A 72,089-nucleotide genomic window follows, 5' to 3' on the forward strand; every position below is an offset into this window, starting at 1 on the left:
GATGCCCTTGCACAAACTGGCTTTATTTTACCTAAGTTGCCCCTCCTCCAGTGTGTACTCCAAAAGAGTGTTTAGTGCAGCCGCTCACCTTGTGAGCAATTGGCATAGGAGGTTACTTCCACAAAATGTGGAGAAGATGATGTTCATCAAAATTAATTATAAATTCCTCCGGGAAGACCTTGACAAGCAATTGCCTCCAGAAAGTACACAGGGACCTGTGATGGTGGATTCCAGTGGGGATGAATTAATACTCTGTGAGGAGGAGGATGTACATACTAAAAGGGGTGAGGAATTGGATGATGAGGTCGACATCTTGCCCCTGTAGAGTCAGTTTGTGCAAGGAGAGATTAATTGCTTCTTTTTTGGTGGGGGCCCAAACAAACCAGTCATTTCAGCCACAGTCGTGTGGCAGACCCTATCTCTGAAATGATTGCTTTGTTAAAGTGTGTATGTCCTGTTTATACAACATAATGGTGGATGGGAGGGTCCAAGGACAATTCCATCTTGCACCTCTTTTTCTTCTTTGCATCATGTTCATTTTTGGGCCTAGTTTTTTTTAATTGCCATCCTGTCTGCCACTGCAGTGCCACTCCTAGATGGGCCAGGTGTTCATCTTTACACCCTCGTGTCGCCTAGCTTAGTCATACAGACACCTCGGTGCCACCTTTTTCCCTAAAATTAATATTGTGAGGTGTGAGTAGTTCAGAATAGACTGGAAATGAGTGGAAATTAATGTTATTGAGGTTAATAATACCGTAGGATCAAAATTACCTCCAAATTCTGTGATTTTAGCTGTTTTTATGGGTTTTTATTTTGCAAATCATCCAGATCCAAAATCAAAACCAAAACACGAAAGGGTGGTTTTGGCAAAACAAACCCAAAACCAAAACACGAGCGGCGAATTAGAACTAAAACCAAAACACAAAACACAAAAAGTGCCTGCCGCACATCTCTAGTTCTAATACTACATAATAGCAGTGCCCACATAGGGCCAAGTAATTTGTCTACAGTAGCCTCATGATAAAGGCTCATACTAAAACACATCCAGACAGAAAGCAAACTTACCCGGGAGCCACCCCCAGGATCTCCCATTAGCACTGCAAGGAACACCCATGATTGGCTTTTAATTATGTGGCTGTTTTTGGCCCTAAATCCAGGGATCCGGCGAACTCGATCCCGGGATTGGCCACCATAATTGCAATGAATACTAATTTTTCGCAAATAAAGTATGTTGCATACTTTGGGCCTAATTCAGACCTGAACGCAGATGCAAAATCTTTCTTTAATGGGCAAAACCATGTTCACTGCAGGTGGGGTAGATGTAACATGCAGAGAGTTTGGTGGGTTATATTGTTTCTGTGCAAGTTAAATACTGGCAATTTAGATATCAGTTTGAACACAGCACCCCCAAATTTAACTCTCTCTGCACATGCTGTATTAGCCCCACCTGCACAGTACACGGTTTTGCTCATTAGAGAAAAATGTTGCTGCTGCAATCATGTCTGAATTAGGCCTTCTGTTAGGGCAGGAAAGGTTGCACGTTTGTGAGTGTTATCATAAAAAAAATTATATTTGTGTATGGTGCACTTATAATTTCAGATGCTCCAAGTACCTAGTGTACTTATTTTTGACACAAACTGCTGTAAATGTGTGGTGATTTCATTCATATCTGACTTCATTCAAATATGAGTGCAGATTCACAAAATTATAATTTATTAGCTTATTATCTACACACTAGAGTCATCAAATGTAATTTGTAAACATAGTGTAAAGGACTTTTTTTATTTGCTTTTTTTGCTACTCACAGAGAAGCCACAGTCATATTCCAGATGCATGTGACCCAGGTAGGTGAAGGGAATGGGGCCCAAATTGCAAACTTATTTATGTGAGTAACATTAGATAGGCAAATCTGAGACTTTTTTCAGATGCATTTTGCAATTACATTTTGCTTCCAACTAAAAAAAACCTCTTATACAGGTTTTAATTATCTTTTCTGTGTCCACTTGCACTAAAAGTAGAGCTGTGCGCCAGACACTTTTCAGGTTTTGTGTTTTGGTTTTGGATCTAGATCTCTGTTCATGTTTTGGATCTGGATTGGTTTTGTTAAAACCACCCTTTCGGGTTTTGGTTTTGGATCTGAATTAAAAAAAAAAAACAGCTAAAATCACAATTTTTTTTGTTCCTACAGTATTATTAACCTCAATAACATTCATTTCCACTCATTTCTAGTCTATTCTGAACACTTCACATTATTGATTTTAGGCCAAAAGGCTGCACCGAGGTAGCTGGATGACTAAGCTAAGCGAAACAAGTGGGTGGCACAAACACAAGGCCCATCTAGGAGTGGCACTGCAGTGGCAGACAGGATGGCTGTTTTAAAAACTAAGGGGGTAATTCCAAGTTGATCGCAGCAGGAATTTTGTTATCAGTTTGGCAAAACCATGGGGGTAATTCTGAGTTGTTCGCAGCAGGAACTTTGTTAGCAGTTGGGCAAAACCATGTGCACTGAAGGGGAGGCAGATATAACATGTGCAGAGAGAGATAGATTTGGGTGTGGTGAGTTCAATCTGCAGTCTAAATTGCAGGGTAAAAATAAAGCAGCCAGTATTTACCCTGCACAGAAACAAAATAACCCACCCAAATCTAACTCTCTCTGCAAATGTTATATCTGCCCCGCCCCCGCAGTGCAAATGGTTTTGCCTAACTGCTAAAAAAGTTCCTGCTGTGATCAACTTGTAAATACCCCCCATGTGCACTGCAGGGGAGGCAGATATAACATGTGCAGAGAGAGTTAGATTTGGGTGTGGTGTGTTCAATCTGCAATCTAATTTGCAGTGTAAAAATAAAGCAGCCAGTATTTACCCTGCACAGAAATAAAATAAATCACCCAAATCTAACTCTTTCCGCACATGTTATATCTGCCTCCCCTGCAGTGCACATGGCTTTGCCCAACTGCTAACAAAATTCCTGCTCTGATCAACTTGGAATTACCCCCTAAGCCCCAAAGAGCACATAATGCAAAGAAAAGAGGTGCAAAATGGAATTGTCCTTGGGCCCTCTCACCCACCCTTATGTTGTAAAAACAAGAAATGCACACTATAACAAACTAATCATTTCAGTGACAGAGTCTGACACACGACTGTGGCTGAAATGATTGGTTTTTTTGGGCCCCCACCAAAAACGAAGCAATCAATCTCTTCTTGCACAAACTGGCTCTACAGAGTCAAGATGTAATCCTCCAATTCCTCATACTTACAGTCTTAATTTGTCCAGGCTGGAATCCACCATCACAGGTCCCTGTGTACTTTCTGGAGGCAATTGCTGGTAAAGGTCTTCCTGGAGGAATTTATCATTCATTTTGGTTAACATCATCTTATCGACATTTTGTGGAAGTAACCTCCTACGCCGATCGCAGAAAAAGTTACCGGCTGCTCTAAACACTCTTTCAGAGTGCACACTGGAGGGGGCAACTTAGTTAAAATAAAGCCAGTTTGTGCAAGAGCCATCATATTGCCTCTTTTTCCTGCCAGTATACATACAAACTGTCTGACATACCTGCACCCCGGACCCATACCTAGTATTAGGGACCCCCAGTGACGGAGAAGCCTTGTCGATCGGCCTGGGGGCTTAACCCTATATTTGCAGATATACGCAACTAAGATCTCCGTATTATCTGACTATTATGTAGTAATATTTTTCACTCGGTGTGCCTTAGGGAACACATTGTTTTGTCTGACATACCTACTTTTATTTTCCTCGCAGCCCCAGTTGTGGGAGAAAATGAAGGAGAAGCTTTTGACGAGTCATGTTCCGCTTGAGCTGACAATTTTCTCATCAGCAGGTCTTTGCACCTCTGCAGACTTGTGTCCACCGGAAAAAGAGATACAACATAGGGGTAAATTTACTAAGATTCGTAATTTCCTAAAAAAGGTCAAAGTTCAATCACGAATGACATCGACAGTGTAAAACTGCAACTTTTTGAATTGATTACGATGGATTTACTAAGCTGTCGTATTCGGGTTTTTCTTTTCTTCCGATGTCGATGTCATTCGTTTTTTTTTACCTATTTTTACGGCAGTGATTAGCAAAACACTGCCGTTTTTTTTTACAATCAATCTCGGCCGGATCTGTGTGATCCGTGCTGGGGTTCTTATTTTTATTTTTTTTAATTAAACAATGTAAAATCCCAAAAAAAAATGCGTGGGGTCCCCCCTCCTAAGCATAACCAGCCTCGGGCTCTTTGAGCCGATCCTGGTTGCAGAAATATGGGGAAAAAATTGACAGGGGTTCCCCCATATTTAAGCAACCAGCATCGGGCTCTGCGCCTGGTCCTGGTCCCAAAAATACGGGGGACAAAAAGAGTAGGGGTCCCCCGTATTTTTAAAACCAGCACCGGGCTCCACTAGCTGGACAGATAATGCCACAGCCGGGGGTCACTTTTATATAGTGCCTTGCGGCCGTGGCATCAAAAATCCAACTAGTCACCCCTGGCCGGGGTACCCTGGGGGAGTGGGGACCCCTTCAATCAAGGGGTCCCCCCCCAGCCACCCAAGGGCCAGGGGTGAAGCCCGAGGCTGTCCCCCCCCATCCAATGGGCTGCGGATGGGGGGGCTGATAGCCTTTGTTGTAATTGAAAAGATATTGTTTTTAGTAGCAGTACTACAAGTCCCAGCAATCCTCCCCCGCATGCTGGTACTTGGAGAACCACAAGTACCAGCATGCGGCGGAAAAACGGGCCCGCTGGTACCTGTAGTACTACCACTAAAAAAATACCCAAAAAAACACAAGACACACACACCGTGAAAGTATAATTTTATTACATACATACACACATACATACATACTTACCTTAAGTTCCCACGCAGGTCGGTCCTCTTCTCCAGTAGAATCCAAGGGGTACCTGTTGAAGAAATTATACTCACGAGATCCAGGGGTCCAGGCTCCTCGGGAAATCCAGGGGTAATCCACGTACTTGCATAAAATAAGAAAACGGAAAGCCGAGCCACGAACTGAAAGGGGCCCCATGTTTTCACATGGGACTCCTTTCCACGAATGCCAGAAACCCACTCTGACTGATGTCTAAGTGGGTTTCTTCAGCCAATCAGGGAGTGCCACGTTGTAGCACTCTCCTGATCAGCTGTGTGCTCCTGTCCTCACTGACAGGCGGCACACGGCAGTGTTACAATGTAGCGCCTATGCGCTACATTGTAACCAATGATGGGAACTTTCTGCTCAGCGGTGACGTCACTTTAGGTCAACCGCAGGGCAGAAAGTTCCCATCATTGGTTACAATGTAGCGCATAGGCGCTACATTGTAACACTGCCGTGTGCTGCCTGTCAGTGAGGACAGGACCACACAGCTGATCAGGAGAGTGCTACAACGTGGCGCTCCCTGATTGGCTGAAGAAACCCACTTAGACAGAAGTCAGAGTAGCTTTCTGGCATTCGTGGAAAGGTGACCCATGTGCAAACATGGGTCCCCTTTCAGTTCGTGGTCGGGAAACCGTTTTGTTTTTTTTGTCAAGTACGTGGATTACCCCTGGATTTCCCGAGGAGCCTGGACCCCTGGATCTCGTGAGTATAATTTCTTCAACAGGTACCCCTTGGATTCTACTGGAGAAGAGGACCGACCTGCGTGGGAACATAAGGTAAGTATGTATGTATGTGTGTATGTATGTAATAAAATTATACTTTCACGGTGTGTGTGTCTTGTGTTTTTTTGGGTATTTTTTTAGTAGTAGTACTACAGGTACCAGCGGGCCCGTTTTTCCGTCGCATGCTGGTACTTGTGGTTCTCCAAGTACCAGCATGCGGGGGAGGCTTGCTGGGCCTTGTAGTACTGCTACTAAAAACAATATATTTTCTTTTACAACAAAGGCTATCAGCCTCCCCATCCGCAGCCCATTGGATGGGGGGGGACAGCCTCGGGCTTCACCCCTGGCCCTTGGGTGGCTGGGGGGGGGGGACCCCTTGATTGAAGGGGTCCCCACTCCCCCAGGGTACCCCAGCCAGGGGTGACTAGTTGGATTTTTGATGCCACGGCCGCAGGGCACTATATAAAAGTGACCCCCGGCTGTGGCATTATCTGTCCAGCTAGTGGAACCCGGTGCTGGTTTTAAAAATACGGGGGACCCCTACTCTTTTTGTCCCCCGTATTTTTGGGACCAGGACCAGGCGCAGAGCCCGATGCTGGTTGCTTAAATATGGGGGAACCCCTGTCATTTTTTGCCCCATATTTCTGCAACCAGGATCGGCTCAAAGAGCCCGAGGCTGGTTATGCTTAGGAGGGGGGACCCCACGCATTTTTTTTTGAAAAAATAAGCACTTTCCCACCCCTTCCCACTGATATACATGCACGGATCTCATGGATCCGTGCATGCCTATCCAATCACGAATAAAAAAAGCAGGTCTGTTTTTTTTTAGCACTTTTTTACGAGTTGTAATTTTTCACGGCAGTGTTTGTTCTTTTTTTGCTTTGCACTTCTTAGTAAATGACCGAGATTCATACTTAAACAGCCGCGTTTTGACCGATGGTGTATTCATTCGTAATTTTTTACCTGAACTTGCAAAAAATTACGAATGCCCTCATCACTGCCGTGATTAGTGCTTAGTAAATTACCGAGATGACACTTTGATGAAAAAACGGCATCTCGGTCAAAATCGGGAGCTTAGTAAATTTCCCCCATAGTCTTTAAATCTAGGATAGAGCATAGTGGTCAAAATGTAGTGATCTGATTTCAACAGATTGACCACCCTTGAATCCTGGCAAAGCAAATGAAGAGCTCCTTCCACATGTCCCACGTACTTAGCGGAATCGATCCATCTTAGCTCCTCCTTCAATTTCTCCAGCTGCTTCCGCAAAAGCCTGATGAGGGGAATGCCCCGACTCAAGCTGGCAGTGTCTGAACTGACTTCATGTGTGGCAAGTTTGAAGGGTTGCAGAACCTTGCACAACACGGAAATCATTCTCTACTGCGCTTGGGTCATGTGAATTCCCCCTTCTTTGCCTATGTCATAGGTGGATGTATAGGCTTTAATGGCCTTTTGCTGCTCCTCCATCCTCTGAAGCATATAGAGTGTTGAATTCCACCTCGTTACTACCTCTTGCTTCAGGTGATGGCAGGGAATGTTCAAGAGTGTTTGCTGGTGCTCCAGTCTTCAGCACGCAGTCGCTGAATTTCAAAAGTGGGCTGCAATTTTTTTGGCCACCGACAGCCTATCCTTCATGCCCCTGTAATTTTTCAAAAAATTCTGCACCACCAAATTAATTGTGTGAGCAGAACATGGGACGTGCTGGAATTTGCCCAGATGTAATGCATGCACAATACTGGAGGCGTTGTCAGATATCACAAATCCCCAGGAGAGTCTAAGTGGGATAAGTCATTGTGCAATGATGTCCCTTAGTTTCTGTAAGAGGTTCTCAGTGGTGTGCCTCTTACAGAAACTGGTGGTACATAGAGTAGCTTGCCTAGAAACGAGTTGGCGTTTGTGAGATGCTGCTGCTGTTGTTGCTGTGGAAGACAATACATCTACCCAGTGGGCTGTCACAGTCATATAGTCCTTAGTTTGACCTGCTCCACTTGTCCACATTTCCATGGTTAAGTGGACAGTGGGTACAACTGCATTTTTGAGGACACTGAGGATACTTTTCATAATGTCCCCATACAGTCCGGGAATCGCTTGCCTTGTGAAGGGGAATCTAGACAGGATTTAGTACCGGGGACACAGTACGTCCATCAACTGTATAAATCCACTGCACCAATGATACAGGACATACATCTAACTCCAGCATAGTTGTTATGGCATCAGTAATCCGCTTTGCAACTGGGTGACTGCTGTCATATTTAATCTTTATTGCAAATGACTGTTGGACAGTCAATTGCTTAGTTAAAGTAGCAAAGTGGTCTTCCAAATTCCTCACTGGGATGGTGATCAACTCCCAGCAGCAGCAACAACAGCAGCGACAGCAGTAGACGTAGCACGCAGGGCCGTTTCTAGACAATTTGGCTCCCAGTGCGAGATTTCAAAATGCGCCCCCCCCCCCCCCATTGCTATAAAAAAAAATTGCGTGCCCCCCCCATATAGCCAGAAAAAAAGCATGCGCACGCCGAAGGCGCGCGCGCTCCCGACAAGGCTGTGTGGCCTGATTGAAATGGGCGTGGTCTCATTACAGTGGGCGTGGCCTCATCTGATATCACACCCACCACAGGGGGAAAAAATTTAAATAAAAAAGTCCCCTTTTTACACATTACACCAGGCAAGTGTCCCCATATTACACAGCGCGGCAGGCAGGTGTCCCCATTTTACAAAGTGCGGCAGGCAGGTGTCCCCATTTTACAAAGTGCGGCAGGCAGGTGTCCCCATTTTACACAGTACGCAGGCAGATATCCCCATTTTACACAGTACGCAGGCAGGTGTCCCCATTTTACACAGTACGCTGGCAGGTGTCCCCATTTTAAACAGTACGCAGGCACGTGCCCCCATTTTACACAGTACGCAGGCAGGTGTCCCCATTTTACACAGTGCGGCAGGTATCCCCATTTTACACAGTGCGGCAGGTGCCCCCATTTTACACAGTGCGGCAGGTATCCCCATTTTACACAGTGCGGCAGGTTCCCCCATTTTACACAGTGCGGCAGGTGCCCCCATTTTACACAGTGCGGCAGGTGCCCCCATTTTACACAGTGCGGCAGGTATCCCCATTTTACACAGTGCGGCAGGTATCCCCATTTTACACAGTGCGGCAGGTATCCCCATTTTACACAGTGCGGCAGGTGCCCCCATTTTACACAGTGCGGCAGGTGCCCCCATTTTACACAGTGCGGCAGGTGTCCCCATTTTACACAGTGCGGCAGGTATCCCCATTTACACAGTGCGGAAGTGCAGGTATCCCCATTTACACAGTGCGGAAGGTGCCCCCATTTTACACAGTGCGGCAGGTATCCCCATTTTACACAGTGCGGCAGGTATCCTCATTTTACACAGTGCGGCAGGTATCCCCATTTTATACAGTGCGGCAGGTGTCAAGTGGGGGGAGGGAGGGAGAGAGAGAGAGAGAGAGAGAGAGAGAGAGAGAATACTTACAACTTGCCGCTCTTCGGGTCCCTCCTCTGTCGATGGTTATCTCCAGTCCTCCGGCTCCTCTCCTCCCTCTCTCTCCCCCCCCTGAGCGCTCCTGCTCGGGGGGCGGGGCTTCGCGAAATGACGCGTTTGCGTCGTGACATCACGACGCAAACGCGTCATTCCGCGAAGCCCCGCCCCCCGAGCAGGAGCGCTCGGGGGGGAGAGAGAGGGAGGAGAGCAGTGGTCACAAAGTGCCGCGGCGGGCGCCCCGTGCGGTTGCACGGCTCGCCCGCCGCTAGAAACGGCACTGGTAGCATGCATGGATCCTCCGGAGGAATCCTGGATAGGAGAGGACTTGTCAGTCATGCCAGTGACATGGCCTGCAGGACTACTTCCGATCCTGACTGAGGAGGAAATTGATGATGAGGGAGTTGGTGGTGTGAATTGCTGAAGCTTGGATATAACAGGAAAAGGGGATTTAAGTGTCACTGGTCTGCTTACGCTCTTATCCAAAGTTTCTGAACTTGACAAAGACTTATGATGAATGCACTGCAGGTGACGTATAATAATGGATGATCCTAGGTGGTTAATGTCCTTACCCCTACTAATTATGTATTGACAAAGGCAGCAGATCGAGAATTAATTCCACACCGAAGAGGTGGATTTTTTGGTATTTTGCCCACCCATGTCAATGGGCTTTTTCATCCCATGGACAACAACTGTCTCCACTGGCACCTTATTCAAACAAACCACATCACCATCAGAATCCTCATTGTCAGCTTCCTCCTCAGCGCCAGCTACACCAATATCCTCCTCATCCTGGTGTACTACAACAGTGACATCCATGATCTCAATATAAGCAACTGGACTGGTGGTGCTCCTCCCAGCATTTGCAGAGGGCATACAAATGGTGGTAGGAGCCTCCTTTTCCAATACAGTCTTCAGAAAGTCAGGAGTAGTCATCGCAACCGCGGACACACTTGGACTCTCCTGGTATTTGTGATATCTCTGAGTCTGAATGCACAGTTGTTTTTTCCTGTGTTTAGTAAGCTTTTTTGTTTTTAGTTTTTTGAGAAGGCGGAGGGCTTTCATCTTCATCAGAAACAGAAACACACGTCATGAACATAGCCCAAGGCGTTAGCATTTCCTTGCCATTTTGTGTCGTGAATGGCATATTGCAAATTTTACATTTCTTATCTGATAATTTCTTTTTTTTTGTTATAAATTTTTTGCTTCTTGGATTTTTCATGCCCACTATGACATTGGGCATCAGCATTAGCAGACCACGTTGATGGAATTGCATTGTCAATGTCATGACTGGTGCCAGCAGCTTCAACACTAGTAATAGGAAGTGGTTCCTGATTTTTCACAATTTTTTCCTCCAAATTTTTGTTATTCATTTCACAGGACAACACACCTTTATTATTACAGCACACAGAACAGTACCTCTTTAATTTTAGAGCACTCGACAGGACTACAGCATTTCTTTATTTTTACAGCACCCCTATATTTGTACAGCATACAGGACAGAGCCATAGCGTTCCTTAATTTTTACAGCACTACAATATTTTGACAGCACACAGGACAGAGCCACAGCATTTCTTAATTTTTACAGCACTCCTATATTTTGACAGCATACAAGACAGGGCCACAGTGTTCCTTTAATTTTACAGCACCTCTATATTTGTACAGCATACAGGACAGGGCAACAGCATTCCTTTATTTTTACAGCACTCCTATATTTGTACAGCATACAAGACATGGCCACAACATTCCTTTTATTTTACAGCATCCCTATATTTGTACAGCATACAGGACAGGGCCACAGCATTCCTTAATTTATACAGCACCCCTATATTTTGAGAGCATACAGGACAGGGCCACAGAGTTCCTTTAATTTCACAGCACACCTATATTTTTATTGCATACGGGACAGGGCCACAGCATTCCTTTAATTTTAAAGCACCCCTATATTTTGACAGCATACAAGACAGGGCCCCCACATTCCTTTTTTTACAGCACCCGACAGGGCCACAGCATTCCTTTATTTTTACAGCACCCCTATATTTTGATAGCATACAGATCATGGCCACAGAGTTCCTTTAATTATACATTAACCCTATATTTTGACAGCATACAGGACAGGGCACCAGCATTCCTTTTTTACAGTATCTGACAGTGCCACAGCATTCCTTTATTTTTACAGTACCCAACAGGGCCACAGTGTTCCTATATTTTTACAGCACTCCTATTTTTGACAGCATACAGGGCAGGGCTACAGCATGCCTTTAATTTTACAGCACCCGACAGGGCCACAGTGTTCCTTTATTTTTACAGCACTCTTATTTTTTGACAGCATACAGGTTATGGCTATAGCATTCCTTTATTTTTACAGCTCTTCTATATTTGTGCAGCATACAAGACAGGGCCACAGCAATCCTTTAATTTTACAGCATAGTGTTCCTTTATTTTTACAGCACTCCATTTTTTGACAGCCTACAGGACATGGCTACAGCATTCCTTTATTTTTACAGCACTTCTATATTTGTACAGCATACAAGACAGGGCCACAGTATTCCTTTTTTTAAAGCACCTGACAGGGCCACAGCATTACTTTATTTTTACAGCACCCCTATATTTTGATAGCATACAGATCATGGCCACAGAGTTCCTTTAATTGTATTACATTACCCCTATATTTTGACAGCATACAGGATAGGGCCCCATCAGTCCTTCTTTTTTACAGTACCCAACAGGGCCACAGCATTCCTTTATTTTTACAGCACCCAACAGGGCCACAGTGTTCCTTTATTTTTACAGCACTCCTATTTTTTTACAGCATACAGGACATGGCTACAGCTGTCCTTTAATTTTACAGCACCTGACAGGGGCACAGTGTTCCTTTATTTTTACAGCACTCCTATTTTTGACAGCATACAGGATATGGCTACAGCATTACTTTATTTTTACAGCACCCTCATATCTTTACAGCATACATGACAGGACCACAGTGTTCCATTAATATTACAGCACAACTAGATTTATACATCATACAGGAAAGGGCCACAGCATTCCTTTATCTATACAGCACCCCTATATGTTTAAAGTATACAGGACAGGGCCACAGCATTCCTTTTTTTACAGCACTCCTATTTTTGAAAGCATACAGGACAAGGATACTGAGTTCCTTAATTTTTACAGCACCCGAAAGGGCCACAGCATTCTTTTATTTTTACAGCACTCCTTTTTTTGACAGCATACAGGTAAGGGCAACAGCATTCCTTTATTTTTACAGCACCCCTATATTTTTACAGCACACAGGAAAGGCCACAGTGTACCTTCAATTTTACAGAACCCCTATATTTGTACAGCATACACGACAGGGCCACAGTGTTTCTTTAATTTTACAGCACCCATATATTTGTACAGCATACAGGACAGAGCCACAGTGTTTCTTTAATTTTACAGCATCTCTATATTTTGACAGCATAAAGGACAGGGCCACAGCATTCCTTTAATTTTACAGCACCCAATATTTGTACAACATACATGACAGGGCCACAGAGTACCTTTATTTTTACAGCTCCCCTATTTTTGAAAGCATACAGGACAAGGATACTGTGTGCCTTAATTTTTACAGCACCTGAAAGGGCCAGAGCATTCTTTTCTTTTTACAGCACTCCTTTTTTTTACAGCATACAGGAAAGGGCAACAGCATTCCTATATTTTTAAATCACCTCTTTAGTTTTACAGCACACAGGACAGGGCCACAGTGTTCCTCCAATTTTGCAGAACCCCTATATTTTTACAGCATAGACGACATGGCCACAGTGTTCCTTTATTTTCACAGGTCTCTTAAATCTTTGCAGCATACAGGACAGGGCCACAGTATTTCTTTATTTTTACAGCACTCCTATATATGTACAGCATACAAGACAGGGCCACAGCATTCCTTTAAATTTACAGCACCCCTATATTTATACAGCATACAGGTCAGGGCTACAGCATTCCTTAATTTTTCAGCACACCTATATTTTGACAGCATACATGACAGGGCCAGAGTTACTTTCATTTTACAGCACAACTATATTTTTATTGCATACAGGAACAGGACCAAAGCATTCCTTTATTTTTAAAGCACCCCAATATTGAAAAAGCAAACAAGACAGGGCCCCCGCTTTCCTTTTTTTACAGCACCCGACAGTGCCACAGCATTCCTTTCTTTTTACAGTACCCAACAGGGCCACAGTGTTTATTTATTTTTACAGCACTCCTATTTTTTTTACAGTATACAGGACAGGGCTACAGCATTCCTTTAATTTTACAGCACTCGACAGGGACACAGTGTTCCTTTATTTTTACAGCACTCCAGATTTTTTTTTAGCATACAGGATATGGCTACAGCATTCCTTTATTTTTACATCACCCTTATATCTTTACAGCATACAGGACAGGGCCACAGAGTTCCTTTCATTTTACAGCACCCCTAGATTTTGAGAGCATACAGGACAGGGCCACATCATTCCTTTATTTATATAGCACCCCTTTATTTTTACAGTATACAGGATAGGGCCACAGCATTCCTTAATTTTACAACACCCCGATAGTTGTACAGCATACATGACAGGGCCACAGAGTTCTTTTAATGTTACAGCACACCTACATTTTTACTGCATAAAAGACAGGGCCACAGAGTTTCTTTAATTTTACAGCACACCTGTATTTTTACTGCCTACACGACAGGGCCACAGCTTTCCTTTAATTTTAAAGCACCCCTATATTTTGACAGCATACAAGACAGGGCCCCCACATTCCTTTTTTTACAGCACCCGACAGGGCCACAGCATTCCTTTATTTTTACAGCACCCCTATATTTTGATAGCATACAGATCATGGCCACATAGTTCCTTTAATTATACATTAACCCTATATTTTGACAGCATACAGGACAGGGCCCCAGCATTCCTTTTTTTACAGCACCCGACAGGGCCACAGCATTCCTTTATTTTTACAGCACCCCTATATTTTGATAGCATACAGATCATGGCCACAGAGTTCCTTTAATTATACATTAACCCTATATTTTGACAGCATACAGGACAGGGCCCCAGCATTCCTTTTTTACAGTATCTGACAGGGCCACAGCATTCCTTTATTTTTACAGAACCCAACAGGGCCACAGTGTTCCTTTATTTTTACAGCACTCCTATTTTTTACAGCATACATGACAGGGCTACAGCATGCCTTTAATTTTACAGCACCCGACAGTGCCACAGTGTTCCTTTATTTTTACAGCACTCTTATTTTTTGACAGCATACAGGTTATGGCTACAGCATTCCTTTATTTTTACAGCACTTCTATATTTGTACAGCATACAAGACAGGGCCACAGCATTCCTTTAATTTTACAGCATAGTGTTCCTTTATTTTTACAGCACTCCATTTTTTGACAGCATACAGGACATGGCTACAGCATTCCTTTATTTTTACAGCACTTCTATATTTGTACAGCATACGAGACAGGGCCACAGCATTCCTTTTTTTAAAGCACCTGACAGGGCCACAGCATTACTTTATTTTTACAGCACCCCTATATTTTGATAGCATAAAGATCATGGCCACAGAGTTCCTTTAATTGTATTACATTACCCCTATATTTTGACAGCATACAGGATAGGGCCCCAGCAGTCCTTCTTTTTTACAGTACCCAACAGGGCCACAGCATTCCTTTATTTTTACAGCACCCAACAGGGCCACAGTGTTCCTTTATTTTTACAGCACTCCTATTTTTTTACAGCATACAGGACATTGCTACTGCTGTCCTTTAATTTTACAGCACCTGACAGGGGCACAGTGTCCCTTTATTTTTACAGCACTCCTATTTTTGACAGCATACAGGATATGGCTACAGCATTACTTTATTTTTACAGCACCCTCATATCTTTACAGCATACATGACAGGACCACAGTGTTCCATTAATATTACAGCACAACTAGATTTATACATCATACAGGAAAGGGCCACAGCATTCCTTTATCTATACAGCACCCCTATGTGTTTAAAGTATACAGGACAGGGCCACAGTGTTCCTTTAATTTTACAGAACCCCTAAATTTGTACAGCATACAGGACAGGGCCACAGCATTCTTTGAATTTTACAGCACCCCTATATTTTGACAGCATACAGAACAGAGCTAAAGCATTCCTTTTTTTTTTTTACAAACACACAACAGGGCCACAGCATTCCTTTTTTTACAGCACTCCTATTTTTGAAAGCATACAGGACAAGGATACTGAGTTCCTTAATTTTTACAGCACCCGAAAGGGCCACAGCATTCTTTTATTTTTACAGCACTCCTTTTTTTGACAGCATACAGGAAAGGGCAACAGCATTCCTTTATTTTTACAGCACCCCTATATTTTTACAGCACACAGGAAAGGCCACAGTGTACCTTCAATTTTACAGAACCCCTATATTTGTACAGCATACACGACAGGGCCACAGTGTTTCTTTAATTTTACAGCATCTCTATATTTTGACAGCATAAAGGACAGGGCCACAGCATTCCGTTAATTTTACAGCACCCCAATATTTGTACAACATACAGGACAGGGCCACAGAGTACCTTTATTTTTACAGCACCCCTATTTTTGAAAGCATACAGGACAAGGATACTGTGTGCCTTAATTTTTACAGCACCTGAAAGGGCCAGAGCATTCTTTTATTTTACTGCACTCCTTTTTTAGACAGCATACTGGAAAGGGCAACAGCATTCCTATATTTTTAAATCACCTCTTTAGTTTTACAGCACACAGGACAGGGCCACAGTGTTCCTCCAATTTTGCAGAACCCCTATATTTTTACAGCATAGACGACATGGCCACAGTGTTCCTTTATTTTCACAGGTCTCTTAAATCTTTACAGCATACAGGACAGGGCCACAGTATTTCTTTATTTTTACAGCACTCCTATATATGTATAGCATACAAGACAGGGCCACAGCATTCCTTTAAATTTACAGCACCCCTATATTTGTACAGCATACAGGTCAGGGCTACAGCATTCCTTAATTTTTCAGCACACCGATATTTTGACAGCATACATGACAGGGCCACAGAGTTACTTTCATTTTACAGCACAACTATATTTTTATTGCATACAGGAACAGGACCAAAGCATTCCTTTATTTTTAAAGCACCCCAATATTGAAAAAGCAAACAAGACAGGGGCCCCCGCTTTCCTTTTTTTACAGCACCCAACAGTGCCACAGCATTCCTTTCTTTTTACAGTACCCAAAAGGGCCACAATGTTTATTTATTTTTACAGCATTCCTATTTTTTTTACAGTATACAGGACAGGGCTACAGCATTCCTTTAATTTTACAGCACTCGACAGGGACACAGTGTTCCTTTATTTTTACAGCACTCCAGATTTTTTTTAGCATACAGGATATGGCTACAGCATTCCTTTATTTTTACAGCACCCTTATATCTTTACAGCATACAGGACAGGGCCACAGAGTTCCTTTCATTTTAAAGCACCCCTAGATTTTGACAGCATACAGGACAGGGCTACATCATTCCTTTATTTATACAGCACCCCTTTATTTTTACAGTATACAGGATAGGGCCACAGCATTCCTTAATTTTACAAAACCCCGATAGTTGTACAGCATACATGACAGGGCCACAGAGTTCTTTTAATGTTACAGCACACCTACATTTTTACTGCATAAAATGCAGGGCCACAGAGTTTCTTTAATTTTACAGCACACCTATATTTTTACTGCCTACACGACAGGGCCACAGCTTTCCTTTAATTTTAAAGCACCCCTATATTTTGACAGCATACAAGACAGGGCCCCCATATTCCTTTTTTTACAGCACCCGACAGGACCACAGCATTATTTTATTTTTACAGCACCCCTGTATTTTGATAGCATACAGAACATGGCCACATAGATCCTTTAATTTTATTACATTACCCCTATATTTTGACAGCATACAGGATAGGGCCCCAGCATTCCTTTTATGTTTACAGAACCCAACAGGGCCACAGTTTTCCTTTATTTTTACATCACTCCTATTTTTTGACAGCATACAGGACAGGGCCCCAGCATTCCTTTATTTTTACAGCACCTTTATATCTTTACAGCATACAGGACAGGGCCACAGTGTTTCTTTAATTTTACAGCACCCCTAGATTTTGACAGCATACAGGACAGGGCCACAATGTTCCTTTCATTTTGCAGAACCCCTATATTTGTACAGCATACAGGACAGGGCCACAGCATATCTTTATTTTTACAACACCCTTATATTTTTACAGCATACAGGACAGGGCCACAGCATATCTTTATTTTTACAGCACCCTTATATCGTTACAGCATACAGGACAGGGCCACAGCATTCCATTATTTTTACAGCACCACTATATTTTTATAGCATACAGGACAGAACCACAGCGTTCCTTTAATTTTACAGCAGCCCTAAATTTGTACAGCATACAGGACAGGGCCACAGCATTCTTTTAATTTTATAGCACCCCTATGTTTTGACAGCATACAGGACAGAGCTAAAGCATTCCTTTTTTTTTTTTTACAAACACACAACAGGGCCACAGCATTCCTTTTTACAGCACTCCTATTTTTGAAAGCATACAGGACAAGGATACTGTGTTCCTTCATTTCTACAACACCTGAAAGGGCCAAAACATTCTTTAATTTTTAAAGCTCTCCTTTTTTGACAGCATACAGGAAAGGGCAACAGCATTCCTTTATTTTTACAGCACCCCTATATTTTTACTGCACAAAGGAAAGTGCCACAGTGTACCTTCAATTTTGCAGAACCCCTATATTTGTACAGCATACACGACAGTGCAACAGTGTTATTTTAATTTTACAGCACTCATATATTTGTACAGCATACAGGACAGGGCCACAGTGTTTCTTTAATTTTACAGCACCTCTATATTTTGACAGCATACAGGACAGGGCCACAGCATTCCTTTAATTTTACAGCACCCCCATATTTGTACAACATCCAGGACAGGGCCACAGAGTACCTTTATTTTTACATCACCCCTATTTTTTGAAAGTATACAGGACAAGGATACTGTGTGCCTTAATTTTTACAGCACCTGAAAGGGCCACAGTATTCTTTTATTTTTACTGCACTCCTTTTTTATAGCATACAGGAAAGGGCAACAGCATTCCTTTATTTTAAAATCACCCCTTTATTTTTACAGCACACATGACAGGGCCACAGCGTGCTATCAATTTTACAGAAACCCTATATTTTTACAGCATACACGACATGGCCACAGTGTTCCTTTATTTTCACAGGTCTCTTAAATCTTTACAGTGTGCAGGACAGGGCCACAGTGTTCCTTTATTTTCACAGGTCTCTTAAATCTTTACAGCATACAGGACAGGGACACAGCATTCATTTAATTTTACAGCACCCCTAGATTTTGACAGCATACCGGATAGGGCCCCAGCATTCCTTTATTTTTACAGCACCACTATAATTTTATAACATACAGGACAGAACCACAGCATTCCTTTAGTTTTACAGCACCCCTAAATTTGTACAGCATACAGGACAGGGCCACAGCGTTCCTTTAATTTTACAGAACCCATATATTTGTACAGCATACAGGACAGGGCCACAGCATATCTTTATTTTTACAGCACTTTTATATTTTTACAGCATACAGGACAGAGCCACAGCATTCCTTTAATTTTATAGAACCCCTAGATTTTGACAGCGTACCGGACAGGGCCCCAGTGTTCTTTTATTTTTACAGCACCACTATATTTTTATAGCATAAAGGACAAAACTACAGCGTTCATTTGATTTTACAGCACCCCTAAATTTGTACAGCATACAGGACAGGGCCACAGCATTCTTTTAATTTTACAGCACCCCTATTTTTTAAATCATACAGGACAAGGATACTGTGTTCCTTATTTTTTACAGCACCTGAAAGGGCAACAGCATTCCTTTTATTTTTACAGCACCCCTATATTTTTACAGCACACAGGACAGGGCCACAGTGTTCCTTTAATTTTACAGAACCCCTATATTTGTAAAGCATACATGACAGAGCCACATTCTTCCTTTTTTTCACAGCTCCCTTATAAATTTACAGCATACAGAACAGTACCACAGCATTCCTTTAATTTTACAGCATCCCTAGATTTTCACAGCGTACAAAACAGGGCCACAGCGTTCCTTTATTTTTACAGCACCCTTATATTTTACAGTATTTAGGACAGGGCCATAGTGTTCCTTTAATTTTACAAAACCCCTATATTTTGACAGCATACAGGACAGGGCTACAGCATTCCTTTTACAGCACCAAAATATTTGTATAACATACAGGACAGGGCCACAGCATTCCTTTATTTTTACAGCAAACCCTATTTTTTGACAGCATACAGGACAAGGCCACATAGTTCCTTTAATTCTACAGCACCCCTATATTTTTTACTACATACAGGACAGGGCCACAGCATTCCTTTCATTTTACAGCACCCCCTATGTTTTTACTGTAGGCAGGACAGGGCCCCAGCATTTTTTTACAACACCTGACAAGGCCATTGCATTACTTTATTTTTACAGCATTATTGTTTTACACCATACAGGAAAGGGCTAAAGCATTCCTTTATTTTACAGCACTGTTAAATGTTTACAGTATACAGCACAGGACCACAGCATTTCTTTATTTTTACAGCACCCCTATATATTTACAGCATACAGGACAGAGTCACAGTGTTCCTTTATTTTAACTACACCAAACAGGGCCACAGTGTTCTTTTGTTTTTAAAGCACTCCTATATTTTAAAAGTTTAAAGGACAGGGCCACAGCGTTCCTTCAATTTTACAGCACCCCAACATTTAGACAGCATACAGGACAGGGCCACAGCATTACATAAATTTTACAGCACCCCTAGATCTTGACAGCATACAGTACAGGGCCACAGCATTCATTACATTTTACAGCCCCCCTAGATCTTTACAGCATACAGTACCGGGCTGCAGCGTTCCTTCAATTTTACAGCACCCCTAGATTTTGACAGCATATAGGAAATGGCCACAGCATTTCTTAAATTTTACAGCACCCCTATATTTGTACAGCATACAGGAAAGGGCTACATCATTCTTTAAATTTTAGAGCACCCCTAGATCTTGACAGCATACAGTACAGGTCCGCAGCATTCCTTTATTTTTAAAGCACACCTATATTTTTACAGCATGCATGGCAGGGCCACAGCGTTCCTTTAATTTTAAAGTACCCCAATATTTTAACAGCATGCAAGACAGGGCCACAGTGTTCCTTTATTTTTACAGCACCCCTATATTTTACAGCATACAGGACAAGGCCATAGCATTCCTTTATTTTTACAGCACCCCTGTCATGATCTAGGTAAGTCCTTATCAGTATTTACATTCCAAATGCCTCCTGAGACTGTCCCAGCGTTCCAAGCCTGGATTCCATCTGCACTGTCTATGTGCAGCACGCTGCTTCTCATTGTCTCAAATCTCTTTATGTGATTCTGGCAGCTTCATGGTTAAAGCTCACATTCAAGTTACAAACAATCTTTCCCTCCAAAAGCTGACATGAGCGCAGCCATGTTTTCCTAATCACATGTTACCTTTCAGCCTATCAGCTGCCCTCTGCTCTCAGCCTGATTACCCAGCAGCTGTACTCTGGTCTTTGGTTAATTTGCCCAGCCAATACCTGCTTCCCAGCAGGTATAAGTATCCTGTTCCTGGGCTTGGAAGTTTGTCAGTGTTTCAATTGTCTTCAGTGATTCCAGTGTGCAGTCCTCCCATGGACTTTCTCTGTAGTACAGCCTGACTCTGCAGTGTCTCATCATTGCACCCTGTGACTGGCAGTTACCCGACACCGGCTTCCAGCTTCCAGTGGTGCTCTGCCCTGCCAGTAACCATCGGTGTTCCGCCATGGATCTCCAGCAACCATCGGTGTTATGTCATATATCCCAAGTCACCATCGGTGTTCAGCCATCGATCCCAAGTCACCATCGGTGTTCCACCATCGATCCCAAGTCACCATCGGTGTTCCGTCATCGATCCCAAGTCACCATCGGTGCTCCGTCATCGATCCTAAGTCATCATCGGTGCTCCGTCATCGATCCCAAGTCATCATCGGTGCTCCGTCATCAATCCCAAGTTATCATTGGTGCTCCATCATCGATCCCAAATCACCATCGGTGTCCTATCATTGATCTCAAGTCACCATCGGTTTTCTATCATCAGTATTCCTCTGAACTGTGTTTCCTATTATCAATACCAAGTCATCAGTATTTCTCTGAACTGTGTTTAATAAACTCTATACTTTTTACAAAGTTGTCTTGGTCACACCTTCGGGCATTTGTTCTAAAGGTTCCCTGCATGTCCAAGAACCCTGTACTGCCTCCCAGGTACAAATATACCTCAGCCCCTACAACTGAGGCTTCCCCCTGGTCAGCACCAGCCCCCAGTTGTGACAGTAAGCACTGACCCAATGGATCCGGCCGGAGACCAGGTCCAAGCGATCAGGCCGATGCAAGAACTTGCAGCCCTCCTTGAACGTCAGGAGGCTGCACAGGGCCATGTGATTCGCTGTCTCCAGGACCTCTCCTCTCGGCTGGATGGAATACAAGTAACCCTCCGTGGTTCAGGGGCGTCCGGTGTGCTGACTGCAGTACCTTTGGTGGTATCCCCACCCACCATTCCCGTTTCTGCTCTTTGTCTCCATAGACTGACACCTGCCAAGCTTGATGGTTCCCCAAAAGCCTGTCTGGGTTTCCTAAACCAGTGTGAGATACATTTCGAGTTACAGCCTGGCAGTTTCCCAACTGACCGCACCAAGGTTGCTTACATCATCTCCCTCCTCAGTGGCTCCGCCCTAGATTGGGCATCACCTCTATGGGAGAAGTCTGATGCCCTTCTCTCTTCAAACACAGATTTCGTGGCAACATTCAGGCGCATCTTTGACGAACCAGGTTGTGTGACCTCAGCCTCCTCTGATATCCTCTGGCTACATCAGGGGACACAAACAGTCGGTCAATGTCTGGTACAGTTCCAGATCCTAGCGTCCAAACTTTTCTGGAATGATGACGCTCTTTACTCAGCCCAAGAAGGGGCATCTGTGTCTACAGCCCAAGAAGGGGCGTCTATGTCTGCAGCCCAAGAAGGGGCGTCTGTGTCTACAGCCCAAGAAGGGGCGTCTGTGTCTACAGCCCAAGAAGGGGTGTCTGTTTCTGCAGCCCAAGAAGGGGTGTTTGTTTCTGCAACCCCAGGAGGGATATCCAATGTTCAAGCTCTAGTAGGGGCATATGAGTCTACTAAAAAAGGAGTTTCTGATCTGTCAACCCCAGGGGGGGTGCTGGAGATAACAACCCTGAGAGAGGTGTCTGATTCGTCAACCCCAGGAGGGGCCACCGAAATTTCAGCCCCAAGGGAAATATCCAGAACCAAGTTCCCAGATGGAAATTTTTGTGCTACAGATGCAGTTATGAACTCCTGTTTGCCGTCTTCAGAGAGCACCACCCTGTTGGCATCCAGCATGGACCAGATACAGGATGGTCTAACTGAACACTCAGATACCACTTATTCCGGTTCTAACCGGATTCTGACTACTTCAGTTCCAGTTGATTCAACTGTCTCCAGACTCAATCCGGTTCCATCGGTTTGTCTGAAGATTCCTTCGGTTCCAGCCGATTCCGATATCTCTGGACCCAATCCAGTTCTTTCCGTAGGTCCAAAGACTCCTTCGGTTCCAGCTGATTAAACTGTCTATCCGAAGACTCCTCCGGTCCCAGCTGGTTCAAGCTTTTTTGGACCTAATCCGGTCCTATCTGTCGGTCCAAAGTCTCAGCCGGTCTCAGCCGGTTCAAGTTTGTCCGGGCTCAATCAGGTCTTGTCCATAGGTCCGGTACAGTCTCCTCCAGTTCCATCCAGTTCAAGTTCATCAGGATTCAATCTAGATCCTTCCGTTTGTTCAGGTAAAGAACTTATAAGAAGTGTCCTGGGGCCACTCCTAGAGGAGGGGGTGCTTTCACGATCCAGGTAATTCCTTATCAGTATTTACCTTCCAAATGCCTCCTGAGACTGTCCCAGCGTTCCAAGCCTGGATTCCATCTGCACTGTCTGTGTGCAACACGCTGCATCTCATTGTCTCAAATCTCTTTACTGTGATTCTGGCAGCTTCATGGTTAAAGCTCACATTCAAGTTACAAACAATCTTTCCCTCCAAAAGCTGACATGGACGCAACCATGTTTTCCTAATCACATGTTACCTTTCAGCCTATCAGCTGCACTCTGCTCTCAGCCTGATTACCCAGCAGCTGTACTCTGGTCTTTGGTTAATTGCCCAGCCAATACCTGCTTCCCAGCAGGTATAAATATCCTGTTCCTGGGCTGGGAAGTTTGTCAGTGTTTCAATTGTCTTCAGCGATTCCAGTGTGCAGTCCTCCCACGGACTTTCTCTGTAGTACAGCCTGACTCTGCAGTGTCTCATCATTTCACCCTGTAACTGGCAGTTACCTGACACCGGCTTCCAGCTTCCAGGGGTGCTCTGCCCTGCCAGTAACCATCGATGTTCTGCCATCGATCTCCAGTAACCATCGGTGTTCCGCCATCGATCCCAAGTCACCATCGGTGTTTCGCCATCGATCCCAAGTCACCATCGGGGCTCCGTCATCGATCCTAAGTCACCATCGGTGCTCCGTCATCAATCCCAAGTCATCATCGGTGCTCCGTCATCAATCCCAAGTCATCATCGGTGCTCCTTCATCGATCCCAAGTCACCATTGGTGTCCTATCATCGATCTCAAGTCACCATCGGTTTTCTATCATCAGTATTCCTCGGAACTGTGTTTCCTATTACCAATACCAAGTCAACTGTGTTTAATAAACTTTATACTTTTTACAAAGTTGTCTTGGTCACGCCTTCGGGCATTTGTTCTAAAGGTTCTTTGCATGTCCAAGAACCCTGTACTGCCTCCCAGGTACACATATACCTCAGCCCCTACAACTGAGGCTTCCCCCTGGTCAGCACCAGCCCCCAGTTGTGACAACCCCTATATTTTGACAGCATACAGGACAGTGTTACAGCATTCCTTTATTTAACAGCACCCCTATATTTTGACATCAATCCGGACGGGGATACAGCATTCCTTTTTTTTTACAACACCCAACAGAGCAATAGCATTCCTTTATTTTTACAGCTCTTCTTTTTTTTGACAGCATACAGGACAAGGACATGGGTGTTCCTTAATTTTTACAGTATGAGACAGGGCCACAGCATTCACTTATTTTTACAGCACCCATATATTTGTACAGCATAGAGGACAGGATAATAGTGTTCCTTTAATTTTATAGCACCCCTATATTTTGATAGCATAAAGGACAAGGCCACGTCATTCCTTTATTTTTACAGCACCCCTATTTTTTTTACAGTATAGTGCCACAGCATTCTTTGAATTGTATAGCACCCCTATTTTTAAAAGCATACAGGAAAAGGATACTGTGTTCCTTAATTTTTACAGCACCTGAAAGGGCCACAGCATTCTTTTATTTTTACAGCACTCCTTTTTTTTGACAGCACACAGGAAAGGGCAACAGCATTCTTTAATTTTTACAGCACCCCATATATTTTTACAGCACACAGGAAAGGGCCACAGTGTTCCTTCAATTATACAGAAACTCTGTATTTGTACAGCATACACAACAAGGCCACAGCGTTACTTTAATGTTACAGCACCCATATATTTGTACAGCATACAGACAGGGCCACAGCGTTCCTTTAATTTTACAGCACCCCAATATTTGTACAACATACAGGACAGGGCCACAGATTTCCTTTATTTTTACAGCACCCCTATTTTTGAAAGCATACAGAACAAGGATACTGTGTTCCTTAATTTTTACAGCAACTGAAAGGGCCACAGCATTCTTTTATTTTTACAGCACTCCTTTTTTTGACAGCATACTGGAAATGGTCACATAATTCCTTTATTTTTACAGCACCCCTATTTATTTTACAGCATACAGCACAGGTCCACAGCGTTCCTTTATTTTACAACAGCTCTATATTTGTACAGCATACAGGACAGGGCCACAGCATTCCTTTATTTTTACAGCACCCCTATATTTTGACAGTATACAGGGCAGTGCCACAGTGTTCCTTTAATTTAATAGCACCCTTATATTTTTACTACATACTGGACAGGGTCACAGCATTCCTTTATTTTTACAGCACCCCTTTATTTTGACAGCATACAGGACAGGGCCCTAGCATTCCTTTTTTTTACAGCACCCGACAGGTCCACAGCATTGCTTTATTTTTACAGCACTCCTATTTTATTTTACAGCATACAGTACAGGTCTAAAGCATTCCTTTATTTTTACAGCACTCTTATATTTTTACATCATACAGGACAGAACCACAGAGTCAGGCCCGGCGCTACCCGCTCAGCAAAGGGATGCAAAGCAGGTAGGCGCCGGGCTCGATAGGCGCTCTCCCTGCTCTGCACCCAGCTGCTGCGCGGGTCTCCCCTGCTGCCAGGCTTTTAATGTACATAGTGGTCAGACACGCAGCGTGAACTCCCGATTCCCGGCCGCACTGATGACAGAAAGTTTAACACACTGCAGTGAACTACAGTGGGAACGTAGAGAGGGGGCGGAGTTTCGGGGGCAGAGCCGGATGGGTAACTGCATATGCAGTATGTTCCTTACTTCCTCTACTGCTGCTGCCTGTGATGAAGCTGCAAATGTTTGGGCATTGGGCTCCTGTCATATAGCTGTGTGTACAGATTGTAGGTGCTGCTGCTGTCTGGCTTTCATTCAGGATCGTTCCTGTGTTATGCACAACCCCCAACAAGTTGCTGGCCCCTCCCCTGGGACCAGCCACCAATAAGCTGTGCTCCTATCCAGACTGGTCCCTCCTCTCCTGTGTCCCATCTCTACCCTACTCTCCTCCCACTCCAGTATTCATACTGCCTCTGCCTGCCAGTGATTGCCTCCTCAGTCTTCCTGGCATCTCTTTTCCAGCCCTCCCTCTTCTGTGGGTGCTCATGGCTGCATATATACAGAAAACAGTACAGTAAGTAGGGGAGATGTTGGAGGAAGAAAAATAATCTATTTAGCCATTATGGTTAAAGTGGCACTTCTGTGGATGGGTGTGGTATGCGTGAGCGGCAGACAGGAAACCGACGGTCAGCATACCGACGCCGGGACTCCGGCAGCGGAATCCCGCCGGGGTGGTGGTAAGCGCAGCTAGCCCCTTGCGGGCTCGCTGCGCTCGCCACGCTGCGGGCTCAGTGGCGACCTACAGTCACCACAGGTTCCATTCCTACTCTATGGGTGTCGTGGACACCCACGAGTGGGAATAGTCCCTCTTGGTCGGCATGCCGACTGCCGGGATTGTGAGGGGGCAGGATGTTGGGGGAGGTAATGTGACCGTCGGTCTCTTGACCGCTGGTCACATAACTCCATCCCCTGTGCATATTATGCATATAAGCCGCTACTACTGGGGCCATTATGCATGCATACGCGCACTACTACTAGGGACATTATGCATAAGTGACGCTACTACTGGGGACATTATGCATGCATACGCGCACTACTAGGGACATTATGCATAAGTGACGCTACTACTGGGCACATTATGCATAAGTGACGCTACTACTGGGGACATTATGCATGCATACGCGCACTACTACTAGGGACATTATGCATAAGTGACGCTACTACTGGGGACATTATGCATAAGTGACGCTACTACTGGGGACATTATGCATAAGTGACGCTACTACTGGGGACATTATGCATAAGTGACGCTACTACTGGGGACATTATGCATGCATACGCGCACTACTACTAGGGACATTATGCATAAGTGACACTACTACTGGGGACATTATGCATGCATACGCGCTCTACTACTAGGGACATTATGCATAAGTGACGCTACTACTGGGGACATTATGCATAAGCGCACTACTACTGTGTGGCGTAATTTGAAATGGGAGTCATTTTGTGTGGTCACGCCCCTTCCTTGTAAGACCACACCCCATTTTGGGTGTCCCTTTTAAAGTATGGGAGGGCACAAATTTATAGTTTGCAGGGGGGCGCCGAACACCTTAGCACCGGCCCTGGACAGAGTTCATTTTTATTTTACAGAAACAGACAGGGCCACAGTGTTTTATTATTTTTACAGCACCCCTAAACTTTTACAGCATACAGGACAGGGCCAGAGCGTTCCTTTATTTTATATCTCCTCTATATTTGTACAGCATACAGGATAGGGCCACAGCATTCCTTTATTTTTACAGCACCACTATATTTTGATAGCATACAGGACAGGGACACATAGTTCCTTTAATTTTACAGCACCCCTATATTTTTACTACATACAGGGTAGGGCCACAGCATTCCTTTATTTTTACAGTACCCTTATATTTTTACTACATACAGGAGAGGACCACAGTGTTCCTTTAGTTTAACTGCACCCCTATATTTTGAGAGCATACAAAACAAGGCACCAACATTCCTTTTTTTACAGTACCCAACCGTGCCACAGCATTACTTTATTTTTACAGCACTCCTATATTTTACAGCATACAGGACAGGGCTAAAGCATTCCTTTATTTTTACATCACTCTTATATTTTTACAGCATACAGGACAGGACCATAGCATTCCTTTAATTTTACAGCACCCCTTTATTTTGACAGCATACAGGACAGGGCCCCAGCATTCCTTTTTTTACAGCACCCAACAGGGCCACAGCATTATTTTATTTTTACAGCACTCCTATTTTAAACAGCATACAGGACAGGTCTTAAGCGTTCATTTATTTTTACAGCACTCTTATATTTTTACATCATACAGGATAGAACCACAGAGTTTGTTTTTTTACAGCAACATACAGGGCCACAGTGTTCCCTTATTTTTACAGCACCCCTATACTTTTACAGCATACAGGACAGGGCCAGAGTGTTCCTCTATTTTATATTACCTCTATATTTGTACAGCATACATGATAGGGCCATAGCATTAATTTATTTTTACAGCACCACTATATTTTGATAGCATACAGGACATGGTCACAGAGTTCCTTTAATTTTACAGCACTCATATATTTTTACTTCATACAGGGTAGGGCCACAGCATTCCTTTGTTTTTACAGCACCTCTATATTTTTACTACATACAGGAGAGGACCACAGCGTTACTTTAATTTTACAGCTCCCTTATATTTTGACAGCATACAAGACAGGGCCCCACCATTCCTTTTTTTACAGCACCCAACTTTATTTTTACAGCACTCCTATTTTTTTACAGCATAAAGGACAGGGCTAAAGCATTCCTTTATTTTACAGCACTCTTATATTTTTACAGCATACAGGACAGGACCATAGTGTTCTTTTAATTTTACAGCACTCTTGTATTTTTACAGCATACAGAACAGAGCCACAGCATTCCTTTTTTTACAGCACCAGACAGGGCCACAGTGTTAGTTTAATTTTATAGCACTCCTATTTTTTGACAGCATACAGGACAGTGCTACAGCATTCCTTTATTTATACAGCACCATTATATTTTTACTACATACAGAACAGGGCCACAGCATTCCTTTAATTTTACAGCACCCCTTTATTTTGACAGCATACAGGACAGGGCCCCAGCATTCCTTTTTTACAGCACCCAATAGGACCACAACATTACTTTTTTTACAGCATACAGGACAGGTCTAAAGCGTTCCTTTATTTTTACAGCACTCATATATTTTTACAGCATAAAGGACAGAGCCACAGCATTACTTTTTTTTACAGCAACACACAGGGCCACAGTGTTCCCTTCTTTTTACAGCACCTCTAAACTTTTACAGTATACAGGACAGGGCAAGAGCATTCCTTTATTTTACATCATCTCTATATTTGAACAGCATACAGGATAGGGCCACAGCATTCCTTTATATTTACATCACCCCTATATTTTGACAGCATACAGGACATGGCCACAGAGTTCATTTAATTTTACAGCACCCCTATATTTTTACTACATACAGGGCCACAGCATTCCTTTAATTTTACAGCACTCTTTTATTTTGAAATCATACATGACAGGGCCCCAGCATTCCTTTTTTTACAGCACCCGACAGGGCCACAGTGTTCCTTTATTTTCAATTACTATTTTTTGACAGCATACAGGGCAGGATCACAGCATTCCCTTGTTTTTACAGCACCCCTATATTTTTACAGGACAGGGCCACAGCATTCCTTTAATTTTAAAGCACCCCTATATTTGAACAGCATACAGGACAGGGCCACAGCGTTTCTTTAATTTTACAGCACCCCTATATTTTTACAGTGTACAGGACAGAGCCACAGCATTCCTTTATTTTTACAGCACTTCTATTTTTGACAGCATGCAGGACAGTGCTATAGCATTCCTTTATTTTTACTGCACCCCTATATTTGACCGCATACAGGACAGGACCATAGTGTTCCTTTAATTCAACAGCACCCCTATATTTTTACAGCATACAAGACAGTGCCACAGTGTTCCTTTATTGTTACAGCACACAGGAAAGTGCCCCTTTATTTTTACAGCACACACATGACAGCACCCCTGTAAAGCTCCCCAAACAGACCAGGACACCACAGGACAGCACCCCTGTACAGCACATCACAGGACAGGAACACCCCTGTACAGCACCACAAACAGCACAGGACAGCCCAGGACATCAACCCTGTACATCACCCCTAACAGCACAGGACACAACAGGACATCACCTCTAAAGAGCACACACTGACCCTACCCGATGCCACCAGCAACAGAAATACAGAGGTTTTTCTCCCTCACTTTCTAAGTCCAGAATGAAAATGGCGGCGACACACAGCTCCTTATCCAAATCCAAAACCCGCGAGAATCTGACAGCGGGATGATGTTTTGCCTCATTCTGGGATCTGAGTCTGGCAGGAAGTCCCGAGCTGGACTTGGATCTGAGTTTGCATCCTGAAGTCCAGGGGGGGTCGGATCTCCGAGATCTGAACCCGCTCATTCCTAACCAAAAGAGAATATCCCTTCCATTCCTCAAGAGGCTGCTGGACTCCCGTTATATCTAAATTGGCCATAAAACCTGCTGGCTGAGGTGCTGGTCATTTTCTCATAGGTTTAAGTAAGAGCTATATAATTAGCACAAAAAAGTCTCTTTACTAATCTATATAATAATCTACTAAATCTGTCCCATCTCTGTCCTCATAGCTACATGTCACCCCTATAAATCCACTTAAATGGCATGGTCAGATTTCATGCAACTGCGCCATCCCACCCTGTCCCCCAGTTTTTGACGAGGAGATACTTCTGCAGATGTGCATAATATAATGTTTAAATATTTAAAAAAATACTTTTTCAACTTTATTAAATAAAATAAATTTAAAAAAAAACAATGTTTTAACGCTTTTGAAGGGAAAAATCATCAGTTAAGTGGTTCTCACTGCAGTGAGTTTTGGGACAGACCAGGATGGAGGAACACCTAGTACTGGGAAAGGGTAACTGTACAGCTGGGATGGAGAAGGGAGGGAGTTGGTCAGAGATGTGTGTGTGCTGTGGGAAGGTAGCAGTGTGGAGCAGTGGGCAGATATGCCAGATCCCTTTACTAATAATTCAAATAAGTTAACATATCAAAAGTAAAAATTATATAAAAAACATTATTAATTAAGCCACAATCATGCAAACTTTTCATTTGTACATACAGAGCTGCTCTTCATAAGTGATTTTAAAATTGCATTTCCTAAGCTATTTCTTGACAAATAATTTATATGTTTATTTTTGCTTTTGATGTACATTTGCTTATAGTATGGTGGCCTGTCTTTAAATTAGTCATGGCTATGTTGCAATCATGCTCAATAATAAAAAATTGCATTTGTTGGGAAAATATATAAATGTCTATAAATGAGGAACAAGTTAATTAGCCCACTATGCAAATATATTTTACATTATTTCTCTATAGTGGTCAAAATATTATCAATATACCTGTAGCAACATTACTTTTTTACTACTAAGAAGACTTACATAAACTCTTTTAAGTGATTTGCATATCAAAGTAATAACAAAATCAAGCAAATTGGTCATGTAATGATTTATGTTTTTGTTTTGTTCTAAATGGCAAGTTTTGGCGCAAGATTCAGATGTCATATTTACCACTCTATAGATCAATTTTTATATCTACTAGTAAGAACATTCATTTGGTTATGGTTGTTTGCAGTGTAAAAATTAATTTTGGGTCTGCATAGCAAGTGGATACTTTTTTTTTACAAAATACAGTATACTGAAGGATGTCTGCTCATGGTAAGATTGATGATATATCTATCATTATTTAAAGGTATGTGAATTCATTCTGTTCAACTCCTGATCATTTGCAAGTTCTGCCACACCCTCTACCTATTCTTATCCAGTCCCCAAGGTTACTCCTTTCTATTTTTATTTGGCTGAAAGTATACATGTAGAGCTTTCAGCACAATATTTAATTATCAATTAATCAATGTAGGTAATAAAAATATACATAACAAAGGTGCATGTCTAATTATATTTATGTTTGATATGTTTTTATGTTTTATTTATAAATTGTGTAATGTTATACCCACTGAATGGCACTGTAGAGTATATTTTACCAATTATGATGATGATGATGATGATAATGGGGATGAACAGTATACTAATAGGATATCATGATTAGCTAACACGTTTTGCAAACCAGAGAGAGAAAGAGAAATAAATTTTTTCAGCTCTATTTCTTTGAGTAAAAAATTTATATTTTTAACAGTTTCCCTCTGGATATCCACTTACAATCTTACACTTAAGCAATTATAGATAATAATTTGACCATAATGTTTTATTGCATTATCTTATTAAATTGTAGTCCTTGGTCCTTTATTCTACCCATCTTTTAACACTACTACCAAAGTCCTGTCAAATGGATCTTTAAAAAAATATTGATAAGATATGCTTCATTCTCATTCAAGAGACAAGTGAAACTTTATATGACTGCTTTATAATTTCTCATCTGTACTATGTTGACCTTCTCCTTATCGGCCTTCCACTTAATTGCTTATCTGTTCTCTGGTTAATGTAAACTGCGGCTGCCAAATTCATCACTTTCCATGCTCGAACATGGAATTGAGAAAAAAAAACATGCATGCAATTCTACTCATGTTGTATTCTTATTTTCTGGGAGGCTTAGTCATGTCTTGAGAATTTTATTTTGTAATCAATCAAGATGATCCCAATTGCAAAATATAATTGTCCATGTGGCTGTAGCTGTAGTGAAATAAATATCAATGAAAAACTACAAATCTTTTTTATTTGAACACAGCAGGCACTAATACTATATGTGATTTGATATAATGCAATACAAGCAATAATATATGTTCTTGTAAAAAAAAGTCAATGGGTGCTTGCATCTTTCTATAATTGTTCCAAAGTTGATGTATTTTTATGTTTCAATCCTTAACAATGCCTTAGTTGAGACTTAAATAATGTTCAAAATATGTAATTTAAAGGAAGTAACAAACTAAGAAGGAACAGGTTTTGTCTCATGTTTTGGGTTGCATTTTTTGACCTTCATATAGTTTTGATCAAGAATTACAGTAGTTTGCTTAGTTGAATAATTGTCATACAGCTTTCAAAGCTGGCAAGACTGAGCAGAAGATAAGTAAAGTCTCTGAGAAAAAGCAATGTCTTCAAAACTTCTGCTACCTTCTTTGCCATTTACTGTAGGATCTTGTTAAGAAGAAGAATAAACATATTAAAATAAAACAATATAGGAAGCCCATCCAAGTTTCTTTAAAAAAAATTGCAATACAGAAAAGTGCCAATATCCATAGCTAGTGTGACAGCACCAGTACGTATAGTGGCATATATATCAATATCATTGAAAAAAAATCTATGTATATATGCATATATTTGGGAACATTGTTCGTATTGGTCATATTTATCAATGTGTGTAGTTCAGGAGATATCACAAAATCTGCATTTATAAATTTGCATAAAAATATAATTAAACTCTCACCACATAACTGTCCTGAATAGCACTTGATAATATTTAGTTTGTATGAAAGCTTTAAATCAGAAGCTATTTATTCAAATAAACTACAGTATATGCATATAGCAAGACAAACAACTAATGGACAAAGGTGTATTAGACAACAGTGACATTAACCAGCAACTTGTTTAAGAAAAACACATGTGAAAAAATAAAAATATCAAGGATAAAATCTACTAAAGATCGATTCTAAATCAATTTAAAAATTGTACTAAAATCAATCATCATCAACACAAAAAAGTCCACAGTGTACATTATCTATTCTAAATAGTTCATTTACTAGCAGTTGATTTTTGGTTCCAATGTGAATTCAATGATCTATTGATTTCTATTTGTGTTCTAAATGTGTTCTATTCACTCTCAATAGCAGCAAAAATTTACCAAAATTGACAAAAAAATGATGAATAATCAACCAAATTATAAAAAAAGTATAGTTATTGGCCAAAACATGTTACATGCACTGTATTACCCATAGAGACCTTCATTCCAGTGCTAATTTGCATATTGACAATATAATTAAAAACCATTGCTGTTCCTTTAAATGCCTGATTTATGCAGTAGAAGTGTCCAACAAGTTTTTCTCCCATGTTTTTACCATCTTATTGATGTTTCAGACAATTCAACATGGTTTAAATTCAAACAGAACTATTTCTAATGGTTCTATTTGAAATGACAATTTTTGGATCAATTTTTGGTCGATTTTTGGTAGACTTTAGATTGATTTTACTAAACCACTGTTAGTAAATCTAAATTGAACACATCTGAAAACACCAATGTTTTTGGAGTTTTATTTTAGCTGATTACACTGGTCTTCAAAAATAAACAAGAGATAAATAAACTGAATCTAGATGTATTTTTCTTGCTGAATTCAAATATGCATTAACATTTTTTCCATTGGGCAGGGTATTTTTGTGATATACGTGTACAGTTTTAATAAATTAGTACTTATGTAAATCTAAATGATAAATATGCACCTCATTCTTGCTGACCAAAAAGTTGTAGATGATGATTTTAAGGCATATTTTGCCTTTGGGATTTCTCTCTCCATGGTCCAACAATAATCAGCAAGCATACTGGAACTCCATTTGCCTTGGTACCTCTTTTCCATCGTAGAAATCTGCTGATGGGAACACTCACCATGCTCATCACTGACAGCCCCAAGATTTGCTCAGAAGATCACGATAGTGTTCTGCTATATGATTTCCAAGAAAACAAGAACAGCTATTTCTGGATGACAAGTCAGCTTTTTTCCCTGGTGGATTTAACAGTTACTTAAAATTTACATCATCCATTACTTCAATTTTTTTGTGGCCCTATAAAAATTCCTTCTTTCAGTTTTACATAACTTATTTTTTAAAATTTCAAATTCATAAATGCAGCAGAGTTTTTATCAATTGCTATTACAAATTGTTTCATCAGTCCTAGTTTAGTATGCATTGGAGATAAATACACTTTTTCAGGATACACAAAAGGGGTACTTAACACATTTTTCTGCCCAGAAATAAGAGATTCACATTTAGGCCATTGTTTTCTAATGGAGAGAGACTTCCTATATCTGCTGTTCCATTCACACAATAAACAGCAGAATTTAATGTACCCAAGTTGCAATCAAAGCAATAAAGCAATGACCTTCAAATCACCACTGTCACGATCCGGGTATCTGGACGCCATTTCTTACCCATCAGATGCCTCCTAAGGCTGGCTCAGCGCTCCAGGACCGGATCCCATCTGTTATCCTAATGTTCACATTCCTGCATCCTCTCCTGTCTCTCTGAGACGCTGTCACAGTAACGCCTTATTACATCTGGCATGGCGTTTCCCGCGGCCTCCGCCGCCGTCCCTGAGCTTCTGCATGCAGAGTGTCAGAGTGGCGATTACGTCAGCCGCGGCCTCCGCTGTGTCCGCGTGGTTGGATGTGCACTTGTCAGCCTGGCGTCTCCTGTCTCCAGTGGCCGGCGCCGCCATTACTGTTTTCATTACCACATGGATTACAAACCAAACTTCCCTCCAAGTGTCTGCATGGGCGCAGCCATCTTGGATTCTGTCAGCTGATCATTTCCTCCAATCTGTTGTCAGTATTGTTAATCTGCATAATTGCCTAGCCAATCCCTTCCTTGCTGCAGGTATAAATACACTGTGCCTGAGCAAGGAAGGCGTCAGTGCTTTGGTTGTCAAACCTAGTTCCTGTTTGTCTCTCTCCTGTGATTGTCTTCCAGGTTCCAGCTCCTGTCTCAAGACTTCCACCATAGAGACCCGCACCAGCATTCCACCTGCGGTGTAGCCTGACTCTCCAATCCATTGTGGATTCATCTGTTTCCAGCTACAACATTACCTGCTTCCTGCTCAGCTTCCAGCAGAGTACAGCTTCCCTTAAAGGGCCGGTGTCCTTTCTACACTTTACCACTCTCCACCGGTATTATTATTTCTCCGCTCTCAAGTTCTACATTTCAGTTCATATTTCATCGCTCCCAAGTTCATTTATTATTTAACTGGTTCCAGCCAGTATCCACTCCGTGCTAACAACAGTCTGGTTCCAGCCAGTATCCACAGCAGCTGTTTTATCTTCAGCAACCCAGCTTTTCCTGGAACACCAGCTGGCACAATCCTGGGTTATCTCCATTGCTACAGTCGGGCCTGGTAAGGACTTTCCATCTAGAAGATCATAAGAACTATCTCACACTACCAGTGCTCTGTGGCTCCTGCCATCCTGTAGTACCCAGGAACTGTATTTATTCTTTGCTGACTTTTACGTTTTCTTTTACTGCTGCTGTGTTGCGGAGTTGTCATAATAAACATCATTGACTTTTATCCAAGTTGTCGTGGTCACGCCTTCGGGCAGTTATTATTCATGTTACTTACATGTCCAGGGGTCTGATACAACCTCCCAGGTTCCGGTACATCTCAGCCCCTACAACTGAGGCTGCCTCCCGTCAGCTCAGGCCCTCAGTTGTGACAGTAAGCACTGACCTAATGAATCCAGCCGGAGACCAGGATCAAGCGGCCAGGCCGATGCAAGAACTGGCAGCCCGACTAGAACATCAGGAGGCTGCACAGGGCCACATCATCCGCTCTCTCCAGGATCTCTCTACTCGGCTGGATGGGATTCAGACAACTCTCCGTGGATCAGGCGCGTCTGGTGCGTCAACCACAGTGACTCCAGCTATAACCCCACCCACCTTACCCATTTCTGCTCCACGTCTTCATCTTCCAACGCCAGCAAAATTTGACGGATCTCCAAGATTCTGCAGGGGATTTCTCAACCAGTGTGAGATTCAGTTTGAGCTACAACCTGGCAATTTTCCCAGTGACCGTACAAAAATTGCCTACATTATTTCTCTTCTCAGTGGCTCAGCCCTTGATTGGGCATCACCGTTATGGGAGAGGTCCGACACCCTGCTATCTTCCTACACTGCCTTCGTGTCAACATTCAGGCGCATCTTCGACGAGCCAGGCCGGGTAACCTCAGCTTCATCCGAGATTCTCCATTTACGCCAGGGGTCACGTACTGTAGGACAATATCTGATACAGTTCCAGATCCTGGCATCCGAACTGGCATGGAACGACGAGGCCCTGTATGCTGCATTCTGGCATGGCTTATCTGAGCGTATTAAAGATGAGTTAGCTACCAGAGACTTACCTTCTAAGTTAGATGAGCTAATCTCACTCTGCACGAAAGTTGATTTACGTTTCAGAGAGAGAGCAACTGAGCGTGGAAGATCATCTGCTCCAAAATCTTCTGCTCCTCCTCCTCGTCAACTGTCACCATCTAAAGATGAGCCCATGCAACTTGGCCGTTCCCGTTTAACTCCTGCTGAGCGCCGAAGACGTCTCTCCGAGTTTCTCTGTCTCTATTGTGCAGCTCCGTCTCACACCATTAATGCCTGTCCCAAACGTCCGGGAAACTCCAAATCATAGCTCGCCAAGGAGAGGGCCGGCTAGGAGTAATGATCTCCTCTCCATCTCCTCAAGATTGTAATCTCCCAGTCTCGCTTCAAGTTGCTCAACGTTATCGGAACGTCATTGCCCTCCTTGATTCCGGAGCAGCTGGGAACTTTATTACCGAAGCCTATGTTAAACGGTGGTCCCTACCCACCGAGAGACTTCCTTCGTCTATTTCTTTAACTACCGTGGATGGCAGCAAAATTTTTGATGCAGTCATTTCTTTAAGGACTCTACCAGTTCGTCTGAGAGTGGGAGTTCTTCATTCCGAACTTATTTCTTTTTTAGTGATTCCAAGAGCCACACATCGTGTGGTCCTGGGCCTTCCATGGCTCCGTCTTCACAATCCTACAATTGATTGGACGACTACGCAAATCCTGGCATGGGGTTCCTCCTGTGCTGAGACATGTTTGTTTAAAGTATTGCCTGTCTGTTCTTCCTCCCCCAGGTCGTCTGATGTTCCACCTCCTCCATATCAAGATTTCACGGATGTGTTCAGTAAAGCTTCTGCTGATATCCTTCCTCCTCATAGAGAATGGGACTGTCCGATTGATCTCGTTCCAGGGAAGGTTCCACCTCGAGGCCGAACTTATCCGTTGTCTCTGCCTGAGACGCATTCTATGGAGGAATATATTAAAGAGAACCTAGCAAAGGGGTTCATTCGACCTTCTTCTTCTCCAGCCGGCGCAGGCTTCTTTTTTGTAAAAAAGAAAGATGGTGGTCTGCGGCCGTGCATCGACTACAGAGGTTTGAACGACATTACCATCAAGAACCGTTATCCTTTACCCCTGATTACTGAGCTCTTTGACAGAGTTAGCGGAGCTACCATCTTTACAAAGCTGGACTTGCGAGGTGCATACAATCTCATCCGGATCCGTGAGGGTGACGAGTGGAAGACCGCCTTTAACACCCGTGACGGACATTATGAGTACCTCGTCATGCCCTTCGGATTGAGCAATGCTCCAGCTGTCTTCCAGCATTTTGTCAATGAGATCTTCAGAGACATTCTATACCGTCATGTCGTGGTCTATCTAGACGATATCCTCATTTTTGCCAACGATTTAGAGGAACATCGTTTTTGGGTTAAAGAGGTTCTGTCCCGTCTCCGTGTCAATCATCTCTATTGCAAATTAGAAAAATGCGTCTTTGAAGTCAAGTCCATTCCGTTTCTAGGGTACATTGTGTCCGGTTCCGGACTAGAGATGGATCCTGAGAAACTACAAGCAATCCAAAATTGGCCGGTACCCTTAACCCTCAAAGGGGTCCAGAGGTTCTTAGGGTTCGCCAACTATTACCGAAAGTTTATACGAGACTTTTCCACCATTGTGGCGCCTATTACTGCTTTCACTAAGAAGGGTGCTAACCCGTCCAAGTGGTCTGAAGAAGCCATGCAAGCATTTCATCTTTTAAAACAAAGGTTCATCTCTGCGCCTGTTCTGAAACAGCCTGACATCGACACTCCTTTCATCTTAGAGGTGGATGCCTCCTCCGTTGGAGTAGGAGCGGTGTTATCTCAGAGGGCTGAAGATGGCCATTTACACCCTTGCAGTTTCTTCTCCCGGAAGTTCTCCCAAGCTGAGCGCAATTATGCCATTGGCGACCAGGAGTTGCTAGCCATCAAGCTCGCTCTAGAAGAGTGGAGGTATCTGTTGGAGGGAGCTTCTCATTCAATCACCATACTTACAGACCACAAGAACCTTTTATACCTGAAGGGCGCACAATGTCTCAACCCTCGTCAGGCCAGATGGGCACTTTTCTTTTCCAGGTTCGACTTTAAACTCCAGTTCTGTCCGGGCTCTCAGAATCGCAAGGCCGATGCCCTTTCCCGCTCATGGGAGCAAGAAAATGAGTCAGAGTCTTCAGACAAGCATCCTATTATAAATCCGTTGGCATTCTCCACGGTAGGGATGGACTCTACGCCCCCATCAGGGAAAAGTTTTGTGAAGCCGATGCTAAGGAAGAAGCTCATGCATTGGGCCCATGCTTCCCGTTTTGCCGGACATACAGGTATCCAAAAAACCCTGGAGTTTATCTCTAGGTCCTATTGGTGGCCAACTCTGAAAAAGGACGTCTTGGAGTTTATTGCATCTTGCCCAAAGTGTGCCCAACATAAAGTATCCCGCCAGTCGCCTGCGGGGCAACTGGTTCCACTATCCGTTCCCCGTCGACCATGGACCCACTTGTCGATGGATTTCATTACAGACTTACCCATGTGCAACAAGTTCAATACCATCTGGGTGGTAGTTGACCGGTTCACCAAGATGGCACACTTCATTCCTCTCACCGGTCTTCCGTCAGCTTCCAAGTTGGCTCAAGTATTCATACAAGAGATCTTCCGACTCCACGGTCTTCCTGAAGAAATTATCTCAGATCGAGGAGTTCAATTCACAGCCAAATTCTGGCGAAGTTTATGTCAAGTCCTCCAAGTCAAGCTAAAGTTTTCCACGGCTTACCATCCTCAGACCAATGGTCAAACCGAGAGGGTGAATCAGGACTTGGAGGCCTTCCTCCGCATCTATGTGTCCTCCTCTCAAGATGACTGGGTTCAATTACTTCCCTGGGCCGAGTTCTGTCATAACAACCAGTATCATTCTTCATCTGCTTCAACACCATTCTTCACTAACTTTGGATTCCACCCTAAAGTTCCTGAGTTCCAACCGCTTCCAGCAACTTCTGTTCCCGCAGTGGATATCACCTTGCATCAGTTTGCCAATATCTGGAAGAGCGTACGATCAGCTCTGCTCAAGGCATCGTTCAGGTACAAGAAGTTTGCGGATAAGAAGCGTCGAGCAGTTCCTGCTCTCAAGGTGGGTGATCGGGTATGGTTATCCACGAAGAATTTGAGGTTAAGAGTTCCCAGTATGAAGTTTGCACCTCGCTATATCGGTCCTTTCAAGATTGAACAAGTCATCAATCCTGTTGCTTACAGACTCCAGTTGCCTCCCTTCTTAAAAATACCCAGGACATTCCATGTTTCCCTGTTGAAACCGCTGATCTTGAATCGGTTTCATTCCTCACTTCCTCCAACTCCGAAAGTCCAAACTCAACGAGGCATTGAGTATGAAGTGGCCAAGATCCTGGACTCACGTCACCGTTACGGTCAACTACAGTATCTTATTGACTGGAAGGGTTACGGCCCTGAGGAACGTTCATGGACCAATGCTTCTGATGTCCATGCTCCTGCCTTGGTCCGGAGATTCCATTCCAAGTTTCCTCAAAAGCCAAAGAAGTGTCCTGGGGCCACTCCTAAAGGGGGGGGTGCTGTCACGATCCGGGTATCTGGACGCCATTTCTTACCCATCAGATGCCTCCTAAGGCTGGCTCAGCGCTCCAGGACCGGATCCCATCTGTTATCCTAATGTTCACATTCCTGCATCCTCTCCTGTCTCTCTGAGACGCTGTCACAGTAACGCCTTATTACATCTGGCATGGCGTTTCCCGCGGCCTCCGCCGCCGTCCCTGAGCTTCTGCATGCAGAGTGTCAGAGTGGCGATTACGTCAGCCGCGGCCTCCGCTGTGTCCGCGTGGTTGGATGTGCACTTGTCAGCCTGGCGTCTCCTGTCTCCAGTGGCCGGCGCCGCCATTACTGTTTTCATTACCACATGGATTACAAACCAAACTTCCCTCCAAGTGTCTGCATGGGCGCAGCCATCTTGGATTCTGTCAGCTGATCATTTCCTCCAATCTGTTGTCAGTATTGTTAATCTGCATAATTGCCTAGCCAATCCCTTCCTTGCTGCAGGTATAAATACACTGTGCCTGAGCAAGGAAGGCGTCAGTGCTTTGGTTGTCAAACCTAGTTCCTGTTTGTCTCTCTCCTGTGATTGTCTTCCAGGTTCCAGCTCCTGTCTCAAGACTTCCACCATAGAGACCCGCACCAGCATTCCACCTGCGGTGTAGCCTGACTCTCCAATCCATTGTGGATTCATCTGTTTCCAGCTACAACATTACCTGCTTCCAGCTCAGCTTCCAGCAGAGTACAGCTTCCCTTAAAGGGCCGGTGTCCTTTCTACACTTTACCACTCTCCACCGGTATTATTATTTCTCCGCTCTCAAGTTCTACATTTCAGTTCATATTTCATCGCTCCCAAGTTCATTTATTATTTAACTGGTTCCAGCCAGTATCCACTCCGTGCTAACAACAGTCTGGTTCCAGCCAGTATCCACAGCAGCTGTTTTATCTTCAGCAACCAAGCTTTTCCTGGAACACCAGCTGGCACAATCCTGGGTTATCTCCATTGCTACAGTCGGGCCTGGTAAGGACCTTCCATCTAGAATATCATAAGAACTATCTCACACTACCAGTGCCCTGTGGCTCCTGCCATCCTGTAGTACCCAGGAACTGTATTTATTCTTTGCTGACTTTTACGTTTTCTTTTACTGCTGCTGTGTTGCGGAGTTGTCATAATAAACATCATTGACTTTTATCCAAGTTGTCGAGGTCACGCCTTCGGGCAGTTATTATTCATGTTACTTACATGTCCAGGGGTCTGATACAACCTCCCAGGTTCCGGTACATCTCAGCCCCTACAACTGAGGCTGCCTCCCGTCAGCTCAGGCCCTCAGTTGTGACAACCACGGATATTCCAGTTATATTTTCCATATTAGATTTTTTTTCTAACAGCAAAATTCATATTTTACATACATACGTCTCTATCATCATTAGCATGCACTACAGGTATTGATGGAAATGTATTTCCATTATGTAGAAGTACAGCCTTTAAACTAACTTTTGATGAGACTATGAAATATTGTCACTCATCTGTCCAATGTTGATGTCCAAGAGCCTCCATAATAGTGCACTAAAACAAAAAACTACACTTTTTTCTTCTCTACTCTATCACTATATATATAAACATGGTAGAGCCAGGTGTTAACCCCAGATTCTGGGCCAGGTATGCATGTAAATAATCTACTAGACTATGAACCTCAGATTATCATGAGTTCATAAACTTTTCTTGAAGAGATTTTATGACATTATCCTGTAAATCAGAGGAGGTATGCAAGATCACAAGTGCATCTTCAGTATTGCTTGCATGCTGCTCAAGGATGACCAGGACCAGAGCAACCTGCTCAGTGAAGTGATGCAATGCAGGGAGATGATGGGCACCCCTCCCCTCTAGCCTGCTGCTGCCTGTTGGTGCCAACTGCTGCTGTCCCTGTAAAATTCTATGACAGGCAGTGGTGTCGGCAGGGTCCCCCTGAACAGGGAATTGCTGGGCCCACATTTGCATGTACAGCCTGCTAATTCCATGCCATAGGCAGCCGAGGAGGGGGAGAGCTATACCACTGCTGTGTTTGGGGGGCGGGTTGGCAGAGATTTTTGCTGCTGTGACCAGGAGGGGGTGTCTGGATTTACCCATCACTGTAATCTGAGAGGTGGGTGGATGGATGAGATTGTTATTGTCACTGTGATAGGGTGCAGGGGTGGAGAGAGAGATTGCTGTAGGAAAAGTCTTCTATATGCTGGACTGCTGCTGTGTGTGGTGCTGATCATGAGGAGCTGTCTGTTGGTGGCTGGAGCAGGAGCAGAGCTTCAGGTAAGTGAGGTACTGTGTCTATGTTGTAATATGTGTAAGGGGCTCCAGTACTGTGGGTGTTATGTTTGTCACTACTACTATAGGTGTTATATGGGGTGCTACTACTGTGGGCATTCTGTGGTGGGGGAACTACTACTGTGGGCTTTTCTTGTGGCACTAATTCTTTGGGTGTTATTATTATTATCCATTATTTATATGGCACCATATGGGATCCGCAGCACCCAATTACAGAGTAAACAAATAAGCAAAACATGAAGACAGTGACTTACAGTTCAATACAATATAGGACAAGTACAGGGTTTATAAACATAGCTGCATCAGTAAACAGCACTGACATAAGTATCAGGGTGGCCGGAAAATCGAAGGATTTGGTGCCATCAAAGGGAGTATTGAAAAGAAAATAAGTTAAGTAAGAGATGTACAAACACATGAGGGAAGAGGACCCTGCTCATGAGAGCTTACATTCTAAAGAGGAGGGGTAGACAACTGGTAAAATGACTGCAAATGTGCTTCACCTGCGCTACCATGCAACAGTAAAGGAGCTCGCCCTTTGAAATCCCTATATCACATTTAAAACCAAAACAAGAGAGATAGTGTTCGAAGCGTTGTGCCAGAGAGTTCCCAAATGATTGTGCATTATCCGGCAGCCACAGGTGCCCAGATTCTAACTTTTTGAAAGACACTTACTTTCGGGTTCTCACCCGTAGGCACTGAAAGGTTTTTTTAACAGCTCAGTTGGAAACAATGCAGCAAGCCCATCACTGGAAATACACTTACATTTATATCCAATCTCGCATTCCCGTAAAGGTATCTTTCAGTAGCGATCCAGATAGTCCCACACTTCTTTGATGTCCAAAATGATTTAATGTTGTTACAAAGTTAAAAAGTTACAAATCACACCATGAAAGGAGACCCATAAGCAACATGAAGAGAGACGCCCCAGTCAATCCAGCTGCATACACAGATTGGATGGAATAGTGTCAGCGGCCTCAGATGTTCTTGGCTTCTCGGATCTCCCTCTGGTCTGGTCAGTAGCGTTAATAGCTATAATGCATTTCAAGGGTTTTCCCTCTTCGTCAGAAAGTGCCACATCTTCCTCCACCTCGGAAATTTAAATTCCAAGCCAGGGATCACGTGATTACTATAACCAATCATCATGCATTCTCATTTTTACACAGAGCAAATTGATTTCTAATTACACAGGTTTTAAATATATAACAATCAAATATCTAAAAATCTAGATGAAACATTATATATCCATCTTAAACAATATAGTAAAACAATAAAACATTAAAAACAAATTAACATTACGCATACATCCATCTCAGACATCCAAAAAAAAAAAGATGGAGAAAAAGAAAACACAATCAATATTATAAAAACCATTTAGTTTCAAAATCACAATTCAAACCCCTAGGGGGCAAGTGTTTTCATCTAAAAAATGGTTTGCATTTCCTTTCTAGCTAACATTATTTCTGTATTCTTAGTTCTCCAACCAGACTTAATTATTTGAATCCACAAAAAGTCTTTATGTGTCCCGGATTACACTCATGCGAGTCTAAACTTTTTTCACATTGTGTACATGCTCACCTAGCCTTTCCTTAAGCATCCTTCCTGTTCTCCCTATATACTGTAGCCCACATTGACATTCTAGTAGGTAAATCACACTTTTACTACAACAAGTAATAAAATCTTTAATCGTATACAGACGTTGAGTCACATTTGATTTGTACTCCGTGACTTTACTTTCCATCTTACATATCTTGCACATACTACAAAATCCGCATCTATAAAAACCCTTAGATGTTATCCTGGTTGTCATTTTCCCTACTGGTAATGCACTCTTTACTAACAGAATTTTCAAATTTTTAGCTTGTCTGTACGTGAAAATGGGCTTTTCAGTTAAAAATTCCTTTAAATCAGGATTTCTTGTCAGGAGATCCCAATATTTACAAATAATTTGTTCAATCATTTTATGTTTAGTAGTAAACCTGGTAATGAAACTGATATTTGCAGTATCATCTCTGATTCACTTAGATTGAATCTCCAACATAGATCCTCTCTCCCTAGTACATACATAATTTCTAGCTTTCCCCACCAGTTGTTGATCATAACCTTTCTCCACAAAGTAGTTTTCCATACTGACAGCCTGTATATCATACACTTCAATGTTCGTGCAAATACGCTGTAGTCTATGAAACTGTCCACGGGGTATGTGACGAATCCAATTAAAGTGATGATTACTATTCTGGCTGACATATGCATTACAATCCGTGGATTTAATGTCATTTTTTTGTCAAAAGTTTACCCTCCTCAACATAAATACTCAAATCTAGAAAATGTACTTCCCTATCACTTATATCAAAAGAAAACTCAATTCCTCTGTCGTTACAATTGAGATGTTGATAAAACGAATCCAAAGAGTGCCTATCCCCATTCCATATAAAAATCATGTCATCTATGTAGCGGGCCCATAGTACGAGACTGGCACCCCATTTATGCCCTGACCAAACCTTTTGGTCCTCCCAATTGGCCATAAAAAGACTGGCATAACTTGATGCCAGTCTCATACCCATCGCTGAGCCCACCACCTGTAGATAAAAGTCACCCTCATACCAGAAGAAATTATTCTCCACAATAAATGCAATACCATTCCACACAAAGTTCAAATTATTTGGATCAAGGCCCTCCATCATTAAATGATACTCAATGGCTTCTAAGCCCTTACTGTGCTGAATTATTGTATATAAAGACTTCACTTCTGCTGTTACTAACAAAAAATCTGATGACCATGTAATCTCCGAAAGGGAATAAATGATAGCAATAGTGTCCTTAAGATGTGATCGCGTTTTCAAAGTCAAATGTTGTATCTTAGAATCCAAAAAAGCAGAAAGATTGTCTGTGATTGAATTTAGGCCAGCCACTATGGGGCGGCTGGGTGGTTTATCTAATGATTTATTAATTTTGGGTAGAAGATATATCACAGGTATGGATGGGTTTTTTACCTTCATATAACCCATTTCCTCCATAGTTATAACATTATTCCCAACATATAGTTGGAGAAAAACATCTAATTTCTTCTGTATGTTACCTGATGGGTCAGATTTTAACTTCCTGTATGTGTCCCTATCACCAAGTTGATGTAAAAGTTCACTATGATACATATCTCTATCAAGAACTACCACCCCACCGCACGTGTCTGCGGGCCTAATGACAATCTCATTATTCTTCCTTAATGGGGAAATTGCCCCTCTCTGAGCTTTAGTCAAATTATGTTTCTTTACTGGACCAAACCTACATCTTTCTGGATCCTCCTGTAATAAGTTTTCAAAAGCGGAAATAAAGCATCCCTTCTTATGTTTGGGGAAAAAGGTGGATTTCTTCCTGAAAATGTTAACTTCACTAGGCACACTTTCAGATACTACTTCCCCATTTTTCTCTGCAAAAAAAAATTTCAAAGTGAGTTTCCCCACAAACTTCTGGAGGTCTACATAGACCTCAAATTCATCTATCTGATTTGTGGGGGCAAATTTTAAGCCCTTTTCCAACAAATCTGATTCTGCTTATGTAAGATTATATTTACTTAAATTATACACCTTGGTGCCTGCTTGCTTTTTATCATTACTTTCCGTACCTAGTACTGAAATCTCCGGTTCTACTTGTCGGAACCTTAACTTTGTTCTTTTTCCTATCTTTATTTCCTCCCCTACACCCCCGTGGATGTATTTTCTTTGCAATTATCTGTGTCTGCTGTACAGTCGTCCTTGCTCTAAAAAAGGAGAACGTGATCATGCTGCTGTACGAATGATGGGGGAAATACGTGCTTCATTATCTAGATCCCTCCTCCAATTCCTCCTATTGTCCGATTGATGATAGGAACCTCTGTCCCTATCAGATACATGATCGAAGGGAACTCCAACATGATTAAAACTCTAACTTAGATTCACCTGATTCCCCCTCTGATGAGAAGACTTCTGAAACCCTTTTCTCTCATTCATGGGTTTCCTATTCACTCTCTGTACACTACGGTTATATGACTGTGTGTTGGATTTCCTTCCTATCTCTTTTCTATCAAACCTTACAAAATGTTCTAATTGGGTGGGTTCATTCAAAACTGTCTCTTTATATACCAATTTCTCATCATAATCCTTTCTATCACGTTTGTATTTCTTCTGTTTTTCCCCAATAATTTCTCCTCTGAAACCTTTATAATTTTCTATATCAGCATAGGGTTTAATGAGAGCATCTAAAGTTTCTAACTCCCCATCTATTTTGGACAAATGACTCCTTTTATCTTTAATAATTAATTCCATTAGCTAAAAGTAGTGATGAGCGGGTTCGGTTCCTCGGAATCCGAACCCGCCCGAACTTCACCTTTTTTTTACACGGGTCCGAGCGACTCGGATCCTCCCGCCTTGCTCAGTTAACCCGAGCGCGCCCGAACGTCATCATCCCGCTGTCGGATTCTTGCGAGACTCGGATTCTATATAAGGGAGCCGCGCGTCGCCGCCATTTTCACACGTGCATTGAGATTGATAGGGAGAGGACGTGGCTGGCGTCCTCTCCGTTATAGTAGAACACAGAGTGACTTAGTTAGTTATAATTGGGGGGACGGGGAGCAGCTGTTAGGGAGTACAGTGCAGGGTTTTGATTAGTTTAATTCTTTGTTTCTCTGCCTGAAAAAAAGTCTCCACCATATCTGTGCTCACTCAGTGTGCTGCACTGCTGCATGATATATATGTGCTGAGTGCACTGCTCACACTGCCTAATTGTGGGGACTGGGGAGCAGTTATAGCAGGAGTACAGTGCACAGTTTTGCTGACAGTGACCACCAGTCCAGTATACGTTTGTCTGCCTGAAAAACACTGTGGTGTTTTTTTTTTTCTTTCTTCGTGCTAGTTTGTTTAGCAGTCTGCTGACAGTGTCCACCAGGTCCGTTATACAGTATATTATATATATAAGCACTAAGCAGCAGTACGGTAGGCCTCGGCTGTACCTACCTCTGTGTCGTCAGTGCACTCGTCGTCCATAAGTATAAGTAATACTACACTATCCATCCATCTACATTGTATACCTGTGGTGTTTTTTTTTTCTTTCTTCATACTAGTTTGTTTAGCAGTCTGCTGACAGTGTCCACCAGGTCCGTTATACAGTATATTATATATATAAGCACTAAGCAGCAGTACGGTAGGCCACGGCTGTACCTACCTCTGTGTCGTCAGTGCACTCGTCGTCCATAAGTATAAGTAATACTAATACTATCCATCCATCTACATTGTATACCTGTGGTGTTTTTTTTTTCTTTCTTCATACTAGTTTGTTTAGCAGTCTGCTGACAGTGTCCACCAGGTCCGTTATACAGTATATTATATATATAAGCACTAAGCAGCAGTACGGTAGGCCACTGCTGTACCTACCTCTGTGTCGTCAGTGCACTCGTCGTCCATAAGTATAAGTAATACTATACTATCCATCCATCTACATTGTATACCTGTGGTGTTTTTTTTTCTTTCTTCATACTAGTTTGTTTAGCAGTCTGCTGACAGTGTCCACCAGGTCCGTTATACAGTATATTATATATATAAGCACTAAGCAGCAGTACGGTAGGCCACGGCTGTACCTACCTCTGTGTCGTCAGTGCACTCGTCGTCCATAAGTATAAGTAATACTAATACTATCCATCCATCTACATTGTATACCTGTGGTGTTTTTTTTTTCTTTCTTCATACTAGTTTGTTTAGCAGTCTGCTGACAGTGTCCACCAGGTCCGTTATACAGTATATTATATATATAAGCACTAAGCAGCAGTACGGTAGGCCACGGCTGTACCTACCTCTGTGTCGTCAGTGCACTCGTCGTCCATAAGTATAAGTAATACTATACTATCCATCCATCTACATTGTATACCTGTGGTGTTTTTTTTTTCTTTCTTCATACTAGTTTGTTTAGCAGTCTGCTGACAGTGTCCACCAGGTCCGTTATACAGTATATTATATATATAAGCACTAAGCAGCAGTACGGTAGGCCACGGCTGTACCTACCTCTGTGTCGTCAGTGCACTCGTCGTCCATAAGTATAAGTAATACTAATACTATCCATCCATCTACATTGTATACCTGTGGTGTTTTTTTTTTCTTTCTTCATACTAGTTTGTTTAGCAGTCTGCTGACAGTGTCCACCAGGTCCGTTATACAGTATATTATATATATAAGCACTAAGCAGCAGTACGGTAGGCCACGGCTGTACCTACCTCTGTGTCATCACTCGTCGTCCATAAGTATAAGTAATACTATACTATCCATCCATCTACATTGTATACCTGTGGTGGCTTTTAGTTGTGCGCAAAATATGGAGAACAAAAATGTGGAGGTTAAAAAAATAGGGAAAGATCAAGATCCACTTCCACCTCTTGCTGAAGCTGCTGCCACTAGTCATGGCCGAGACGATGAAATGCCATCAACGTCGTCTGCCAAGGCCGATGCCCAATGTCATAGTACAGAGCATGTAAAATCCAAAACACAAAAGATCAGTAAAAAAATGACCCAAAAATCTAAATTAAAAGCGTCTGAGGAGAAGCGTAAACTTGCCAATATGCCATTTACGACACGGAGTGGCAAGGAACGGCTGAGGCCCTGGCCTATGTTCATGGCTAGTGGTTCAGCTTCACATGAGGATGGAAGCACTCATCCTCTCGCTAGAAAAAAGAAAAGACTTGCGGCAAAAGCACAGCAAAGAACTGTGCGTTCTTCGAAATCACAAATCCCAAAGGAGAGTCCAATTGTGTCGGTTGTGATGCCTGACCTTCCCAACACTGGACGGGAAGAGCTTGCGCCTTCCACCATTTGCACGCCCCCTGCAAGTGTTGAAAGGAGCACCCACAGTCCAGTTCCTGATAGTGAAATTGAAGATGTCAGTGTTGAAGTACACCAGGATGAGGATATGGGTGTTGCTGGAGCTGAGGAGGAAATTGACAAGGAGGATTCTGATGGTGAGGTGGTTTGTTTAAGTCAGGCACCCGGGGAGACACCTGTTGTCCGTGGGAGGAATATGGCCATTGACATGCCTGGTGAAAATACAAAAAAAATCAGCTCTTCAGTGTGGAAGTATTTCAACAGAAATGCGGACAACAGGTGTCAAGCCGTGTGTTGCCTTAGTCAAGCTGTAATAAGTAGGGGTAAGGACGTTAACCACATCGGAACATCCTCCCTTATACGTCATCTGCAGCGCATTCATAATAAGTCAGTGACAAGTTCAAAAACTTTGGGCGACAGCGGAAGCAGTCCACTGACCAGTAAATCCCTTCCTCTTGTAACCAAGCTCGCGCAAACCACACCACCAACTCCCTCAGTGTCAATTTCCTCCTTACCCAGGAAAGCCAATAGTCCTGCAGGCCATGTCACTGGCAAGTCTGACGAGTCCTCTCCTGCCTGGGATTCCTCCGATGCATCCTTGAGTGTAATGCCTACTGCTGCTGGTGCTGCTGTTGCTGCTGCTGGGAGTCGATGGTCATCCCAGAGGGGAAGTCGGAAGACCACTTGTACTACTTCCAGTAAGCAATTGACTGTCCAACAGTCCTTTGCGAGGAAGATGAAATATCACAGCAGTCATCCTGTTGCAAAGCGGATAACTGAGGCCTTGACAACTATGTTGGTATTAGACGTGCGTCCGGTATCCGCCGTTAGTTCACAGGGAACTAGACAATTTCTTGAGGTAGTGTGCCCCCGTTACCAAATACCATCTAGGTTCCACTTCTCTAGGCAGACGATACCGAGAATGTACACGGACGTCAGAAAAAGAGTCACCAGTTTTCTAAAAAATGCAGTTGTACCCAATGTCCACTTAACCACGGACATGTGGACAAGTGGAGCAGGGCAGACTCAGGACTACATGACTGTGACAGCCCACTGGGTAGATGTATTGCCTCCCGCTGCAAGAACAGCAGCGGCGGCACCAGTAGCAGCATCTCGCAAACGCCAACTCGTTCCTAGGCAGGCTACGCTTTGTATCACCGCTTTCCAGAATACGCACACAGCTGAAAACCTCTTACGGCAACTGAGGAAGATCATCGCGGAATGGCTTACCCCAATTGGACTCTCCTGGGGATTTGTGGCATCGGACAACGCCAGCAATATTGTGCGTGCATTACATCTGGGCAAATTCCAGCACGTCCCATGTTTTGCACATACCTTGAATTTGGTGGTGCAGAATTATTAAAAAAACGACAGGGGCGTGCAAGAGATGCTGTCGGTGGCCAGAAGAATTACGGGCCACTTTCGGCGTGCAGGCACCGCGTACAGAAGACTGGAGCACCACCAAAAAAAACTGAACCTGCCCTGCCATCATCTGAAGCAAGAGGTGGTAACGAGGTGGAATTCAACCCTCTATATGCTTCAGAGGATGGAGGAGCAGCAAAAGGCCATTCAAGCCTATACATCTGCCCACGATATAGGCAAAGGAGGGGGAATGCACCTGACTCAAGCACAGTGGAGAATGATTTCGACGTTGTGCAAGGTTCTCAACCCTTTGAACTTGCCACACGTGAAGTCAGTTCAGACACTGCCAGCCTGAGTCAGATCATTCCCCTCATCAGGCTTTTGCAGAAGAAGCTGGAGGCATTGAAGGAGGAGCTAAAACAGAGCGATTCCGCTAGGCATGTGGGACTTGTGGATGGAGCCCTTCATTCGCTTAACCAGGATTCACGTGTGGTCAATCTGTTGAAATCAGAGCACTACATTTTGGCCACCGTGCTCGATCCTAGATTTAAAACCTACGTTGGATCTCTCTTTCCGGCAGACACAAGTCTGCAGGGGTTCAAAGAACTGCTGGTGAGAAAATTGTCAAGTCAAGCGGAACGCGACCTGTCAACATCTCCTCCTTCACATTCTCCCGCAACTGGGGGTGCGAGGAAAAGGCTACGAATTCCGAGCCCACCCGCTGGCGGTGATGCAGGGCAGTCTGGAGCGACTGCTGATGCTGACATCTGGTCCGGACTGAAGGACCTGCCAACGATTACTGACATGTCGTCTACTGTCACTGCATATAATTCTCTCACCATTGAAAGAATGGTGGAGGATTATATGAGTGACCGCATCCAAGTAGGCACGTCAGACAGTCCGTACGTATACTGGCAGGGAAAAGAGGCAATTTGGAGGCCCTTGCACAAACTGGCTTTATTCTACCTAAGTTGCCCTCCCTCCAGTGTGTACTCCGAAAGAGTGTTTAGTGCCGCCGCTCACCTTGTCAGCAATCGGCGTATGAGGTTACTTCCAGAAAATGTGGAGAAGATGATGTTCATTAAAATGAATTATAATCAATTCCTCCATGGAGACATTCACCAGCAGCAATTGCCTCCAGAAAGTACACGGGGATCTGAGATGGTGGATTCCAGTGGGGACGAATTAATAATCTGTGAGGAGGGGGATGTACACAGTGAAAGGGGTGATGAATCGGAGGATGATGATGAGGTGGACATCTTGCCTCTGTAGAGCCAGTTTGTGCAAGGAGAGATTGCTTCTTTTTTGGTGGGGGCCCAAAACAACCAGTCATTTCAGTCACAGTCGTGTGGCAGACCCTGTCGCTGAAATGATGGGTTGGTTAAAGTGTGCATGTCCTGTTTATACAACATAAGGGTGGGTGGGAGGGCCCAAGGACAATTCCATCTTGCACCTCTTTTTTCTTTCATTTTTCTTTGCGTCATGTGTTGTTTGGGGAGTATTTTTTGGAAGGGCCATCCTGCGTGACACTGCAGTGCCACTCCTTTATGGGCCAGGTGTTTGTGTCGGCCACTAGGGTCGCTTAGCTTACTCACACAGCTACCTCATTGCGCCTCTTTTTTTTCTTCTTTGCATCATGTGCTGTTTGGGGAGTATTTTTTGGAAGGGCCATCCTGCGTAACACTGCAGTGCCACTCCTAGATGGGCCAGGTGTTTGTGTCGGCCACTAGAGTCGCTTAGCTTACTCACATAGCTACCTCATTGCGCCTCTTTTTTTTCTTCTTTGCGTCATGTGCTGTTTGGGGAGTATTTTTTGGAAGGGCCATCCTGCGTGACACTACAGTGCCACTCCTAGATGGGCCAGGTGTTTGTGTCGGCCACTAGGGTCGCTTAGCTTACTCACACAGCTACCTCATTGCGCCTCTTTTTTTTCTTCTTTGCGTCATGTGCTGTTTGGGGAGTATTTTTTGGAAGGGCCATCCTGCGTGACACTGCAGTGCCACTCCTAGATGGGCCAGGTGTTTGTGTCGGCCACTAGGGTCGGGTTCACTACGGCTGGCCAGCAGTCGGGCTCCCGGCGACCAGCATACCGGCGCCGGGAGACCGACCGCCGGCTTACCGACAGTGTGGCAAGCGCAAATGAGCCCCTTGTGGGCTCGCTGCGCTCGCCACGCTAGGGGCACGGTGGCGCGCTACGCACGCCACACTATTTTATTCTCCCTCTATGGGGGTCGTGGACCCCCACGAGGGAAAATAAGTGTCGGTATGCCGGCTGTCGGGCTCCCGGCGCCGGTATACTGAGCGCCGGGAGCCCGACCGCCGGCATACAGAAGACCACCCCTAGGGTCGCTTAGCTTACTCACACAGCTACCTCATTGTGCCTCTTTTTTTTTTTCTTTGCATCATGTGCTGTTTGGAGAGTATTTTTTGGAAGGGCCATCCTGCCTGACACTGCAGTGCCACTCCTAGATGGGCCAGGTGTTTGTGTCGGCCACTTGGGTCGCTTAGCTTAGCCATCCAGCGACCTCGGTGCAAATTTTAGGACTAAAAATAATATTGTGAGGTGTGAGGTGTTCAGAATAGACTGAAAATGAGTGGAAATTATGGTTATTGAGGTTAATAATACTATGGGATCAAAATGACCCCCAAATTCAATGATTTAAGCTGTTTTTTAGGGTTTTTTGAAAAAAACACCCGAATCCAAAACACACCCGAATCCAACAAAAAAAATTCGGTGAGGTTTTGCCAAAACGCGTTCGAACCCAAAACACGGCCGCGGAACCGAACACAAAACCAAAACACAAAACCCGAAAAATTGCCGGTGCACATCACTAGCTAAAAGGAACAATTGTCCAAAATACTAAACCATTCATTTCTAAACATGTCCGATTCACCTTCAAAAGATGGTGACTTCTAAGACCCCTTGGAATCAATTTATCTTTGATATATCTTACCGGGGTGACTGTTTCCCACCATATTTTGCTTTTTTTAACCAAAAGTTTCTCTATTTTTAAGAAAGCACTTTCAAGGTCATGATCCTGCAACGATACATCATCCTCAACATTAAATATATTATGTACCAAATCATTACGTGATCTCTAAACTGGAACATAAAAAATATCCCAAAGGTGAGCAGCAGGAACAAAGCAAGGGTAAAATAACAAACAGTAAAATTACTGCAAATGTGCTTCACCTGCACTACCATGCACCTAAGCAGCTTAAAAACACTAAAGGAGCTCACCCTTTGAAACCCCTATATCACATTTAAAACCAAAACAAGAGAGATAGTGTTCAAAGCACTGTGCCGGAGAGTTCCCAAATGATCGTGCATTATCCGGCAGTCAAAGGTGCCCAGATTCTAACTTTTAGAAAGACATTTACATTCGGGTTCTCACCCATAGGCACTGAAAGGTTACTTTAATAGCACAGATGGAATCAATGCAGCAAGCCCATCACTGGAAATACACTTACATTTATATCCAATCTCGCATTCCCATAAAGAGATGTAAAAGCACATGAGGGAAGAGGACCCTGCTCATGAGAGCTTACATTCTAAAGGGGTGGGGTAGACAGACAGGGGTGACACAGATGGGGTACATAGAGAGCATGGAACAGAGGGTTAGGATGAAATTAGGCTGGGCTTGGTGAAAAAGTGTGTCTCGAGAGCCCACTTGAAGTTTTGTAGAGGGGTGGTGAGTCTGAGGGGAAGAGGTAGAGAATTCCAGAAAAAGGAAGCAGCACGTGCAAAATCTTGGAGGTAGGAGTGGGAGGAGGTAATCAGAGAGCAGGAGAGTCGGCATGCATTAGCAGAGTGAAGAGAACGGGCAGGAGTGTAATGGTAGATAAGGTCCGAGATGTACCTGGGAAAGGAGTGAGTCAGGGCTTTGTAAGTCAGTGTGAGAAGATTGAAATGGATTCTGAAGGGGAAGGGGAGCCAGTTAAGGTCTTGTAAGAGAGGGGAGGTGGATGTAGTGTGTTTGGTGAGGAAGATGATCCGAGCAGCAGCATTGAGGATAGATTGGAGTGTTATAGTAAGGGGCACTACAACTGTGAAGAATAATGTGTATAATGGTTACTTCTGTGTAGCATAATGTGACTAAGGGGCACTACTGTTTGATATCACCTGTGGTGCAATATCGATCAGGGGCACTATTTCCGATATAATCTGAATAAGATTGTGCTACACTGTGGTGTGATTTAAATTGGGGGTACTATTGTGTGTCCATGCCCCTTTCTTGTGAGATCATACCCCTTTTTTGTGGTGCGTGCATGCACTCCTGAAGGTGTGTGCAGTCCTTTTATTGCATATTGGAGTGAAGGTGCAAATTTATCATTTGCAGGGGTGGCACTGAACACCCTAGCACTGGCCCTGAGGGTGACTATGTGCTTAGTGTTAGATTGTACACTGTAGACTGGCATTTTCTTGGGTATGCATGGCCGCACTTGAAATAAAAACAATACAGCACACAGTAGTACAGCACCCTACAAATAGGATTTATGCAATATTACTGTAGTTTCCAAATAACACATTGCATATTGTAAGTCATAATAATGCCATTCAATCTGCTGTGTGTGTGTAATTTATGCTATATTGCTGCACACGGTGGTGTATTTTGTTATTGATTACAATTAAATGTACTGTATATACTAAAAAATACCATAAAATATTGCAAATTACATAGCAGCTCTGTAAAGTGATCTCTACTTGTGGCCTCCTTCCTTTTGCACACTAGTTTTACACTGCAACAGATACAGTTTTAATTTGGTGTTCACAGTTTGGTTCAGATAAAATGTACAATGTACAATTACTTGTATTTAAATAAAATATAGTTAAAAAAATGCATGTTTGTGTGTAATACAGTGAATACAGGTAAACTTACTGTTGTTGCGTAATGCCAGCTTCTCTGTAAGGGAGTCTGAACGCCGTGCCTACATCTCTGCTGTCACATCTAATGTGGTGTTGGTTGGGTCTTCACTAACCACAGATGACTCCATATCACTGCCATCAAACAGCACATGCAGCAGTGGTAGGCTTGCATTCCGGGCATCACAGTCGCTCAAGATGTGCTACTTGAGGAGAACAGTGTGATGGGGTTAGATAGTGGATAGATTATGAAAACAACATAGCCAAAGTTATAATAAGGCCACTCCATGGGCGGGATGTAATGAAGTCCGAGTTTGGCGGCTGTGTGGGATGCCGGCCAAACTCGGATGTTTTCTAAACTGGCAATCATTTGTCAGGCATGGTTTAGCCTTGTAAATGATTAGCCCTTTAAGAAAACATGTGAGTTGAACCGACATCCTGCACGGCCGCTTAACTCAGACTTCATTACATCCGGCCCCATGTGTCCCGCACCACTACTGTTTTGATTGTGGTTATGGACCTTGCTGTACTGCTGTAAATAGCTTTAAGCTTGGTTACCACCTGCTGTGGAGTTTTATTTTCACCCCCTTGTAGCAAGGATTTTAGCGATATTGCTATAAATGTTGTTCACTGTGCACATTATTTGGGCTTTTAGCTCCTCCACTTCCTGCACTGCCAATAGTTCCTGCACTTCCTCATCTTTTCATTGGAATCATGTATTGTATGTAAACCTGGCTCTGGTACTATCCAGTGCCTCCTCATCCATTTACCTTACTAAATGTCCCTGGCAAGTACAGTTCCTGTATCTTATCATGTAGCAGGGTGAGCCCTGACATTATAAATATAATCATCTAGACAGGCTCACTGCTGCCCTCCTAACTCTGCCTATGTTTATTGTCTTTGGAAGGATCCCAACCACTTAGCCATTCTATCCACTGGCATGTTGGGGCTCTGTATCTCAGTCACCTTGCTCCAGCAGGCAAATACAACAGAACCAGTGAGCTAGGATACGTACAATTTACCATCAGACGGGATGCCAGCTGTCATGATCCCGTCAGCGGGATCCCGTCCACCAGAATAAGGGTTTTTATGGTATAGTAAATTGGATGTTTAGCCTGTGAAGTGAAAACATAAAACCTTGGCCACATGTGGAGTTTGTCACATTTGTGCAATAAGCATAAGTGTAAAGATATTGCCCTCCCCCAAAGTAATTGTTATACAGTATGTGGTTGATTCACATGTAACTCAAGAGAGTCTCCAATTCATAAAAAGTAGTGTTTGCTTCAAGTATAAATCAGGCATGAACATCTGTTCCTTGATTGTATTAGTTATAAATACAGAACTCATGGTACCATATTTGTGTGCAATATTATAATAATAATAATAAAATGGCATATACACAAGTGACAATATTGTCTTGACAGATTTTAATATACAGTATGTGAAATTCACATTTTTCATTGGAAATGTAGTCAAATACAAACACCTTCACATCCATTATAAAATGAAGTTATATAAACGAATAAGCGTGAGATAAAATAATACAGTTTTTAAAATATATGAAGAAGAAAAATAAGAAACATGAAAAAACAATTACAGTAACAAATTAAATTAATATTTCACTGTCATATTTTCTTAATAGAATGACAGCTATCCTTCATAACACCTCCTGTTTCTTTAGTGGAGTAAATTTGTGAATATTGAAAAATAAAGAAAACGTAATATTGAATTTGAATGAATAAAAAAAAACCTGACCTGTGATATAATCAGAAAAATAGGTGGCCTAATACTAAATAGTAATCCTTTTGTAGAAGCTTATCTGAATTTGTGGGAGTCTTAAATAAATCAGGACACTTTTTTTTGACAGCAGAGTGATTTAACCAGCAACCTCTCAAGTGTAATGTTTTAGGCTCGGTGCTGGGAACTCAGTTACCTCCAAAAAGATACAAATGTACAACAGTGTAGTGAAAAATGACAGTAATTAGAAAAAACAAGTGGGTCTGCAACAGAATTTGATGCTTGTTCTAAGCAAATTGAGTCCAGGAGAGAAATCTGGACGCTGAACCATAACCCAATCAGGGACGTGCAGTCAGGGGAGGCAGGGGAGGCAGTGCCTCCCCTGTCATAAATGATTAAAATAATAGAAAGAATATACTTATGACACATATGATGTGTCATAAGTATGTACTTAGACTTTATATTATTTTAATCATCTTTTTATATTAAAAAAAACGGTTTTACTTATGAATCGGAGGCACTGCTTTCGGTGCCTCCCGCTAGCTATATGAGAGGGCCGGAAGCGGGGGGCGGGGCCAGGCATCGGGCAGTAAAAGCCCATTACAAAAAGCCCTGCAAGCGGCACCTCTAGGAGTGCCGCTTTGACAAGGGGCGTGCTTTCAGATATGAGAGCACGCCCCTGTCACTGAATGATTGGGCAGTGGCAGCAGGGGTGGATTGTACTGTCAGACTACCAATCCACCCCCCTTCCCGGGCTGACTGCCGCAAACAATGTCCACCCCCCTCCCGATCTTACACCAAGGGATGCCGATTGTGACCCCCCCCCCCCCCGAAGTTTACCGGAGACGGAGGACTTCAAGGCAGCATAGCAGGCTCACTCACTCACTGTAATGTGCACGCAGCTGCAGCACACAGCCTCATTATACGTATGTGGAGGCTGGGCTGACTGAACTGTAGGGGGAGCTGCAGAGTCACTTCACCTGGCCAGCTCCTCTCAGGCAGTTCCCATGGGCCTTTGAGAGTTCAGAGGTCGGGTGAGGAAGTGTTTCTGCAGCAGGTCCGTGTCTGGCATGCTGGAGGGGGGATGGCTGATCGGGTAAGTAGTCCCTGTCTTTTCTCCTCATACCTGTTTCTCTCTCCATGTGTCTAGCTGTTTCTCTCCCTCTCTCTGTGTCCCTCTCTCTGAGTCCCTTCCCAAACCAGTCTCCCTCCCCATATCACTCTCTTCATGTCTGTGTGTCTTTCTCTCTCTCTCTCTCTCTCTCTCTCTCTCTCTCTCTCTCTCTGCATGTCTGTCTCTCCCTGTTTCTGTCTCTCCTGGTGTCTGTCTCTCCATGCCTCTCTCCCTCCATATGTCAGTCTCTATCTCTCTCCCCTACCAAAAATGATGAAAGAGCACACAATAGAATAACTGGATTAAGCCTTCAGGGGTCCTGGGGCACTGAAAACAGGGGGGCCCCCTTCCCTGATGTCAGGATTTAATAACCTTCTCTCATCCCCACCTCATAAAATATGTTTAATGATTCCCCTTCAGAGTCCCGCTCCTCAGTGCCTTCTTGGAGGATGTCTCCACCCCCAGTTGTCTTTTGTGCAGCGCGTCTACTCGACACTAACGCTGCAGACGGAGGGGAGACGATCAAGCCTGTGGGCACAGACTCAGGGGCAGGGCTGTTACAAGACATACCCAGTGCGAACAGTAACCCCCCCCTTAAATAACTGAAAAATGTAGTACACCAACAAAGAGGTGTGGTCCAACTGCAAAGAACGTAGCCACACACATCCACATTCACATATGCACACACACGCAAATGCACACATCCACATATGCACACACACGCAAATGCACACAGCTACATTCACATATGCACACACACGCAAATGCACACAGCCACTTTCACATATGCACACACACGCAAATGCACACAGCTACATTCACATATGCACACACACGCAAATGCACACAGCCACTTTCACATATGCACACACACGCAAATGCACACAGCCACTTTCACAAATGCACACAGCCACTTTCACATATGCACACACACGCAAATGCACACAGCCACTTTCACATATGCACATACACGCAAATGCACACAGCCACTTTCACATATGCACACACACGCAAATGCACACAGCCACATTCACATATGCACACAGCCACATTCACATATGCATACAGCCACATTGGCACATTGCAGCCAGTGTCCCAAACACTAAACGAAGCACTTGTTAGTGTCTGAGCTGGGTGTGTGCAGTACAGCCTGTGCCCAGCACTCTCCCCCATCAGTCCACTCTAATCTAACCTGCTGTTGCTCCTCAGAGTCCCTCACCTAACACCACGAGCTGGAGCTGATGCTGCGATGGGAGTTTGGGACAGAGACAGATCGCAGGGCAGTGAGGAGGCGGGCACACTTCTGTCAATCCTCACCTCCTCCTCCACTCTAATGAATCCTGTGTACTGGGACAGGGGCTTAGACACCGGCCACGGCACGCAGCCTTGTAAGGGACTATTGCTGGCAGCGGGCATCCCGGGCGTTTCCACGTGTCACCCGCCTTCCAGTAGAAACATCAAGGGTGTAGCCGTAGGGGATTATTCTATTTCTCTCCAGGCTCCAACACGGGCACAGCTCCCCCAGCAGCTGCCGCTGCTGCTGGGAGTGCTGTTGCTGGCGGTGGAACCTGTAGACAGTAGAACTGTCAGTGGACAGCAGCTTAGACCTGGAGGGCCCGGGGTACTTACCCCCTGGGTCCCCTCTTAATCCGGCACTGGAATAACCTATAATAATATAAAAGTTGGCATGGTTAATATATTAAAACACTTTCATTTGGCAAATATCTCATGTATATCACAGAAATAGTAAAGTGACAATCAGCTTTCAATCTGAGCTGAAATCACATATGTTTAAAAAGTACATGAAGTAATATGTTACAGTTTATGCCCCTGTTCCAATAATACAGAATACATTTCAGTATATCTGTTCCTAGTATAGTCCCTGGGGGGGTGATAGGCAGTCTATTGATGAGCACAAAATCAGCAGCATTGAATAGTTACCGCAGCTGATGGTAGGGTCACAATCCTACACCAGGTACAAGTAGTCATTCAAATGCATTGGGTATGGTTGACTGGCGGCCGGGATCCTGGCAGTCAGCATACCGACGTCGGGATCCCGGCCGCCAGAATGCGACCTTGTCCATTGTGACCCTACCATCAGCTGCGGTAACTATTCACTGCTGTTGATTTTGTGCTCATCAATAGACTGCCTATCACCCCCCAGGGACTATACTAGGAACAGGTATATTGAAAAGTATTCTGTATTATTAGAACAGGGGCATAAATTGTTACATATTACTTCATTTACTTTTTAAACATATCTGATTTTAATGCTAATTGCAAGCTGATTGTCACTTTACTATTTCTGTGATATACATGGGATATTTGCCATATGAAAGTGTTTTAATATATTAACCATGCCATCTCTTTTATATTATTATATTATTCTGTTGAGCGCTGTTTCATCATGTATTTTGTTTCAGGGCGTAACTAACCTCTACGTATTAACAGCTGCTGTGGAAATGCTGCCCTTGTAGCACCTGGAATAGGGGCACAGGTTCTCATACTCTGTCCTCAGGACCCCACACGGTTCATGTTTTGCAGGTCACCTGTAGATTTTTAAAATGTGACAGTTGGTGATACACAGTGCAGCTGCTGGGTGACATGGAAAACGTGAACCGTGTGGGGTCCTGATGACAGTTTGAGAACCACTGGGTTAACATACCATTTTCCTCAGTCTCTCTCTCCCTCCCTGTGTCTGTCTCTCCCTGTCTCGGTCTCTTTCTCCACATGTCTGTCTGTCACTCTCTCCTTGTGTCTGTATCTCTCTCCATGTCTCCTCCTACCTTCCAATGTGTGTGTGTGCGCGTGTGTGTCTCTCTCTCTCTCTCTCTTCCTGTATCTCTACCTCCCCATGTCTGTCTCTCTTGGTCACTGTGTCTGTCTCTCCATATCTCCTCCCTCCCCATGTCACTCCTCTTTCTTCCTCTCTCTGTTCGTCTCTCTCTCTCTCTCCGTATGTCTGTCTGTCTCTCTCCCTGTGTCTGTCTCCACGTCTCTGTATATCTCTCCCTGTGTGTCTCTTTCTCCATGTCTGCTCCCTCCCCATGTGTGTGTGTTTCACTCTCTCTCCCTCCCCATGTCTGTCTCTTTCTCCATGTCTTATCCCTCCTTGTGTCTGTCTCTCTTTCCCTGTGTCTGTGTCTCTCCATGTGTGTCTCTATCCCACCTCATGTCTGTCTCTCTCTCCCCATGTCCGTTTCTCTTTCCATGTTTGTGTCTGTTTGTCCCTGTCTCTTTCTCCCACCCAAGTAACTCTCTTTCCAGAACTGTCTCTCAGCATGTAAGTCTCTCTTTCAACATGTCTGTGTCTCACTCCCTCTTTCTCCCCCCCCCCCATATCCCCCTCACTCCCAATGTCTCCTTGGTTCTGTGTTTATATATCACACACACACGGGTTGGAGGTTTCTATATATGTGCACTCTATTCTATTTCTATCTCTCCCTCTCTCTCATATCTGGAACCCCCCCTCCCCCCTAAAAATCCTGCATTTGCCCCTGGACTGTCACAAAGAGAACTCGGACAGATAGCTCCAGTGATGAGGAGGGCACAGCTGCGGGCAGCCAGAAAACAAAGAGCCTTATGTACACCTGGTGCGGAGGTGCAGCCCTGCCCCACCCCCAAACCGATCGCAGGCCACGCCCATGTTCCCCTGGACTACGCGGAGAACACCAGAGGAGCGGAACCCATAACTTCTACTGAGGCCGTCCTGTGTGAGCTTGCATGGAAGGAGCAACGGTGGCTGGGACCCGGGAGCTGCATTAGAGGAGGTGAGATCCCATACTGCCCACTTTTTCCCACCACTACTCCCATCCTGCCCCCCCCTTCTATTACTCCCTGCCTGTCCCCCTATTCTGCACTACTGTTACTCCAATCCTGCCCCCTGCTCTCCACCACTATTACTCCCAGTCTGCCAGCCTGCTCCTCCTCTCTCTCTCTCTCTCTCTCTCTCTCTGTCATCTCCCTCTATTCCTCTCACTCTCCTCTTTCCCATATACCCCTATTTCTCCTCTCTCTTTGCCATCTCCTCTATTCCTCCTCTCCCATCTCCCTCTATTCCTTCTCTATCTTCCTTCTGCCCCCTATTCCGTCTCTCTTCCTTCTCACCCTATTCCTCTCTCTCTGCCATCTTCCCCTGTGCCTACTCCCTTGTCTATCCCTCCTGTCTTCATATTTCTCTTCTCTCTCCCATCTCCCCATATTCCACCTCTCTGTCTCTCATAAATTTATAAAAATTGACAATGTATTAGCCACCTGCTCATCACAAGTTTGATGAGCAGGAAGGCTGCAGGCACTGGCGGCATCAGACTGAGATGCAGATTAGCGGCTGGGGGTCAGGCAGTTGATGGCGGCGATTTTGTAGGCAATTGGCAGGGTCGGCAACCATTAGTGGCGGCAGTAGTGGGCATTGGCACGGCGGCAGAAGATGACCTCGTCGGGACTCCACAGAGATTATGGCTGCAGTGCCTCACCAGCCACTGACCTCACCGCACGCCACTGAACCCAATATGTTTAAGAGGTTGCTGGTCCATCCATTCTACAGTACCTTCACATACATTGGTCCCCCTGCTATGGAATTATCTCCCTGGTTGGTTTGGTATGGTGCTGAGTGTTGAAAAATAGTGCTTTTTTGCCTTTATTTTCCAGTACCAGATCAGGCTCAGGGCTCCAGGCATGGATTTTTATTTTTTGGGGTGACTCCACTTTTTTGTACAGACCTGGAGAATATGGGGATCATTCCGACCCAATCGCTCGCTGCAGTTTATTGCAGTGCAGCGATCGGGTCGGATCTGTCCATGCGCCGCCGCAGTGTGCTGGCTCATGCTGGATGGCAGAAGGCCGTTGTTACCTAGCGATTGCCTCTACCTGATTGATAGGCAGAGGCAGTCGCTGGGCAACCCGGGCAGCGAAGGGGTTCTCCGGGCCAGCCGCTGGAGCTGCGCTGGCCTGGAGTTACTCCTCAAATGCAAAAGCATCGCTGATGTGCGATGCATTTGCATTTCTGCGGGGGGTATGCCGGCACTGAAATGCAGGGCGGACTAGCCCTGTACTGGGCATTCCCCCGCATGCCTGATCGTAGCTGTGTTAAATATAGCACAGCTACGATCAACTCGGAATGACCCCGTATGTGCAGGAGATGTACAGGACCTGGGTCAAAAACTGGTTGGATAATAGGAAGCAGCGCGTTGTGGTTAATGGATCTTTTTCAACTTGGACTGAAGTGCTAAGTGGTGTGCCGCAAGGCTCAGTATTAGGACCGCTATTGTTCAATATTTTCATTAACGACCTAACAGAAGGTCTAGAGAGCATGGTGTCAATTTTTACAGATGATACCAAATTGTGTAAGGCTATAAATACAGAGGAGGATGCCGAGTCTCTTCAGAACGACTTAGTTAAATTAGAAGCATGGGCAGCCAAATGGAGAATGCGCTTCAACACAGACAAGTGTAAGATAATGCACTGTGGTAACAAGAACAAAAATTACACCTACCTACTAAATGGGGTAAAATTAGGGGATTCTGTACTGGAAAAGGACTTAGGTGTCCTCATAGATAGCAAGCTAAGAAGTAGTATCCAAAGTAGGACTGCAGCAAAGAAGGCTAATAAGATATTAGCATGCATAAAACGGGGTATTGATGCTAGGGACGAGAGTATTATACTCCCGTTATATAAATCACTAGTGAGGCCACACCTTGAATACTGTGTACAGTTCTGGGCACCGTACTACAAAAAGGATATCCTGGAGCTTGAAAAGGTACAGAGGAGGGCGACCAAACTAATTAAGGGCATGGAGACGATGGAATACAAGGAAAGGCTTGAAAGACTAGGCATGTTTACATTGGAAAAGTGGAGACTAAGAGGGGATATGATCAACATCTACAAATATATAAGGGGACAATACACAGAGCTTGTGCGGGACCTGTTTTTGGTTAGATCAACACAGAGGACTCGTGGACACTCGCTCAGGTTAGAGGAGAGGAGATTCCGCACAATACGGCGTAAAGACTTTTTCACGGTAAGGACAATACGTGTTTGGAATTCCCTGCCCGAGGGAGTTGTAATGGCGGAATCTGTCAACACCTTTAAGAATGGGTTAGATAAATTCCTATTGGAAAAGGATATCCAGGGGTATGGTGCATAGTCATGCATTATAGTTACTATAAATAGGGATAAAATGCAATGGCTGACAGCAGCATCAGTCAGAAATTTTAGTAAAATCATCATGCATAGGACACCACAAATAGGTTGAACTCGATGGACAATTGTCTTTTTTCAACCTCAGATACTATGTTACTATGTTACTTTACAGTGGTTCTACAGCACCTGGGGATTATGTGCAGGGGTTGTATGGTAACTGGGGGAAAAGTTTAGGGATTTTATGGGACCTGGGAAAAACTGCATTGGATGTACAGGACCTGTGGAATATGTCCAGGGTATGTACAGGACCTGGGGAATATATACAGTGGTTGCACTTGACCTAGGGAATATGTGCTGGAGATGTAAGGGACCTGGGGAATATCTGTAGGGGATGTACAGGGCCTGGAGAATAAGTACATGAGATGTACGGGACCTAGGGAATATATGCAGTGGTTGTAATGGACCTTGGGAATATGTGCAGGAGATGTATGGGACCTGTGGAATATGTGCATAAGATGTATGGGACATGGTGAATATGTGCAGGGGATGTATGGTCAGGGCCAAAACTAGGATTTTTGGCACCCGGGGCAAGGCAGTAATTTGGTGCCCCCCATGCACACACACACTTTGGAACCATGTCAAAACACAGTAATAAACAGTTGGCAAAGTGACAACCAGCATCGTCAGGGTGCATTCAGTACACATTCCCTAGGAAAATGGATAGGAACACAAGAAAACTAACATGTACCTCAGATACAGTATTGTGAGGGACTCTGACTGTCCAACTGTTGTAGGACTACAAAGCCCAGTATGCCAATCAGGACCTATGACCAATTAAAGAGGAGGAGTACCAACCTTCTGGGGAGGGGGGACACAGAATGTGGGTTATCCTGGATGCAGAGAGGAATCCCTAGGACTGGCAGGTGTTATATACCTGATATAAGCCATGCAATCAATGTATCACACACCTTGGGGGGGAGGACTCCAACTGTCCTACTGCTGTAGGACTACAAAGCCCTGCATGCAAGTTGGGACCTAGGACCACACACTGTCAAACCAACTTACTTGGCTTTTATGAAACAGTAAGCGCAAACCTAGATCAGGGTAAAGACGTGGATGTAATCTTTTTAGACTTTGCCAAAGCGTTCGATACTGTACCACACATGAGACTTGTCTACAAGCTACAAGAATCAGGGCTAGGAAGCACAATATGCACTTGGGTCAAAAACTGGTTAGATAATAGGAAGCAGCACGTTGTGGTTAATGGATCTTTTTCAACTTGGACTGAAGTGCTAAGTGGTGTGCCGCAAGGCTCAGTATTAGGACCGCTATTGTTCAATATTTTCATTAACGACCTAACAGAAGGTCTAGAGAGCATGGTGTACATTTTTGCAGATGATACCAAATTGTGTAAGGCTATAAATACAGAGGAGGATGCCGAGTCTCTTCAGAACGACTTAGTTAAATTAGAAGCATGGGCAGACAAATGGAGAATGCGCTTCAACACAGACAAGTGTAAGGTAATGCACTGTGGTAACAAGAACATAAAATACACCTACCTACTAAATGGGGTAAAATTAGGGGATTCTGTACTGGAAAAGGACTTAGGTGTCCTCATAGATAGCAAGCTAAGCAGTAGTACCCAAAGTAGGACTGCAGCAAAGAAGGCTAATAAGATATTAGCATGCATAAAACGGGGTATTGATGCTAGGGACGAGAGTATTATACTCCCGTTATATAAATCACTAGTGAGGCCACACCTTGAATACTGTGTACAATTCTGGGCACCGTACTACAAAAAGGATATCCTGGAGTTTGAAAAGGTACAGAGGAGGGCGACCAAACTAATTAAGGGCATGGAGACGATGGAATACAAGGAAAGGCTTGAAAGACTAGGCATGTTTACATTGGAAAAGCGGAGACTAAGAGGGGATATGATCAACATCTACAAATATATAAGGTGACAATACACAGAGCTTGCGCGGGACCTGTTTTTGGTTAGATCAACACAGAGGACTCGTGGACACTCGCTCAGGTTAGAGGAGAGGAGATTCCGCACAATACGGCGTAAAGGCTTTTTCACGGTAAGGACAATACATGTTTGGAATTCCCTGCCCGAGGGAGTTGTAATGGCGGAATCTGTCAACACCTTTAAGAATGGGCTAGATAAATTCCTAATGGATAAGGATATCCAGGGGTATGGTGCATAGTCATGCATTATAGTTACTATAAATAGGGATAAAATGTAACGGCTGACAGCAGCATCAGTCAGAAATTTTAGTCAAATCATCATGCATAGGAGACCACAAATAGGTTGAACTCGATGGACAATTGTCTTTTTTCAACCTCAGATACTATGTTACTATGTTACTATGTTACTGGGAAGCAGCAGCTGTCCTGGCGTATAGAGACCCCACCTCAGTGCCCAGACTAATTATCGGCTGCTGCTGCTTCCTCTCGCCATGTTTCCCTCTGGTGGAGCTGGGAACAGGGCTGGGGGCAGACACCATTTACAGAAGCCCCCCAACCCCATTCAGAAGTGTTCTAGTTGCCGGGGGGTTGATTTCCCAGGAGTCCACATTGGTGGTATTGGGGAGCAGGGACCTGCAGTGAGCTTTCTGGGACATGGCAGAAGGTAGCTTCTTAGGGCCCTGTCCTCCTCTGCGGGAATGGGGAGGCGCTGGGGAACAGGCCTGGGGGCAGACATTGCTTACACAAGCACAGGAGTGTGTGAGCAGCCATGGACCAGCGCTTGGGAAATGAGAGGGGGTAGCTGGAGATTCCTTGATAACCACCCCTGCCCCATTCAATAGCATTCTACTTGCCGAGGAGGGGGGATTTTTATTTGTGGTGCTGGGGAGCGGGTAACTACAGTGAGGGTTCTTGGACCCTGCAGAAGGTAGCCCCTTATGGCTGAGAGGAAGGAGTGCAGGCAGAGTACCCATCTCTGCACCCTCTCAGATTCTGCACCCGGGGTGCATGCTTCCCTACCCCCCCCCCCCCCCCAGTTGCCATGGTATGATACATGGGGATTATATACAGGGGATATTTTAATAGTCTTGATACAGCAGACAAACTACAGTGTCTTAAATAGGCAGATGTATTAAGCCTGGAGAAGGTATAAAGAAGTGATAAAGCAGTGATAACTGTAAGGTGATAATGTACCAGCCAATCATTATGGATTTGAAAAATGACCGCTACTGTAGGAGCTGCCTGGCTGGTGTGTTATCACCTTGCACTTATCACCACTTGATATGGGATGCAGTCAATTTACCGCCAATCAAAATCCCGACGGTCGAAATCCCGACAGCAATTTACCGACGGTCAAAATCCAGACTAGGTCAAAATCCCAACATGGACAAAATACCGACATTTAAGATACAGACAAGGTCAAAATACCAACATGTAAAATGCCGACAGGTCAAAATGTTGAGATTTTGACCGTCGGTCAATTACTGTCAGGATTTCGACCATCGGGATTTTTATTGGAGGTATTTCATACCGATCCCCTTGATATACTATAGCTGCAGCACTAAGGAATGAAGTACTATCAAATGGAGAAGTCAATATGCAGCCATTGTGGAGAATTTAGACAGTGATGCTGATGGACATCATCATGACAACATATTGTTATGGATTTTGCTTGGCAGTATAACAGAGTACATTAGCGCTTGATAAATAAACCATAACATCTAACACCTGTGTACTATAGAGAATGAGGCTATACTAATATGTAGAGATGAGTGGGTTCGGTTCTTCGGGATCCGAACCCCCCCGAACTTCACCCATTTTACACGGTTCCGAGGCAGCCTCGGATCTTCCTGCCTTGCTCGGTTAACCAGAACGCGCCCAAACGCCATCATCCCGCTGTCGGATTCTCTCGAGATTCGTATTCTATATAAGGAGCCGCACGTCGCCGCCATTTTCACTCGTGCTTTGGAGATTGAACGGAGAGGACGTGGCAGCATTCTCTCCCTGAAAAGCTTCGTAATCTGTGCTCAGTGTGCTGAAAATATCTGTGCTCATTGTGCTGCAAATAATATGTGCTCAGTGTGCTGAAAATATCTACGTTCTCTGCCTGAAAACGCTCCATATCTGTGCTCAGTGTGCTGCAAATATCTGATCAGTGTGCTGCATTGTAAGGGACTGGGAACCACCAGTAAATAACATATACTTTTCTATAGCTTCTATACTGCTTGTCAGGACACACATGGGTCACAGTTACACAGCTCTGTACTGATATATACAATAATATATATATACTTTTCTAAAGCTTCTATACTGCTTGTCAGGACACATGTGTCACAGTTACACTGCTCTGTACTGATATACAGTAATATTATATATACTTTTCTATAGCTTCTATACTGCTTGTCAGGACGCACATGTGTCACAGTTACACCTCTCTGTACTACTACTGATATACGGTAATATATATACTTTTCTATAGCTTCTATACTGCTTGTCAGGACACATGGGTCACAGTTACACTACTCTGTCTGTACTGATATACAGTAATATATATACTTTTCTGTAGCTTCTATTCTGCTTGTCAGGACACATGGGTCACAGTTACACCGCTCTGTACTGATATATACAATATATATATACTTTTCTATAGCTTCTATACTGCTTTTCAGGACACACATGGGTCACAGTTACACCGCTCTATCTGTACTGATATATACAATAATATATATACTTTTCTTATTTTCTATAGCTTCTTTACTGCTTGTCAGGACACATGTGTCACAGTTACACCGCTCTGTACTGATATATACAATAATATATATAATTTTCTATAGCTTCTATACTGCTTGTCAGGACACATGTGTCACAGTTACACCGCTCTGTACTGATATACAGTAATAATATATATACTTTTCTATAGCTTCTATACTGCTTGTCAGGACACATGTGTCACAGTTACACCGCTCTGTCTGTACTGATATATACAATATTATATATTCTTTTCTATAGCTTCTAGTATTACAGTGCAGAATTTTGGTGACTAACAGTATATAGTTGTACAGTAGGCCATTGCTGTATCTTGCAGCTCTGTGTCACTGCAAGTATCCATCCATTCCATTTTCTTCCAGTGATTTGGAACAATAATATCATTGATTAGAACGAATAATTCCAGTAATTTTGTCATTTTTTTCTAGTGATGTGGACCAATAATACCATTGATTAGAACAAATAATTCCAGTAATTTTGTCATTTTCTTCCAGTAATTTGGACCAATAATACCATTGATTAGAATGAATAATTCCAGTGATTTTGTAATTTTCTTCCAGTGATTAGGACCAATAATACCATTGATTAGAATGAATAATTCCTATGATATTGAGGTGTTTGTGTTGCTTAGCTTAGCCATCCAGCGACCACAGTGCACCTCTTTTTCTCTTTTCTTTGCATCATGTGCTGTTTGGGGCCAATTTTTTTAAGTGCCATCCTGTCTGACACTGCAGTGCCACTCCTAGATGGGCCAGGTGTTTGTGCCGCCCTCTTGGGTCGCTTTGCTTAGTCATCCAGCGACCTCGGTGCAAATTTTAGGACTAAAAATAGTATTGTGAGGTGTGAGGTGTTCAGAATAGACTGGAAATGAGTGGAAATTGTGGTTATTGGGGTTAATAATACTATAGGATCAAAATTACCCCCAAATTCTATGATTTAAGCTGTTTTTGAGTTTTTTTTTTTTAAATACCCGAATCCAAAACACACCCGAATCCGACAAAAACATTTCAGGGAGGTTTTGCCAAAATGCGTCCGAATCCAAATCACGGCCGCGGAACCGAATCCAAAACCAAAACACAAAACCCGAAAAATGTCCGGTGCACATCTCTACTAATATGTTTTGCACAATATAGCACACACTACCATGCAAATGTGATGTTCTTGTTGCCAATACTAAATGGCACATTCTACATCTTTTTGGGAATAATACTTGGCATATTATGCTGTATCTTGTTAGTCATATTTCAATACATATTACATTTTGCTAAAAAAAATATATATAGCATATCCTTTGTTGTACAATTGTCAAAGTCGGAAAAATATCATGCTACACGTTGCCATATATCCACCCCATGCGCGTGCCTGCTGCACGTACACATTCTCTCCCATGCGTGCGGATACTCGCAGCCGCATGATGGCGCCTCGGCCATGCACTCGAGCGCGTGGTATGTGCATTTACGGTAGAGTTTGTGTGCGTCTAGCGGGCGACTCAATCGTTAAATAATAAAACCAAATAGCATGTTTTATAGATAATGTTCCCCTTAATAATGACTGTAAGTTTGTTTAATGTAAATGGTCGCTGGACAGAGGAATTCCTCTTTGTATGGTACCTAACTAAAGAACATTTTAAGGGAAACAATCCGGTGCTGGTTAGGTAAAGATTAATCGCTCCTGCGTATAGTTATGGCCATTAGTATTTTCTGGACATTTACTATATTTGCGATTCATTACCCATGCGGCGGGAATCTTCAGATTCCCTCCCACCTGAGCAGTTTGATATAGTCGCAGCCCACCTGTTCAAACTAACCTATGACCTTTTGTTATGATGCGAGGAGACATTCCTGTGTCCAATGAACAATGAGATTATAGGTCCCTTTGTAGTATACTGTGCTCAGTGTATATAAGATCAGCCAGCCTGGGCAGCCCCCTCACTCTCCACAAACGGTTTTCATCTTGACTAACTTGGAGCTGGTACCAGAAGCTGCGCAGCGATCGTTCCCAGTGTGTGTAAGTAATTCTCTGTAAACCAACTTGTTCTCTGTTTGTATTGGCCATTCTCTCTCTCTCTGTTATAGTATAAGTTGGTGACGCTATTGTATATTTCTGTCTAGATATTCTGTTAGAATGATATGTTAGCTTGTAGGGTATGACTTGTAAACTGTTTCCCCTTTTTCAATATAACTAAAAGCTTGTTAGTAAAGGTGTTGGAACCTTAGCAAGGTATCGTGTGTTTATTATATTGCAGAAGGTAATAGGAGCGTCTCAAATGCTCAAGCAGCTTTAGCATTAACAAGGTTAAGCAGCATTACATCGCTACAGTATTTTAGTACAAGGTTTACAGTATAAGAGTATCCTTTCTGTGTGTTACATTCAAGGTTTACTGATTGTCATCCCGTGAGCGTCTGCGCCGCTCGTGTTCTCCTCGTGGACTCAAGCATCCGCTACGCTGGTAGCGTAGCATTACGGTAGTCGGCCGCCTATAGCGTGCTCGACACCACGCATTAAGGTGTGAGCGAGCGTGTCGCATGTGCGTCTCGATCACGGCCGAGCGTATGCTACGCTAAGTGCGTACCCTTACGGTACCCCATACGCCAATTGCGATCTGAGTCTCTTACCTATTT

Source organism: Pseudophryne corroboree, chromosome 7, assembly GCF_028390025.1.
Source record: "Pseudophryne corroboree isolate aPseCor3 chromosome 7, aPseCor3.hap2, whole genome shotgun sequence".
Classification (NCBI taxonomy): domain Eukaryota; kingdom Metazoa; phylum Chordata; class Amphibia; order Anura; family Myobatrachidae; genus Pseudophryne; species Pseudophryne corroboree.